General features: G+C 36.8%; 2 protein-coding genes and 1 long non-coding RNA gene across 7 annotated transcripts in view; all 3 read left to right on the forward strand.

Moving 5' to 3' along the window:
* LOC109066852 (disintegrin and metalloproteinase domain-containing protein 23) overlaps positions 1-24204 on the forward strand; it is a 32704-nt gene extending 8500 nt beyond the window's left edge. The window contains exons 4-26 of the mRNA XM_042730703.1: positions 245-308; positions 1380-1462; positions 1622-1685; positions 2973-3045; positions 4598-4644; positions 6058-6123; positions 7050-7118; positions 9171-9337; positions 9448-9532; positions 10627-10714; positions 10826-10877; positions 11397-11496; positions 12104-12175; positions 12292-12378; positions 13975-14055; positions 14206-14256; positions 15001-15064; positions 15625-15730; positions 17254-17373; positions 17466-17634; positions 17764-17875; positions 19129-19219; positions 22293-24204. Of these exons, the coding sequence (XP_042586637.1) occupies positions 245-308; positions 1380-1462; positions 1622-1685; positions 2973-3045; positions 4598-4644; positions 6058-6123; positions 7050-7118; positions 9171-9337; positions 9448-9532; positions 10627-10714; positions 10826-10877; positions 11397-11496; positions 12104-12175; positions 12292-12378; positions 13975-14055; positions 14206-14256; positions 15001-15064; positions 15625-15730; positions 17254-17373; positions 17466-17634; positions 17764-17875; positions 19129-19219; positions 22293-22419 (2038 nt within the window). The 3' untranslated portion in view covers positions 22420-24204. The remainder of the gene's footprint in view (positions 1-244; positions 309-1379; positions 1463-1621; positions 1686-2972; positions 3046-4597; positions 4645-6057; positions 6124-7049; positions 7119-9170; positions 9338-9447; positions 9533-10626; positions 10715-10825; positions 10878-11396; positions 11497-12103; positions 12176-12291; positions 12379-13974; positions 14056-14205; positions 14257-15000; positions 15065-15624; positions 15731-17253; positions 17374-17465; positions 17635-17763; positions 17876-19128; positions 19220-22292) is intronic.
* Positions 24205-30164: 5960 nt separating this feature from the next.
* Positions 30165-41908, forward strand: LOC109097220 (caspase-8-like). The gene is made up of 11 exons (XM_042730704.1): positions 30165-30318; positions 33356-33663; positions 34442-34547; positions 34656-34797; positions 34946-35010; positions 35489-35516; positions 35780-35845; positions 35929-35993; positions 38849-38960; positions 39176-39674; positions 41220-41908. Exons 2-11 carry the CDS (start codon positions 33356-33358, stop codon positions 41374-41376), a joined length of 1548 nt encoding a protein of 515 aa, XP_042586638.1. The 5' UTR covers positions 30165-30318; the 3' UTR covers positions 41377-41908.
* A 13979-nt stretch (positions 41909-55887) lies between these two features.
* LOC109102413 lies at positions 55888-59987 on the forward strand. 5 transcript variants are annotated; one of them, XR_006155552.1, is made up of 6 exons: positions 55888-56011; positions 56112-56174; positions 56827-56922; positions 57815-57918; positions 58915-59035; positions 59950-59987. It is a non-coding gene; the product is annotated as an uncharacterized LOC109102413 (long non-coding RNA). The 5 variants fall into 5 exon arrangements; XR_006155549.1 differs by having other exon boundaries at positions 56844-56922; XR_006155551.1 differs by lacking the exon at positions 56112-56174 and having other exon boundaries at positions 55894-56011; positions 56844-56922.
* Positions 59988-72089: the final 12102 nt, after the last annotated feature.

The raw sequence follows: 72089 nt of genomic DNA on the forward strand, positions 1-72089 counted from the left end.
ATGATCATGCCTTGGGTGGTGGGTTCTGGAAAAGGTGGAGGGTCTTCATTCGCTCGCCATTATTTTTTGGAATCTTCCACGGATTTTTGGAAGGTTTTCTGAAATTTTCCACCACTTTGCAACCCTAGTTTGTGCCAGTTCATATCTATGTGTGTGTGTGTGTGTGTGTGTGTGTGTGTGTGTGTGTGTGTGTGTGTGTGTGTGTGTGTGTGTGTGTGTGTGTGTGTGTGTGTGTGTTTTCCAGCGACCTGCTGTCCTCTGACTATGTGGAGATACACTATGAGAATGGGAAGCCAATCCTTTGGAAGGTATGAACCAAAAAAAAAATTCATTTTTTGTCATTTCACTCTGGATTGTGTGTACTTCTTAGAGAATAGGTAGTCATAGTTTCTATTTTAATCATTGCATTAATAATAACTATGGTATCATTTCATTTGAAAACTGCTGTACAGTACCTTACACACCAAGATTGTTATTATAACTGAGGAACCAAAACAGTACAGTTGCTTTCATACATATCATATGGTGTAAATTATGGTAGAGTCAGTTTTATTTTTTCAGTTTGCCTTGCAATAAATTCTTTTTTATCCTTCCTGGTAATGATATCAGTAATAAATCTCTGGGACACAAATGGAAAATGGTTTTCTGAGTATGTTCCAGAAGTAAAAACTCATAATTACACTAAAGTCAGGTAAGATGTAAGTCTAAATTAATGGGTAGGTTTCACTGTACAAAAAAAAATAAATAAAAAAATAAAAATAAATATAATATGTTGCAAATAATACAGGGGATAAAGGAGATAGTGAAATTAGTCAAATGTGTTTATGTTGCCAGTAATTATCTCTTCTAACTCAGTGTCGTGTTTTGGTTGAATATAATTTAATTAGAAGCTATCATAACTCAAAAAGATGTGACATGAGGATTATGAGAGAGAGGGAGAGACACAGAGAAAAGAGCATGAACAGAAGGAGAGAGAGAGAGAGAGAGAGAGAGAGAGAGAGAGAGAGAGAGAGAGATGCTGATAGACGTTAAATCAGGAAGCATCTGTGACTTCACTGCTGAATCAGCACGGCTCAGTTCACCTGCAGATCAGATCACATGACCAGCAGACGTTACTCTGCAGCAGCAATGCAGAGAGAGACTGACACTCCACGCCGAATCTGTTTTTTACATACAGTATAGAAACATTAGACTGTTTACGGAATGCATTAATATGCCAAAACGTCCACTTTACAGTCAGTTTAAAGCATCACTGGTTCTGCACAGTCCATCTATTGTGGCAACAAATGCATTATGGGGAACAGGACAAAACTGAACATGTGTGTGTGTGTGTGTGTGTGTGTGTGTGTGTGTGTGTGTGTGTGTGTGTGTGTTGTCAGGGTGGAGAGCACTGTTATTACCACGGCCAGATCAGATGGAATGACAACTCTCGTGCCGCTCTGTCCACTTGTAACGGTTTACAGTGAGTACACGAGTGAATCCATCCACTTAATGCCTCAGTGCTTTCTCTACTACATACTGACTTATTCAGCTGTGTCTGTATTTTTCTCCTTTGTATGGTGCTTTGGATAAAAGCAGCTAAATTAACAAATGTAACTGTTTGTCTCTCTCTGGTTTTAAGTGGCATGTTTGATGATGGAGTCCATGTGTACACGATTGAGCCACTTAAACAGAATCACTCTATGGTAAGTGTTAATTTCATACACCAGCTCTAAAAACATTTCTGTACCAATTATGAAACTTAAGCACACTGATGACTGAACATCGAATTATTTTACTATTACTTTTTAAGCGAATCTTACAGATTTAACAAAATCCTTTTAGATTTTACCTGAAATGTGTGAGATGTACATAAATAGTAATAAGTGATAGATAGTAAATTCGTAGTACAGTTAAACATCTTTCTGGCTTACGATATTTGGTTAAATTGATACTTTAATAACGACATGTTAAATTGATCAAAAATGAGAGTGAAGACATTTATTATGTTACAATACATTAAAAAAGATAATCTTAATCAAACTTTCCATTCATCAGAGAATAATCAAAAAGAATAATTCAATAATCTTTCACAATATTACTGTTTTTCTGTATTTTTGATAATAAAAAATGCAGTCTCATTGAACATAAATCTGGCAAATCTCATGAGAATGTTCAGTATGTGTTTATGTCCTATAAGCATACAAAAAAGCACAATTTTCCATTACTTTACTGACTTGCATAACATTAAAGGTATAGTTCAACCTAAAATGAAACCCGTAAAATCTTCATTCATCTTCAGAACACAAATTAAGATATTTTTGATGAAATCCGAGAGGTTTCTGACCCTCTTTAGACAGCAACACCACTACCACATTCAAGACCCAGATGGGTAGTAACAGCATTGTTAAAATAGTTATTTGAATGTTTCATTTGCATTGCTGTCTATAGGAGGGTCAGAGAGCTCTCGGATTTCATCAAAAAATCTTAATTTGTGTTCCGAAGATGAACAAAGGTTTTACGGGTTTGGAACGACAAGAGGGTGAGTAATTAATGACAGAATTTAATTTTTTTGGGTGAACTGTCCCTTTAATGTGGGCATATGAAGCCTGCAGTGAGAATATGAGATATATGACAGAACATATACAAATCTGCTGTTTTGTAAATGGCTCCGCTAATGTTACTAGCTGTAATGTAACCATTTCCTCTGTACATTAACTGCAACTGTAAACAATTTAATGAACTCCATTCACTCTCTCCCTACGCACACTGGCTTTACACACTCTCAGCTTTAATTTTAAACTAAAAAACCTTCTGAAAAAACGAAACCCAGTTAAAAACCAAACAGCACAATTCATTATAAACACTAATCAAAAGCACGAGGCCTTTTACAGCACCATAGCATGTGTGCATATAATTCAACATGCTCAGCTGAAGTCACTTTGGATGAACTTGGTAAGATCTGGCTGCTCATGCTCTGTGTTTTTCATTAGGAGGGAACAGCGAGACCACATGTGTTACGCAGGACGTCTATCCTGCAGCAAACCACACCTGCAGGAGAGGAAGGTACATACAGCACAGCTCTCACTCACCTCCATCCACATCAGATAAACAAATAAAAATTTTTGCATCCTTGTGCATGAAAATACTAGAAATGAAAATACTAGCATCCTTGTGCAAAAGAAGTACACTTAATTGTATATGCACTTGTACTTCAAATTTTAAAAATATATTATTAAAATCTGTACTTATAGCTAATATAATAAAAATGAAATAAAAGGCCACTTAAGTGCATTTAAACAGAGACATGACTGCTTTTAAACACACTTAAGTACACTTTTAAAAAGTGCACTTTGTAATAATAATTTACATTTAGTCATTCAGCAGACGCTTTTATCCAAAGCGACTTGAAAAAGTTATTTTTAAAGTACTTCTTAAATCGCAGTGTTTTGCCGTGTTTTAAAGAAGTACACTTTATTTTAATTAAAGCACATGTAAAGTAAATTTTAATTGCAGTGTGATATTCAATATTACATTTAAAGTTATATATTTTAAATGTATTAAACTGCAACTTCATCATTACATCATTAATGTGTAAACACGGCACAAATATATTTAAAAACATGACACACAAGTTCCAGTAGAAATATTGTCAGTACATTCAGAAATGCATTTTATTTCATATTATATTTGAATTGATTTTGTTGTTGTATTTTTTGTTTAGATTAGGTTTATTTATATTGGGTGGATTAAATAAATAATTAATTACATTCAATATAAATGTAAACTATAATGGATTTTAATTTAATTGCTATTAAAATGTAATTATGTGTCCAAAAACATTACATTATTTGAAAGTATATAAATACTCTTTTTAAAGTATGCCAATTCTTTTCACAAGGGGTTTACGGTATGACTTTATTCTTCTGAAGAACACAAATCAGATGTTTTAAAGAGCGTTCATGCTGCTCTTTTAAAAAACATATGCACCAATAACACTACTATTTCATGCTGCTCTTTTTTAAAAAAAAAAATGCATATATATTAATAATAATATATATAGCACCATATACACTAGCCTTTTTTTGAGAGAGAGAGAGAGAGAGAGAGAGAGGTTAAAAAAAAAAATGCACCAATAACACTACTATTAACAGACTAAAAATAATAGTGTTCTATATGATTCTGTCATTTTGGGGTGAGGTTTTTCTTAAAAAATTAATTCAAGTATATTTCTACAAATATCTGTCTGCTGGCTGCTTTGTAGTGGACAGAAAAAAGAAGAGCATTTAAAAGTCTAACTGCCACGACTACAAACTTAGGAGTTAGTACGAGTAACTTTACCAGTGTAAAAGATTTCACAGCACATAACTTTTAGCTAAGTTCATTATACTGCAGGAGCACTGGATGCTTTTTTTTTTTTTTTTGGCAGTAAAATGATCTGCATGTTGTTTGGAGAATAGAGAATATGCTCTCTTTTTTACTGAATACAATGTTACACTTTTGTTAAAAGAGTTTAAAATTCTCTTTGGGGAGGGACTTTAAGAACTTGAATCCCTGAAAAGCCCAACAAAAAGTGTAGGAAAAGCTGACAAACAAACACTTATTTGTGTGTGTGCAGGCATGGAGGAGGATTTGGCTTGGCTTCGACGGAGGAAAAAGCGAGCTGTAAGTGTTTGAGTGGGACTCAGCTGATGCTGGAGACAGGCCACAGAGATCCTCTGCAGAGCAGAGCAAGAACACTGTCAATGACACTCTGTGCAATCCAGCACACATCCCATAATATCAGACAGACTGACTCAGACTTCTGCAATAGCAGCAGCAATAGCACTGGCACTTTTACCACACAAAGGTTGCATCCCAATTCGCATACTATTTAAACTAGACTGAATTAATATATTCTAAATTGTGGTAAATTAAAAACAGCATGATGGATTTTGGAAATATGCATCCATTTATGCTTTATGAGTAAATGATTCACACAAACCGTGGCATTCCTGAGGAGGAGGAGTTCATGACTCAACCTTTCAGTGTTAGAAAAATGCAGACAGAAGGTCAAAGCTGCCAGAGTAGTTTTAAATGCATGAACGTAAAACATCAAGTTCTTATGAAGGAATAAGGTCATTTGTTATATTCATTAATTATTTGATTTAGTGTTATATTTACTAATAATGGCATGCAAAAGGTTTGGATTCACAGACATTTTAACGATTTTGAAAAACATTAAGCTTCTGTTTATCAATGCAGCTATTGTGGACCAATCAATCAGTTTATTTGTCATGGCAAAACCCCATTTTGAAATAAATAAATTAATATTTATAGTCAGAAAGGACGTATTAAGTTGATCAAAAGAAACAGTAAAGACGTTATAATTTTACAGTACAAAAAAAAAAACTATATTTCTTCCTATTCATCACAGAATCCTAAAATTGTGTCACAGTTTCCACAAAAAAAAAAAAAAAAAAATATATATATATATATATATATATATATATATATATATATATATATATATATATATATAAAACAGCACAACTGTTTGATAATAATAAGTATTTCAAAGCAACATATTAGAATGATTTCTGAACGATCATGTGACAATAAAGAGTAAAGTTACATTTAAAATATATTCAAAAACAAACAGTTATTTAAAATTGTAATAATATTTCATAGTATTACTGTTTTGCTATATTTTTTATTTAATAAATGTAGCCTTGGTGAACATAAGAAACTTTACAAAATATTAAAAAAATCAGTATGTTCTGTGCTTTTTCTGTCTCTATGAAAAACTGCATGCTTTGAGCGCGCAGGAAGCAGCCAGTCTTGAGGCCATTTATTAAATGAAAGCTCACAAATTAAATAAGTATGTTGTAGAAGTATGTCAACTGGGATCCAGCCAAGAACTTTGATCCAGAACAATGCCCATTCTTTCATCTCAGCAGAGAAACAGCAGGCCATTGTGAGGGTTTGTGAGGTCTGAAACTGCTTAGGACACTTTTATCTGTTTGTGAGGAGCATTCATGCAAGATGGGAAATAATCCCAGCCATATTTTTTGCTGTATTGTCCTGTTTCTCTTCCAGATGCCGAGGAATGTGTTCGAGGAGATGAAGTACATTGAACTGATGATCGTCATTGACCACAGCATGGTGTGTTTAAATGCTGTTTGACAGCAACAGCACGTTCACTTTAGCAACTTTAGCAACTTAACTTTTAAAAAGAGTACTTATAATGAAAATAATAGACTAAATTAGAGTTCACTTGCATGTGCAATGTAATGTTATTGCATGATAATTGCTATTTTTTGACACACTTCAGTATGATTTAAGTACATCTTTATATGTAATTCCATAATTGTATTGTTTTTGAAATATGGTTAAACGAAGCCAAATGTACTGAGAAGCATTTAAAGTAAACTAAAATATACTTCAATGCCATTTCTTTTATTGTATATTCGTATACATATTTGTAATGATGGAGTTGCAGTATAGTAAATGTGATACCTTTAAATATAATATTGAATAACACACTACAGATAAATTTACAATCCAGTACATTACATGAACTTTAGTATGTTAGTCAACTCGTCTACTTCTTTAACGCACAACAACAGATAATTACATGATGATTTTTTTTCTTTACATTTTTTACATTATTTTAAAAAGCATACTTTTTTAAAAGTATGTTAAGAAATATAGTCATAAAACTGTTCTCTCTCTTTAAGTACATGTGTTGCCTTTCATTTCATTAATATGTTATCTGCAAATTTTTACAAATATAGGCTACTTTTAAAATTTGAAGTACACTAGAAGTGTTCATTCAATAAGAAAGCACACTTCTTTTTCACAAGGGTTTAATGGTAGAGTAGTGTTTTTAGGATAGGAGTGGGAGTATCTTGTGTGATGTCCTTCTTCTGCTTCTCCTGATCGATTCTTTAGCAGTGAATCCAGTATTAGTGTTGCAAGTGATGAATGGCTTTAGGAAATGTGGATTTAAGTGCTCTACCTTTAAGTCTTTGTTTGATCTTTTGATTTAATGTTTATATAATTGTAACGATGTGAATATTCTCCCACAGTTTAAGAAAGTGAGGACCAAGCAACAAACACGCAACCATGCCAAATCTGTGGTCAACCTGGTGGATGCTGTGAGTTTCAGTGTTATTAAAACAACCTGACAGTGAACAGCTTGTGTTAATAATTCATTTAACAATATAGAGCTGGGTTTTAGAAACCTCTAGTGGTTAAAAGAAGAGAGGTTGTGATAGAAATGTCAATTTCAATTAAAATTAAACACAAAAGTAGGCTATGGATATAATAATGTATACAACTGTAACAATTAGTGTGTGTGTGTGTGTATGTGTGTGTGTGTGTGTGTGTGTGTGTGTGTGTGTGTGTGTGTGTGTGTGTATATATATAGACACACACACACACACACACACACGCACACATTCACACGCACACACATATGTACACACCCACCCACACACACATACACACATATATACACACACATGCACACACACACACACACGCACACACACACAAATACATACACACACATATGTACACACACACATACACACATATATACACACACATTCACACACACACACACACACACATATACACACACACACACACACACACACACACACACACACACACACACACACATACATACACACACTATACTACACACACCCCCACACACACACACACACACACACACACACACACACACACACACACACACACACACACACACACCACACACACACACACACACACACACACACACACACACACACACACACACACACACACACACACATCACACACACACACACACACACACACACACACACACACACACACACACACACACACACACACACACACACACACACACACACACACACACACACACACACACACACACACACACACACACCACACACACATACACACACACACACACACACACACACACACACACACATTCACACACACACACACACATTCACACACACACTCACACACACACGGAGGTGTCCAATCCGGGCCGCAGGATGAGTTAAACAATAATATTAAATAATAAATAAAACATAATTTTGAAAATTAAATAAAGTGTATTCGCTACAATATTTTATTTTGAATTTAAAGCGGAACAAATTGCTAATTTATTTACATTGATGTTACACCTCGGGAGTCAGGAGAGTTTTTCTGTGCCGGAGGAAGGCTATCAGAACACAATATAATTCAAGATATGGGGGCAAAAATGCCCTGTAAGAAATTATGTTTTTAATATTTATGTCATGATAGTTAAGTAGCCTAATATAAGAGCGTTGCTCAACAAACAAGATGCTAGTATTAATTGTGTTATATTAGTCACAATGCTGTCTGTTTATCTCTGTTTCAGCAAAAAAAAAAAAGTTTTTAACAAAGTAATTGTGCGTCCCCGAGCAGCACTCTGTATTTTGTTACTGAATACTGTAAATCTGTGTATTTGAACAAATCATTTGAGTGAATGATTCAGTGGCCCATTCATAAAGACAATCACTAGCTCCCTTTCTAAAGGAATCAGCGTTTTGATTGAATGAGTCAATGGATTACTCATTAAGAAGGAGACTTGCTGCCACCTACTGGCGGCTTTAGTGTCATATTTAATTAACCATGACAGGCTTAAACCAAGGTGCAATCTCAAAAACACACTCTGCAAAATATGGCAATTATCACAAACAAACAAAAAAAAAAAAAAAAAAAGATATTTTATTGCACACCCCTAAAATAACCTAGCATCATCTTTGAAAAAAGTTTTCCTTGGTTTCTTGTAAATTATATTGTAGTTTGTATGGTTAATATTAATGTAACTGTGAGCAAACTAGGGTTTAACAAAGGATAATTCGGCCCGCACAAGGGGACATTTTCTCCGATCCGGCCCTCAACCTAAAATGAGTTTGACACCCCTGCACCAGAGGCTTTTGCAAAAAGTCCTATGCATTAATTGACTTAAAATACATTTATTTCATACTAAGTATACTTCAAATCTATTACCATATTTACTGATTTATGTATCAGTGAATGGGAATTATGGGACAGTTCACCTTTAACTTTATTTATGGGTAGACAGGAAGTGAGTAAGAATGAGGGGATTGTAATAAACTAATTATCTCCACTCTTTCTCTCTGTCTGATGGGATCTTTAAAGAACACCTGAACACGCGTGTGGTGCTGGTCGCCGTGGAGATCTGGACAGACAAGGATCGTATTCCCGTTAGTGTGATTCCATTCGAAATGCTGAGAAACTTTTCCAAATACAGACAGCAGCACATCAGGCAGCGCGCAGATGCAGTGCATCTGTTCTCGTGAGTCCATATCTGTTCATATTAACTGCTCACTCACACACACACACACACACACACACACATGTGTGGAAGTGAAGTGTGCATAATGGACCCTCTGTGTGTGTCTGCAGTAACGTGACGTTTCACTATGCTCGGAGCAGCCTAGCGTATTTTGGAGGGGTGTGTTCTGTCAGTCGTGGGGTTGGTATCATTGAGGTGAGTGAATTACATGTAGACAGACTGACAGCAAACACATCAAAAAGGTATCAAAAGGAGTGAACACTACAGCTTATTTGTCACAGTCACCTTACTCTCAGTGTACCAAAATCACATAAAATGTCTAAAGAAATGACATTAATATTCAAACGTTTGGGGAAGGTATGATTTTTTTAAATGTTTTTGAGTCTCTCATGCTCACCAAGACTGAATGAACTTGTTCAAAAATACAGTAAGAACTGTAATGTTGTGAAATATTATCATTTAAAATAGTTTTCTATTGAAATGTATTTTAAAATGCAGTATACACCTGTGATGTGCAGCTGTATTTTCAGTATCATTACTCCAGTCTTCAGTCTCACACGATCCTTCAGAAATCATTCTAATATGCTGATTTGATATTCAAGAAACTTTATTATTATTATTATTATTATTATTAATATTGAAAACAGTTGTGCTGCTTCATTTTTTTGTGGAAATCATGATACTTTTTTCAGAATTCTATGCCGAATAGAAAACTCAAAAGTACAGTATTTATTTCAAATTTAAATCGGTTTGTAAAATTATAAATGTCTTACTGTCACTTTTGGTCAGTTTAAAATGTCATTGCTGAATAAAGCATTGATTTTATTCAACAAAAAGAAAGACAATCTTACTGACCCTAAACTATTTAATAGTAGTGCATTAAATTACTGAATGTAAGGCTATAATAACAATTTTCAACTTTTTACCATTGCATTTAATCATCCAAATGTACAATATGAAAATTATGACTTAAATCACATCATATACTGTAGATCCTTTAAAAAATCTAAATTGACCATTCTTATTTTTTTAAGGAATTTATAATTATTTATCCTTGCACATAATTATTTTGACAATTAATCTGCCCTTGTAATCTTTAATTAAAAAAACAAACATAAAATTCCCCTCCCCGTGCGACAACTATTAAATTAAAATGAAGTGTATGCTTTCATAGTTGCTTTATTCCCATTTGTGTGTGTGTGTGTGTGTGTGTGTGTGTGTGTGTGTGTGTGTGTGTGTGTGTGTGTGTGTGTGTGTGTGTGTGTGTGTGTGTGTGTGTGTGTGTGCAGTTTGGCTCTACGTGGACGATGGCACCACTGCTGGCCCAGAGTTTGGCTCAGAATCTTGGTATTCAATGGGATTCAGCATTAAAGAGAAGTACACACTCATTTTAAAGTCTTGCGTACTAACTCCTTTGATACTGACATACATAAAATATTAAGGAATGACTGATTAATTGATTGTATGTGTGTTTTCTGTTATTCTCAGAGGATTGTGGGTGCATAAACTCCTGGCTGGGCTGTATCATGGAGGAAACTGGGTAAGATGATCCGTACATTTTGTGATATATAGGGATTGGCAATGACAAGTCTATATAAAGTATACTATCATTATGACTCCTGTATGTGTGTGTGTGTGTGTGTGTGTGTGTGTGTGTGTGTGTGTGTGTGTGTGTGTGTGTGTGTGTGTGTGTGTGTGTGTGTGTGTGTTCAGTTTTGACATGACTATATGGCCACCTATAAACATCATCACTTACTACACACAAACAACAGCATCAAAACACACAACAGAATTTAAGAATTAATTAACATCAGCGCACCTGCTGATACACTGTTTTATAGATTGTGTGCATGTGTGTGATATCAAATTATCTTCGTATGTACAGTACACAGTGTAGTTATTTCTTGTTAATATAATGAGTATTTTAAATATTATGCATCTCAGTGGGTCTGTCAGTTGCATGACAGAACAGAAATAGAGACAAACATTGAAAGTGTGAACTTTGGCTTCTTTGCATCAGTTGTGAAAGCTTTCTCCCTGTATTTGTCTCTCTTCTCAGGGTCCAGCACCCGCGGACTTTCTCTAAGTGCAGTATCATCGATTTTAAAGAGTTCCTGTTGAAGGGAGGAGGATCCTGCCTCTTTAACAAACCCAGCAAGGTCAGACATCACCATTAACATCACCTTCATCAGTATTCAATCAAGATTCAGAATGAGAAAGTGCAAGTTTTTTTTCCCTTGTGCTTATAATCAAAGTTTGCCAGGTTTACGCGTCCATGATAGGAGTCAAGTCTCTTCCTCTCTCGAAGAAAGTGTTTCTGCCATAGATGAACTGTCTACAGTATATCTAATGTTTTGCCCTTGAGCAAATATATATTATCTACAAGAAATGCACATTCAATGCAGTTAAGTGCATTTCTTTCTCACGAGAGTGGACATGCATGTTACTCTTAAACTGTAATATTGGCTCAATCCGGTTATGGCAATCAGGTTAATGTGTCTACGTGCCTAATCCAAATATGACCTTATCCAAATATGAATTTTAATTAATCGTGGAATGTTCTTGTACCTTTTTTTTTTTACCATATCTATTTTTCGCGAAATCATATTTAATTAATAGATAATGCCTTTATGTGACTCCATCCTTCCAAATGCCTTTAGCTGTACCTGAGTACATCTGCTGAACCTCAGGAAAGTTCATATCACATCTGTTTGCAAATCTCTTCATCAAGATTGTGATGCCTGTTTTTGCATGAGTGTCCTGCAGCTGTTTGAAGACACCGAGTGTGGAAATGGATATGTGGAAGTGGGAGAAGAGTGTGACTGTGGACCGAGAGAAGTGAGTTCACGTGATACACTAGACAGCACTCAAAGAACATCTGTGTTTTACACATCAATATTATACACGCCTACAGTATTCAGCTGTGTGTGTGTGTGTGTGTGTGTTTGTTATAGGAGTGCATTAAAGAGTGCTGTAAAAAGTGTTCTCTGTCTAACGGTGCTCACTGCAGTGACGGACCCTGCTGCAATAACACATGTCTGGTGAGAGAATACATGTCTGATAATGTATTTTTTAAAGGGGTCATATGATGCGATTTCAATTTTTCCTTTCTCTTTGGAGTGTTACAAGCTCTTGGTACATAAAGAAGATCTGTAAAGTTGCAAAGACTAAAGTCTCAAATCCAAAGAGATATTCTTTATAAAAGTTAAGACTCGTCCACACCCCCCGAAATTCCTCGTTCTAACACGCCCCCACATGTCTACGTCACTATGTGGAAAGATTTGCATAACACCGCCCAAATGTTCACGCAAAGAAAGAAGGCGTAACTTTTTGCTGGTCGCTGAGGAAATACATCAACTTCACGCTGTGGATCACCAGATCGGCTTTCAGCGTGGATGCAGAGTCCAGCCCGGGGTCGTCACACATGGTTTCCGCAAGCTCCTTCGTCGAATCCGGCGGCCGTTCCTCACTCAAGCCGTGTGATGCATTTTATGGAGGACTGTTTCCTGAACCTGCAGAGTTGCCTACAATGCGTCTGTGGCTCAGAGGCTGTTTCTATAAAGTGGGGTAGTTTTCAAACTAGTTTTCAACTTTTCAAAGACAGTCTGGCGCTTCTGACTCACAGTCTGTAAGTACGTTTACATATTTAAAGAATTTGCCACTGATGATTCATATGTGAGTTTTAAACAGTGTAGAGTTGCGCTTGTCATTTCTCAGATCACAAATGCAGACGTGGTTTTATGTTTATGCGGCGCGATATGCAACGCAATGCGTAAAAACACAGTATGAGTCATTATAATCAGTAATTATGTCCCCAGGGGATGCTTCAAATGACTTGTTTGTAATGGGTTTTATTGGTTTTGTCTCGTCGCACCAGGACACACAGCATCACAGTATGTAAAGGGCCATAACATTTCCATCACACACAACGCACTGGATAGCTGACCAATCAGAGCACACCTCGTTTTTCAGACGGATGAGTTTTGTAAAAATCGATGCGTTTCAGAAAGGCGGGGCATAGAGGAGCAACAATAATGTAGATTATGTGGAAAAGAATGTGTTTTTTGAACCTTAAACTGCATAAACACATTGCATTACACCAAATACACAAAATAATGTTCTTTTTAGCAACGTCATATGACCCCTTTAAAATGTTTGTTGCAGTGCTGTCAAACGATTAATCACTATTTTTATCGCATCCAAAATAAAAGTTTTTGTTTACAATATGTGTGTATTGTGTATATTTATTATGCTTATATAAATACACACACATGCATGTATATATTTAAGAAAAAATTGTTATGTTTAAATATTATATATAAATATATTTATATATAATAAATATATATATACAGTATATATATATATATATATATATATATATATATATATATATATATAGATAGATAGATAGATAGATAGATAGATAGATAATATAAATTATATGAATATAAATATATGCATGTAAATAAAAACGTAAATATTTTTAAAATATGTACTGCATGTGTGTATTTATATGTGCATAGTACACACACATATATATTATGTAAACAAAAACTTTTATTTTGGATGCGTTTTATTTTTCAAAAATCAAAAGGTGAATGTGAGAGCTGTCTCTCTTTCTCTCTCTGTCTCAGTTCTATCCTCGAGGTTACTCGTGCCGCTATGCAGTAAATGACTGTGATATTTCAGAGATGTGCTCAGGAGACTCAGGGCTGGTCAGTGACATACAGAATCAGCAGTGCTTCAAACACATCTAATGGTCTGATTAGCCATGTTTTTTATTGAATCTTTCTTTATGTGTGTGTGTGTGTGTGTGTGTGTGTGTGTGTGTGTGTGTGTGTGTGTGTGTGTGTGTGTGTGTGCAGTGCCCTCCCAATCTACACAAGCAGGACGGTCACTTCTGCTCCCTCAACCAGGTACACACATAAAAACATAACAGCTACATTGCTGAAAAATGCCATATTTAATGCATATCTACAAGCTATCAATTCATTATTCATAAACTGATTATAATAGAAGCTATTAAAGCTGCTAGTCCACTGAAACATGATGATGGTGATGATATTATTTATTAGTGGTCGACCAATAAGGGTTTTTGTAAATGGCCAGTGACAGAACAGTAAAGCAGGGTGAGTGATGGCCAGTCCTCTCTTGATCTTAAAGCCCTTCTGATGAAAACGCTTATGCTTGAATGCTAGAAATTAGTTTTGTAGCCAAATATGAGTACATAAATCAAAATTTCTTTACAAAATTAACTTTTTTTAAAGATGTTACATGAAAAGAAACAGAGTTTTTTTGTTTGTTATTTGGTCAATACATAATTCACCTGCTTCCATCTGTGTAAATTAATCGCTTTCATGACTTATTCTACTATTTCTCTATCGGAAATAATAATGAAAAGGTAAATGAATAAAATGTAAATAAATTTATGAGTAGTAAAAAAAAATGTAGTAACAAGTTGTGTTCATTAACTGTATAAAATTGATAATTAGACTAAATTAAACAGGTTCTCAGAAAATTTTGGTCAAGCAGGGACTGTTAGTAGTATTGATGTAGTATTGATAATCTTAAAAAGGCCAGTAATTGCCTGATTAATTTGCCTGATTGATATCTCAATATATTTTTCACTATTAATTAGTAAGATTGCATTGTGTTTTCAGGGTCGCTGCTATGCTGGAGAGTGCAAGATGAGAGACAATCAGTGTAAATATGTGTGGGGACCAAGTGAGTGACTGTTTCCTGTCGTCATTAACAGCCAATCAGCAGTCTGCTCCGCTATCAACTGCATATACACCTTATTTCGTAACACAGACGTGAACTATTTTCTACAGAGCCCCTAAGGGGAAAAAATATATTTCAGTGCTTTCCATTTTCTTATATTCTCATAAAACTTTTGCGTTCATCCCCATGAAATGTAACGTTTCTCAGGGGAATGCAAATGTTTTGAGGAAAGAAAGCAAAGATTATTGGGCGAGCTTTTGCAAGAGAATTAAAAAGCATTTAAATAAACTTTGTTCTCCATCTCATTTTTGTTTCATTAGCATGAATGTAACAAATACCACTTTGCAGCATCAAATGGCATAAAGGACTAGTTTTGTACAGCTAACATAACTGGAAGCGAATGACACCTGAAGCCTCACACATTCAAGTTACAAATGGCCACACCCATTCTTATATTAGAAATAAAGTGAATACTGTAAACGACCAGTAGTTAAGCTAATGTATATATCCTTATATCTCACCTTTGATTCCCACTTTCAGTCTTTTTGTCTGTTTTCATTCAGAGGCTGCGAGTTCGGAGAAGTTCTGTTATGAGAAGCTGAACACAGAGGGCTCAGAGAAGGGCAACTGTGGTCAAGACGGAGATAAATGGATCCAGTGCAGCAAGCAGTGAGTTACAAAGCATGCACAACGCAACACAATGCTACGGCACTTTTTTCACCCTTTTTACCAGAAAAAAATCATCTGATTGCTTAGACAAGTAATGGCACATCTCTCCTCAAACTGCATTATATGACTTATAATGCACTTCTGCAGCACAAACAGCAGAGCAAACACTCTAAAGTTTATTACTTATGGTTACTGGCTACAAATGGTTACAAATAACAAATTAGAGCTTAAACCAATGTCTGAGACCTTTTTAAAACTTTGGCTTTGTAACACGTGCTACATTTCCATTTTGAATCTGTGTATGTCATGTGTGTGTGTAGGAATAAACTCACAAAGATGCAGATTTAATAACAAAAGAACTCACATGCAGGGAATAACACACACTTTTCCATAAATGAGAACCAACAAACACAGAGGGAAATCTGAGGACTTACAAGCAGGGACCAAACAAAAGAACCAATGAGATAATTAACAACACAAACTAATCAGAACTCAGGCAAATGAGGAGCACAATGGAAACACAAAACAGACAGACATGTTACAGTGTACAGGCAACATGTTAGTACTGTACAACTGGTAATAAAACAGCCAGTTTTCAGCCAAAAACGGGAAAAACTTTTTATGCGTTTTTTATGCAAAACACTTTTTATGCGTTTTGCCTGTTCGTTTACACGACAACTGCGTTCTGGGAACTGAAAACGCATATTTTTGAAAATGGGTTTGAAAATGCAAGTTTTCGAAAACGCCACTGTTCTCGTTTCTGTTAAACAATCAATACGGGAATCTTTGAAAATGGTGACATCATGTGCATGCATTGTATGTGTTAGGTATGTAGACATGCACAGTACGTGTTGATTTTAAAGGCAAGCATGAACAAACATACACAACAATGGCAGAGTACATGGTAGTGTTGTCGCTGCTCAAGAGTTTGCTAACACTTCTTCAGCAAAGTGTGGATTTACTTCACCAATATTACAACCAACAGTGGAAACACATCATATACAACATATAATCGTCTCTTCCCTACAGGTACTGTTTACTAACAAGGTGACAGCGCCAACTACTGGCCTGGCATACATAATATAGCAAATCATTTTAAAAACGTTGTCGTGTATACATGAAACTTAGCCTTAGACTTTGAAGTGGTGCTGTTAGATGCTAATGCTACAAAACTTTGATGAAATCCGAGAGCTTTCTGATCCTGCATGAACAAACTACCACGTTCAAGGTTTAGAAAGGTAGTAAGGACATCATTAAAATAGTCCATGTGACATCAGTAACTGTAATGTTATTAAGCTATGAGTGAGTTAATACTTTTGTGATAATAGAAAACAAAAATAATCACTTTATTCCACAATTCGTCTCCCCAGCATCACCCTTGTGCCATTTTCATTCAACAATTTGTCTTGGAGAGTATCCACTGAACGTAAACAGCGTATGCTGTTCTGTGTCAGCGGCGCCACACAGATACACTGTTTTCGTTCACATTAAAGCTTAAACAACGTGTGCTGTCTCTATTGCAGTGATGTATTTTGTGGATATCTGCTGTGCGCTAACACTGGCAGAATCCCACGGATTGGAACTATAAAAGGAGAAGTCACTCCCACAAATTTCAACCATCAGGGCAGACTCATCGACTGCAGGTGAGACACACAGAGGCACATTTATAATGCTGATTATCATGTATGATATGCTGGCAGATCTGAACACACACACACACACACTGTTTTCTCAGCGGTGGTCACGTCTTGCTGGATGATCAGACTGATCTCGGGTATGTCGAGGATGGAACTCCATGCGGTCCGTCTATGATGTGTCTGGACAGGAAGTGTCTCCCTCTTCAGTATCTGAACCTGAGCTCCTGTCCCACCGGACCCAGCGGACACGTCTGTTCCAGTCACGGGGTGAGACAAACCTAACTGCACACCCTGAATACATGCCATATCGAGCTTTACCCACTTATTCTGTATGAGCATCCATTTCTCATTATACTGTTATGATAAGTATTTTTTGGCCATTCTAAATTTAAACAGGTGTGCAATAATGAGGCGGCATGTACATGTGACACAACGTGGGCGGGGACAGATTGCAGTATGCCTGACCCTCCAAAAGAACCGCCCCCTGCTGAAGATGATGGACCCAAGGGTTTGTGGCTTTGCTCTGACACTAACACAGATACAAACACATAAACAGAGTGGAGCTTCTTCATAAAACACCAGAAGAGATTTAAATCTTGGTGAAATCTCTTGATATTTTTGTGAATGATTTACGCACACGTTTATTATATGCACGCTTCATGAATGAGGCTCAGACGTTCAGAAGTTTTGGGTGGTAGGAGTTTTGCCTTTGAATTAAGTCTCTTATATGCTCCCCAAGGCTGCATGTAATGGGTCAAAAATACAGTAAAAACCAATATAATTTAAAATGAATGTTTTCTATTTGAATAGATTTTTTAGAATGTAATTTATACATTTTCGTCATGAGACCAGGCATGCTGATTTGCTGCTCAAGAAACATTTTAGATTAATGTTGAAAGCAGTTTTTTTCTGTAAAGCATGATACATTTTTCATGATTTTCTGATGAACAGACAGCTCAACAGAAGAAGCATTTATTTAAAATAGAAATCTTTTGTAAAGGCCCATTCACACCAAGAACACTAACTATAATGATAAGAATAGTAGTGTCCGCAGTTGATGACAATGCTCTGATTATTATTATAAGAGTGCGCAGCAGTTTTTGTCACCAAGAACACTAACTATAATGATAAGAATAGTAGTGTCCGTGGTTTATGCAATATTGATTTATCATGGAAATGTGTGGACTTCAGTATTCTAATTGAATTAGGACAGTTATTACAGGTTTCGTTATAGTTATCATCCTTGGTGTGAACAGTGTATCAATTTAAAGCACCATTCCTGAATGAAATATTAATTTCTTTAAATAAAAAGAAACAACTTACTGATAGCAGACTTTTGAACACTAAGGTAATATAATTGTTAATTATAGCTGTTTTTTGTCCACTGCAGTGAAACTTTATTTCAAATATAATAGTTAATACACAGTTCCTAAAATCACAATAGGAGGATGAAAACAAATGATTATATCAATGTAGATTTGTTTTAATCTCTTTATTGAACTTTATTTATTGATAACCTCTTTAACAATGTGGTGCGATCCAGAACTCATTTTGGGTAAGTTTTTCCATCTCATATTGGCTGAGACTGGATGAGATTTTTTTGGCCTGCATGTGAAATGATGGATCACAGTTTGTTACTTTGTTTTCACATCCAGGCTGAATACCAGTATGGAAATCTCAAACTTTTAAAGGTGGCATAAAAATGCTAGAACTTGTAAAGACACTGTTGGTTTTGCCATTTTCCCACACTTGCCCAAACAGGTCCTAGTGCCACCAATCTCATCATAGGGTCGATCGCAGGGGCCATCCTGGTGACAGCTATAGTCCTGGGTGGGACGGGCTGGGGGTTTAAGTAAGCACCGGTCTGCATGTCTCTTGGCTCTAACTACAGGCGACACTATACCTGCAGCTTACACTCACCACGGTCTGGGTTTCTGCTGCAGACGCTGTACCAAGACAGAAACACTCTCTGCGAGAGTCACTGCAGCAGAACCTCAAACCAGCTTGAAGGGCCCAGCTGAAATCCTGCCCTGCATGTTAAAATGACACACAACCTCCGCAAGCCTCACAGACACAGGCTGTGTTGGGAATAGATAGTTTAGAATCCACTGAAGCTAACAGCTTTAAAACGTTCAGACAATAGACTGTGCAATTAAATGTACAGTTAATTTCAGCCACAGTATTCTACTGCAGTGATTTATGGACTCAAACATAACAACAACTCATCTTAAACAATCAATCATACAACTATATACCGCATTAGCAGCTGTTCTGCTATACATAAGCCATCTGCCATGCTGGTACAGTCAAAGCCAGCGTTTAAACATGTGAGATCCAGTCTGAGTCTGCATAACATAACAGCTGAATTAAATATAGGAATATATGGAAATGAATGACTCTACTATAAGATTTTACTTTACTGCAAACTGAATTCAGTGTTTACAGACACTTAATAGCATGTTAATTGCAATTAAATTACAATGTATTAGTTTACAATTCATATTAAATACAATTACTGTAGCTGAACCTTACAGTGCTTTTTTCACCCACTTAAGTACATTGTTACTTCTATTATCTTTTATATATATATTTAGGTGAACTAAAATATAAGCTTTAATGTGCACAAACACATGCACTTCTTCTTTTTTTTTATTTACAAGGGATCCTGTGCCATTTTCAAAAATTGCTTTTTAATGTGACTGATGAACAGCATCTGAAATGTTGACCGTTCCAAGACGGTGGACGCTTGGAGGTGTCTGCAGCAGTCTAATGCGGTATCTAGTATAGATATCTATGCATACGTTTTGACTGGTTTCTCAACCTTCTACCATGAACTGTTTTTAAGGGCTTTTTCACCCCAAAATGAAAATCCTGTCAGCATTTACTCACCCTCTTGTTGTTCCAAATGTATGATTTTCTCTTATCTGTGAAGCAGATGTCTAGCAGAATGCCAGACTTCACTTCCTGTCTCCTTGCGGAGGTGCTGGCTGGCAAACACACCTGGTACAGACAGCTCTCACTGGCACTGGTCTGCATGACCACATTTCACTCTCTCACACAGTGATCCCATCTGCATGGGGGTGTACAGGAAACACATCATTTTATGATCAGTGATGTCATCTGAAGGGCCGTTCACACTGACAGCAGTTCACTCTGTTCACTGGAAGTTGTCAATTTGCAGTAAAGCTAGTAGATGTTTCTGCGTCGACTGTATCAAAGGTGGATCATGTTCGATTTACTCCCTTTGATAGTTGGGTCTATGACATGGCACTCATTTGTTTGTCCAGATCTATAAATATATTCAAAAATACAATGAATGCAATTCATACTTACATTGACTTAAATACACATTTTTTATGATGAGCATGTTTTTAATTCAGTGGAGAAATAAATGTCAGCAACTGTTCTGATAAAAACTGAATCATCTACCCTATCATAACGGTAAAACCTACATGCAGGGGGGAAAACAGGAAATGATATCATAGAGAGGACCCTTGCAGACCCTCATGACTGTTCAGTGTCAGTAAGTCTGGTAAGATATCAGATAATTTAACCTTTTTTATGACAAGGCAAGGATAGCTCATGTTGTAAAATGTCATGCGGTGCGACCAAAAAGAAAGAAAAATAAATTTAAAGACATTTATGACTTTTTAAAAATGGCATAATGGTTATTGCAATGTGTGCACTCACATGTATTCAAAGTGTGAGGAAAATTTTTCATCAGTAAAAATTTCCAATAGTTAACATTAAAGCATTGATATAACTGATATTAACTATCAATGAGCAATACACTAACAGTTACTTATCATTTGTGAATATTTTTAATTTTTATTATTTGTTTGATAATGTATTTAACTTATGTTAACAAATGTTAACTAAATTCATTTTTACTTGATAATCACAGCACGTAATATTTTGGAGTCAATAAAATTTAAACTAAATTAAAGTCAAGTCAGGTGAGCTTTATTGTCATTCTGCCATATGTGGAGACATACAAAGGAAGGAACTGTCATGCCTCAAATTACCACGGTGCTACACATATGTGACCCTGGATCACAAAAGCAGTCATAAGGGTCAATTTTATAAATAAACTGTCCATTGATGTATGGTTTGTTATGATAGGACAATATTTGGCCGAGATACAACTATTTGAAAATCTGGATTCTGAGGGTGAAAAAATCTAAATACTTAGAAAATCACCTTTAAAGTTGTCCAAATTAAGTTCTTAGCAATGCATATTACTAATCAAAAATTATGTTTTGATATATTACGGTAGGGAACTTACAAAATATCTGCATGGAACATGATCTTTACTTAATATCCTAATGATTTTTGGGATAAAAGAAAAATCGATAATTTTGACCCATACAATCTTTTTCAAACATTGGCATATACACATAAGACATAGAAAGGTATCCAAACATATAACCCATATAGTTATAGTTGTACCTTCTTGGTAGTGTCTTTTCTTTATCTTGGACACTTGTTATAGCATTACTCATGTCTCTTAAAAATCTCCAAGTCTCATGAAAAGTGAGGATTTCAAGTTGCATAATTGCTGTCAGTGTGAACGCCCTTCAGACCTACAACCCATCAGTAGATCACATGTTCACTCAGTGTGGTCTGTTCTTCTCGAAGCAGTCCATTTCCACTGAAACAGCCCATTTCCAGTCAATCGCCCTTGTCCTTGTCCGCTGACGTAAGGCATGGCGACAGTGCTGTTCTCTGTAGTGAAGCTAGTTCTGCTTCAGTTCCACAGTATGTTAACAACTTCAGTAAGCAATGCATTTCAGCCATTGCAGAGCATGTGTAGAATTTCATTTCTCTTATTTGAATGTCGTGGAGCTGAAACAGAGTCTCAGTTATGATGATTAGTGTTTTGTCTCCCAATAAATGTTCTCTTTCCTCTTCTTCCAAACAACAAGAACGTCAAACGGCGAGGATACGATCCAAATGCATCTGCCATCTAGTGGACAGAAGGAACGCCCCGGCCTCCTCTATTCAGCTGGGCTGCGGTTTTTGCTGCTCTTTTCTGGCATTAGTTATACTTGAAAATGTTACACATAATAATAAAGAATTCAACCAACAATACATTAGTAATGTAGCTCCACCCCCTTTTATATGCTCCACCGTCTCTCACTGAGCCATCTTTATTGAGACATCTCCCTCTACCCTAGCAGCCAATCAGATCATTCTTACATTACAGAAGCATGACATCATAACAGCCTGTCCTTGAAGGTTTCGCATGGCCCATATTCAGCAGAATACAGCATAACAACCTATGAAGAGCATAAATATTTCCCACACAATCTCAGACCGCCTTCATTTCTTGATTGCTAATTTGATGGAAATAATTGATAGCTACATGGCTTAGACTTAGAGAGACATGTTGAGACGAATTTATGGGATAGATTTAATTCTACACATAAATGAGCAGAGACATCTATGGGAATAGATCATGCAAAAATGAAAGTTCTGTCAGTAGTTTATACTTTCATGTTTTGACTAATACTGTGTGACTTTCTTCCTTGTCAAGTAGTATATTTTGGCAACTCTACGCCGTACTCTGAAAGTGCATTACTTTTTTTCAGCAATAACTGCAGTTTTCCTAATAACCTGTCCTGTGTATATTGGCGAAATTACAGTGCACCACACTTGACATATTGTGGCTATGACTTAAGACAACTTATTAGTTTGTGGCCTTATTTTATTAATCGGTTCTCTTGTTTAGTTTTTAATTTAGTTCGGTCATGCTCAAGAGGGAATGAATTAATATGTTGTAGTAACAAATTCTTGATAAAAAAAAGGGCACCATACAAAATAACTTAGTTTTAGAAAAGCTCAAAAGGGTAAATGATGACAGAATTGTCATTTTTAGGTGAATTATCTCTTTAAGGTGAATTCTAATATAATTTTACTCATTCTAATTAAATATTTTTGTTGCCTTGTGCTTTGTTTTGTTTTTTACGGAGTGCATTTAGTGCCCATTTTTACAAATGTTTGATGCTGTACCTCAACACCCAGGTTGAATGAGACGGTGACTCTAAGCCAAAGATCTAAAGTAAAAATGTGAGTTTGGGATGTTATATACAGCACTTTACTGTGATATTGTTTCCCCTGATGGGGTGAGGTAGTGTTGTCGTAACTGATCTCCTGAAACACATGCAATAACCTGATCAGTCCTACCTTGTTTCATCTGTTTAACTTTGCCACTCAATTGTAATTGTACAGATGGTCAGATTTTCGAGACATATTATTCAGAGCCTATTATATGGCCTTCCTCATCATCCATCTCCCTCAGCTGTCAGGGCTGCTAACCCTACTGGAAACGATTGCTTTGCCGCATGCATTTACTATAGTGGGCTTATTACTCTGTAAGTATGAAGTATGAGTGCCCGACCCCATAGGAATATGTATAACACAGAGACTGTGCTGTGATGTTTGTGCATGTCAGCTACAAAACTTTAATTTACTATGCAAACAAATTTGTTGCACAAAGCGAAGGGTTGAAACAGTAAAATACCACACTGACGTATCACAGCTGACCCTGTTTTTTAGCCATGATATGATAGTTATGCTGAGCTTCAGGAACAATAACATTTTGTTGCTAATTATCCTTTAATAAAAAGGAATGAATGTATTATCTTTTGTTAAAAAAAATTCCCAGGTTATTTTCACATTTAAGGTTTCAGGTTCAATTTTGGACACTCGCCTTTTATATTTTCTCTGTTTTTCATCAGCACTGTTTATTAGCCTAAATGTTCCTCTATTTACCTGCTGCTGTTACTCTGAACTGTAAGAAAGTCATCGAAGTAAACAATAAAATCAACAGTATTTTACACCTCTGCCTGTAGTTTCTCATGTTTATTTAACCTGGGTATTGTACGTAAAGTATGAAAACAGAATATTACAGTATTGTACAGTATTGACTTGAACGTTTTAGCAGAAGCATAGAAGACATTATTTATAGTATATTTTTATAAGTCGTGTTCAGCTGTTTATGTGTAAAACATTTTAAGACACCATGGTCAAGACACCATGCTCACACTTTGTGTGGTTTTGGAAACATAACTTAAAATGTTTTTAGAAGTTTTGTTTATCTGAAGAAAGAAAGTGGTCTGGGATGGCATGTTTGGGTGGAGTATCCTGTAGTTAATAGATAATCTAATAATTTGTTTTCTTCCACTATTTCCACTGCCGGCAAAAGCCATAGCAATGTAAGTATTTCCATTTGGCAAAGTGAGAAGTAAGGGACCGTGGAGAAATTGTAAATTATTTTTTGCTCGAGCCAGCATAAGTGTTTATTTTTTTTATTTTCTTTATTCTTCATTTACTTTCAATCTGTAGTCATTTCTGTTCCATATTTGAATAATGACATGAGAAGCAACATAAATTGGGCAATTTTAAACGTGGCAGGTGTGTTAACTGTGAATTCACAAAAAATGTAAAGTTTTTTAGTCATCCTGAAAAGTCCTATTTTTATTAGGAGTTTATAACAGAGAAGACAAATAACCTGATTTATATAATTCAATGTCTATGTAACAAAATATATGTTGGTGAAATATCTTATTCATTAAAAGAAAGGATCACAGAAACACAATTAATAGACAAGATTTAACAAGGCATGTTGCAAGACATTTTTGTGAATGTAACGTCATCTTTTTTCTTTCTTATAATAAAAAAGGTTAAAAAGAATTTAAGAGGTGGTAATACTGACTGTATAAGAAAGAAACGGTAAGAGTTTTGTATCTTTTACAAACCTGATTCCAAAAAAGTTGGGACACTGTACAAATTGTGTGTAAAAAAAAAAGGAATGGAATAATTTACAAATCTCATAAACTTATATTTTATTCACAATAGAATATAGATAACATATCAAATGTTGAAAGTGAGACATTTTGAAATGTTATGCCAAATAATGGCTCATTTTGGATTTCATGAGAGCTACACATTCCAAAAAAGTTGGGACAGGTAGCAATAAGAGGCCAGAAAAATTAAAATGTACATATAAGGAACAGCTGGAGGACCAATTTGCAACTTATTAGGTCAACTGAAAACATGATTGGGTATAAAAAAAAAGAGCCTCTCAGAGTGGCAGGGTCTCTCAGAAGTCAAGATGGGCAGAGGATCACCAATTCCCCCAATGCTGCGGCGAAAAATAGAGGTGCAATATTAGAAAGGAGTTTCTCAGAGAAAAATTGCAAAGAGTTTAAAGTTATCATCATCTACAGTGCATAATATCATCCAAAGATTCAGAGAATCTGAAACAATCTCTGTGCTTAAGGGTCAAGGCCGGAAAACCATACTGGATGTCCGTGATCTTCGGGCCCTTAGACGGCACTGCATCACATACAGGAATGCTACTGTAATGGAAATCACAACATGGGCTCAGGAATACTTCCAGAAAACATTGTCGGTGAACACAATCCACTGCCATTCACCGTTGCCGGCTAAAACTCTACAGGTCAAAAAAGAAGCCATATCTAAACATGATCCAGAAGCGCGGGTGTTTTCTCTGGGCCAAGGCTCATTTAAAATGGACTGTGGCAGGGTGGAAAACTGTTCTGTGGTCAGACGAATCAAAATTTGAAGTTCTTTTTGGAAAACTGAAAAGAGGACAAGGACAACCCAAGTTGTTATCAGCGCTCAGTTCAGAAGCCTGCATCTCTGATGGTATGGGGTTGCATGAGTGCGTGTGGCATGGGCAGCTTACACATCTGGTAAGGCACCATCAATGCTGAAAGGTATATCCAAGTTCTAGAACAACATATGCTCCCATCCAGACGTCGTCTCTTTCAGGGAAGACCTTGCATTTTCCAACATGACAATGCCAGACCACATACTGCATCAATTACAACATCATGGCTGCGTAGAAGAAGGATCCGGGTACTGAAATGGCCAGCCTGCAGTCCAGATCTTTCACCCATAGAAAACATTTGGTGCATCAAAGAGGAAAATGCGACAAAGACCCAAGATAGTGGTGTCAGGCACTGGAAGAAAAGACCCAATCGCAGAATGACAAAGTACAAGGGTCTATTGACACAGACAGGGAACAGAAGGGCACATGCAGTGAAAGTCCAATAGGTGGGGATACTGAGGTAATGATGGGATAGCAGGGGTTGACCACTGGAACCAGCATGGGGTGACAGCAGCTTGGACTACTGCTGAGGAGATGGCAGGACCAGGTAGAATGTAGATGACCAGGCATGGCACAAAGGAGCAGAGGACTGCAGCTTGATCACCCGCCCAGAAACAATACAGCTACCAGGGAGAGGGAACCAGCGGGCAGGGAACCACAGACTGCCGGGCAGGGCTGGTGGGGGAGAAACACAACAGACAAAGACACCACAAGACAGGACAAAACAACTAGCACTCTAGACAACACAAACAAGACAGGGAACAAGAAAAACCTTCCCCAAAAAACAAGAAAGAAAATCTAGAAAAATAAAAATCTAAGCAAATAAGAGAAGAGGTAAAAAAAAAAAAAAAAAAAAAAAAAAAACAGAACCAGTTCTAGAAAAACAAATCAAACAAACAAAAACAAGCTCCCAGAACTGGAGAAAAAAAAAAAGGAAAAAAAAAAAAAAAAAAAAAAAAGCAGAACCAGTCCTAGAAAAACAAATCAAACAAATAAAAACAAACTCCCAGAACTGGAGAAAAAAAAAAAACTAAGGGAAAAAAAAAAGAAATGAAGAGCTAGACCCATACGGGTAAATGCTAAAGGGAAAAAAACTAAACTTGACTAGCGGCTTGAACCTAGCAAAAGACTAGAGAAAACAAAAAAAAAAAACCTTTTGGATAATAGGAGTAAAATTTAACTAAAACGAAACTAAAAGGGAAGACCTAGAAAAAAATAACAATCAAAGAAACAAGTAGCTTGACTCAACAGCAAAATCCAAAAGGAAAAAGCAAAAACTAGACTCGACTAGAAAAGCTCAAAACTGCAAAACACACGTTTAGGCAAACACACAACCAAAACAAACCGACACTACAAGAGGAAAGAGAGCGCAATAAAAAAAGGTCCAGCGACATGAGGAACAGGGGGGTATTCCAGAAAGCAGGTTATGTGACATACCTGGGTATGTTTAAGAGTAAGTAAGTGGATAACCTCAACTTTCGGTTCCAAAAACGGAGGTAAGTTTCAGGGTATGTTAGTAGTCATAGCAACTCACTCTCTGAACTTAACCTGCTCCGGAGCAGCTTCTGTTCCAGGGTTAGTTCACTTCAGCGAGCCTTCAGTGGGCGTGACAGATAGCGCACAGCATTATATAATATTACAATATGTAATATAGCTTATTATATATATATTTATATATATATATATATATATATATATATATATATATATATATATATATATATATATATATATATATATTATTATTATTTTTTTTTTTTTTGATATGTTAATGAGGAAGCACTAATATAAGTAATAAATAAGGTAACATTATTCTAATATGATTATTTCTTTTATTGCCATATATAAGAGTTATCTGTATAAATTATAAAACACTATGACAAGGTAATGTTTAACTTATAAATATTTATTTATTTTATTTATTACATGTTACATTATCTCACACATGGATTTTCTATAATGTCTAAATTCTAAATCAAAATACATATCTGATATGACTTAATATATAATTAGCATAAAACAAAAAATATAATTCACATTCTCAAGGATTAAAGATTACATGGAAAAAAAATCACAGCCATCCATTAGGTGGAGATATGCACTAAGCATGTAAACAACTAATGAACAAAAGTCGCTCTGTTGAGAATGTCTTGAGTCTTAACCAGGAACATACTCTGAGTTGAATGAACTTACTCCCGGACGCATTTTTGGAACCACATACCTCGAGTAAGAAAGGTTTGGGGTTAATCAACCGAGAGTTCAGGGTTTAGTTCACGGTAAGTTAACCCTGCTTTCTGGAATACACCCCAGGTGAAACACTCTGACTAATGAGGACTAAACAAGGGGGTGTGACCCGGGGAAACAAGGAGGTGGAACAAGAGGAACACAACCATGTGCTCAGGCACAAAACAAACAAAGGCACATTGAACAAAGACAGTACAAACAAGACTGTCAGGGCAGGATCCTGACAAGTTGAGCAACTAGAAGCCTGTATTAGACAAGAATGTGACAACATTCCTATTCCTAAACTTGAGCAACTTGTCTCCTCAGTCCCCAGACGTTTGCAGACTGTTATAAAAAGAAGAGGGGATGCCACACAGTGGTAAACATGGCCTTGTCCCAACTTTTTTGAGATGTGTTGATGTCATGAAATTTAAAATCATCTTATTTTTCCCTTAAAATTATACATTTTCTCAGTTTAAACATTTGATATGTCATCTGTGTTGTATTCTGAATAAACTTCCACATCATTGCATTCTGTTTTTATTCACAATTTGTACAGTGTCCCAACTTTTTTGGAATCGGGTTTGTATTTGAAAAGTCTGTTTCCAAAAGGTGTGAATAAGGCTTTTTCTCTTCGAGACTTTTTGTGATGGTGGCTTTAAGTGTGTTGTAAGACTCCCTTATTCAAGTGTAAGATATCTGATGTGGCTGTACTCGATTGTTACTGTTGGATAGTTAACTCTAATTAATTAGTGTGATGTCTTGAGTTTAGATTGTCAGATGTTGCTAATTTGTGCACTGGTAATCCAATATGAAGTAGTGTTTTTAAATGTCTGTGTATGATGTGTGTTCAATACCCTTAATCCAAATCATGCTGATATTTGTTGAGAACAGATGATTTACTATCAGCTCTTTTTATGGCACTTCTGGGTTAATTAATGCAGAATCTATGTTTTTCTCCTACATACTGAAGGCAAGAGGATATGACATTTGTGCAACATCAAAAAAGGAAATGTCTGATTTCAAATTCCTGTTTTTGAAGGACTCACAATCTTACTGACAAACACTATCTGCATGGGGAAAACCCAGCTGTTTTTGATTGTTTCTCAGATGTGGCAATTTCAGCATGTACCTGAAAATCCTGAAAAAGTATCACAGGTCTCAAAAAATATTAAGCAGCACAACTGTTTCCAACAGTGATTATGAATCAGCCTATTAGAATGATTTCTGAAGGATCACGTGACTGTGAAGACTGGAGTAATGATGCTGAAAATTCAGCTTTGCTTCACAGGAATAAATTCGGCTTATATCTGAAAGTGTATTAAAGCAGAAAACTTATTCTTAATTGCAATATTTCACAAAATTACATTTTCTTTTTTTTGTACTGTATTTTTGATCAAATAAATGCAGCCTTGCTGAGCATAATAAAAGTATATAGTAAGACTATATATGAAAATGCATATTTTTCAATTAAAGAGAACTTATAGAATTAATATGGGCTGCTTTTGGTTCTTGACACTTCATTTGGTCATTTTGTGTTTTATGAATGATATACAAGATTAAGACGTACAGTGGCCAAAAGTGATCAGCACAGTTTTTCAGCCACGAGGTAGAACTAATTAGTGAAATCAGCATAAACATAGGCTCTGCCAGGACTTTTACTTTCTGACTCCTTAACTTTCCACCTCTGCTTAAATGTAAATGGTTTTATCTTTTTAACAACAATACCTACTGTAGAGAAGGATACCTTTGATCACGTGTTTTAAAATACGTGTTTTCTTGCGTGGCTGGATATTGAAAAATAATCACCTTGTTTGCATTCGCCAGAACTGATTTGTTGAATCAAAACGCGAGTTATCGCAATCGCTGTGAAGCGGGCAGAGGACTCCGCTTGGTCTTAAAGACTTCCTCGAACCCCAGTGGCCTTCGAAAACGAAACTAACTTCACCCGTTATTAAGGAAGTAGTAGCTAGAAAAGGCGTGTCCGACTACTTTCGATATGTAGAAAACAGGCTAAATATTCGAGACAAGCCCAGACATCTTCACACTGAGAAGAACTGGACAGATGTGTGACGGCTTCACGCACAGAGGTAAGACAATGATTGAATGGACCTTGACTTGTTGATCACTTCCCTGCCATGAATCCTCAACTGTGTGCATAGCCTACAGAAAAATAGTGTTTTCTAGACCACGTCTAACCTCAAAGGATAAGCTTTTTATTGTTTTAGTTTTCAATGATCAAAGCAGATCAAAAAGTAAAGAATGAATTTACAATTCATTGTTATTACTGTCTTTTTAATTTATTATTTAAATCTAAGTAAATTAAGAGTGACGTTTCATTGAAGCTTCTTTGAATAGTAGCCTGTTTGTGGGTGCTGCAGATTCATAAATTGGCAGCAGGTGCCACGAACTAGATTAAATGCGTTCACACAGATGTGGAATACGGTTGTGAATCCGTTTGTGCACATCACGGTTCTGTTCCACTAGAAGCGGATTTGGATCATGCAGCCTAAGAAATCGGTTGGACTTTTCTTTTTTTTTTTTTTTCTCTTTTTTTCATCGCAGTGATGCCTTGACCAAAAAGATTGATTAAATTGATTTCCTCAGTGGTTCTTCTTATGGTACAGTCGTTGTGCCAGTAGGCACGGTTGGTCTGTTTCTGTGTTATGAGTCATTAAATTCTCTCAACTTTATCTCCTTTCATTCCCATCTCAACCTAAAAATGTTAAAACGTGTCTGATTACTTAAGTGTCCTGGCTGATCAATTTTGAGCTAGATTTAATGTGAAATACAATGCTTGACATATGTTTAAAACTTTATTTACTGTATCTTTAGCTTAAAACTTAGATGGCAATGCATGCAAAAAGTTCAGGCTATACTATATGTCTGACACAATATGAGTCACTAAGAGAGTGATTAATACCAAAACATTGTTGAACAGTAACAAAACTGCGACACTAACCTAGATTCTAGCATGACGGTCAGTAGTTCAGTCGTATTCGAACAATGCAGCTTTTCCAGTAACAAGATTCAGCTTTCAAGTAAAGCTGAAGCATGACCAAACTTGTATGAGATGGGAATAACACACTTACCTCACAATTTCTCTCAGTTTAAGCTTTAAGGCTTTAAGGCTTTATTAGCACACACACACACACACACACACACACACACACACACACACACACACACACACACACACGTGCCCCTGTATAGTTCTGTAAAGGTTCTCTTTTAGTCTTGTAGTCTTGTTGGGGAAAGTTTTAAAAAACAAGTTTCAAAAACAGTGTATTTCCTGAAGATAAAGTGGTTCTCAACTTTTTTGCCCACACAAGGAAATATTCCAAGGCCCCCACACAAGACTTTTTGAGCTCAGAAAATCATAAAAATGATTCAAAACAGCTTTTGCCATTGTTAAGTCCCATTCATAGCAAACAGAAGAGAGATATATTTATATATATATATATATATACCAATACATAAGGAAGAAGTTTATGTATTGAAGTTACTACAATTAAAAAAATAGAGTGAGACAAAGTAAAATGTGGCGGAAATAGACACTGACTGTTGCAGTTCTTGTGTTTACATAATCAGGAAGCCACATTTTCTTATGTCTGCCGGTTTTTGTGGCAAGGTTGTATCTGCTGAGTTTGTGTTTTGTTTTCAGGTGTATTGTGTAGACTGCAATGGTGTTGGATTGTCTTTCTGGGGTCAGACAACACTGCATTTGATTTTGTTTTGCTGTTATGTTTCCCAGTCAGTTATAATATTATTGCATTTATGCTGTAATTTGATTAGTTTGGCAGTATTGTACTGTATAAAAGCAAACAAAAACAAACAAAAAAATTACAATGAAACATACAATGAAAGTCATTAATATTATTATGCTTTGTGCATGTCAGAAATCTAGAAATTTGAATGGAGATTAGGCATAATAAAGGAAAAAGTATTTAAAACAATTAAACTGCTCAAATCAGTCTCTACTTGCCATATTGAAACCCCAGCCCTAATAAAACTTTTGTGCATGACGTCAATGTGGGTGAGGCCCAGTCTCATTAGTCACCCATGATTTGTTTTTTCTTAAGTAGAACAATAAAGATTTTTAACTGAAACCGTGGTCCTTGGTGATTCATAAAATGTAAGTTAACAGCTTCCAGTTTTGAAAAAGCATATCAAGGATTACAAAATTAATACCCATGCATTGCTCCTGACAACACATTGATGTCTTAGGAAGTGGAACATTTGATCTGAGAAAGAAATTGACCATTTATAACATTGTATGTAATCCAGAGCCTCAGGCAACAGGGAAGTCTGATTCTTTTCTGCAAACTCCTTCTTTTGGACATTTAATTTTATTCATCAGTCTGTTTATGTAATCACGCTATGATGTACCTTGCAGGTAGGAGAAATCTCAAACCTGAAATGTTCTGAGTGTACACTATACTTACCTCGGTGACCTCTGACCTTAAAAGTGGAACCCTGAGCAATATTGGTCATTAGCTAAATTTAGACTTATGTTCCAAGTCTAAGCAAAAAGAATGTGCAAAATGTTTATATACAGTGTGTACATAGAAACTGTGGGGCATAACAAAAAAAATAACCAAGTAAAATAAAAAGGACTAGTGGCTTTGCAATGCTAGGTAATAATATAAAATACAATAATAAAAAAAAAAAAAAATTGGTTGGACCATTTGAGATTGAATAACCTAGATCAGAGTTGCCCAAACTTTTTAATATAAAGGGTCAGTAATCTGTAATCAACCAAAACTAAATGCAGCATTATATAGTGTATTAAAATATACATTTTAAAAAAAAAATCTCTCTCTCTCTCTCTCTCTCTCTCTCTCTCTCTCTCTCTCTCTCTCTCTATATATATATATATATATATATATATATATATATATAATTCACTTATATTCTCTACATTTCAGTGCAAAAATAAAACTAAAAAAAGTTTGTTTTCAGTGCATCTCTTGTGATATGTCATTGTGGGTCAAACACTGGATTGCACATCACAGATCATCTTTATCTGTATTCACTACTTGGTTGCCTGTGGTAAATTTAAATTGAGTAAATAGCATGTAAAATAGATCTGAATTTGATTGCAGCAGTGTTATGCATGTGTTATAGATGCAGACAGATTTGGGGTTTCAGCGGGTGCTGTTAAAAGTGCAGCAGTCTCTCACTGTCGATGAGGTGCAGGACCTGGTGTTCCTCTGCTCTGATCTGCTGAGTCTGAAAGACCTCAGCGCCGTGACCTCAGCCGGACAGCTGTTCAGTCTTCTGGAGAACAGGGACCTGCTGTCATGGGAGGATCCGTCTCTGCTTTTAGAGCTGCTCAGGATCCTGAAGCGGAACAGCTTGATCCGCAGTCTGACCTCAGACGATGTTATGCCAACCAACGGCACGACATATAGTCAACTAATCTCCCCATACAGGTGAGGATGCAGCTGCTAGTAATAGAGACGTGTTTAATCAGGTCAGAGACCAGAAAGCTGACTAAGAAAATATCTACGACCAAGAAATGTTTTTTTGGCAGTGGCCATTTGCACTGAGTGTAAACAGCATATTTTTTTAGCGATAGATTATATTTACATTAAGTGCAAGTAGCAATGGATTCTATTTACACTGTTAAAATAGCAGGATTATTCTGCTATTTATACTACTTATTACAAATAGTGGGGATTATCTGTACCTCAGTATTGTAGTACATTATAAAACAGTACGCAGTAATAACATACTGAGTGTAAATTATAAATTTAATTCAAATTATTAAAAAGATGGCACCTTATTAGGACAATAAAACCCTACATCTACCCTAACCCTACCTGATACTTTATTTTCAACTTTTACAATTATTTCCTTTTTTATTGAAAATAAATGCCTTTTCAATGTTATATGAGATTTGAAAAGGGAGGGAAAAAAGTTCGGCAAAAGGCGGGTTCAAACTCGGGTCTTGTTAAAAGACTACAGTACATGATTTACCGTCTACTCCAATGGAGCTGATGTTTGACAATTGTCTTTTGCAGTGTTGTCTACCCCCACATGTTGGTGGGCGGAGTTAGTGTAAATAGCCTCTGCCAACACAGGACGGGCTATTTGCTCTTAGTGTAAATAGACACTTCTTTTTTGTTGTTTGTAGCATTTGTGTCTTTTAGCTCAAAAAGTCTTTAGTTGCTTTGTAATAATCATCAGTATTGTTTTTATGTATTTCAGACAGTTGTTGTATGAACTGTCAGAGTCCATCTGTGAGCAGGACCTGAAAAACATCAAATTCCTCCTGTTAAAAACACTGCCGCGCAAAAAACTGGAGAAGGACACGGTGAGAGACGCGGACACACGGCTTCAGTGCTCCGACACCACATCTCTGCATGTGACCAGTGTGAGGATTGACTAAACTAACTTACCTAGAAACAATCATGTCTTTCAGACGCTGTTGCAGTTGTTTTTGGAGATGGAGAAGGAGGGCTTTTTGGATGAAAATAATTTGGACGTTCTGCAGAAAATGATAGCAGATATCAATCCCTGTTTAGAAAAAAGAATCATTCAATACAAAACGGAGAGCTGTGAGAGTGAGTGGCTGTTTTATTATTTCATGATGTGATGTTAATTTGCCTCTGGTATATATTCATAAGCTACTAAGTGTTAAACCATAGAAATAAACATTAATTTGTATTTCTACAGATATTTGCATTTTTTTTTTTTTCTGTCTGATTGCAGCAGGTGGTATGGTTATTGCTCAGGAGATTGGGGATATTACTCCTGCGTTGTACTCACCAGCTCAGGTATAACTTCTTTTGCCTAATTTGCATTAATGTACATATTTTTGTGGGTGTTTTACTCTTCACCACGTCATATTTCTACTGTGGAACACAAGAAGAAAAAATATTTTATATGCTCATTTCCATGTTAATGCATGAATGAGTTTTAAGAGCTGGAGAGGGAGATTTTTAGATTTTTTTTTTACCTATTTATCTACATATTTATTTGATCAAAAGTACAGTAAAACAATAATATTGTGAAATATTATTACAATTTTAAAAACTGTAATTCTTTAGGAATTTCTTGTAAAATGTAATTTATTTCTGTGATCAAAGCTGTATTTTCAGCATCATTACTCCTGTCTTCAGTGTCACATGATCCTTCAGAAATCATTCTGATATGCTGATTTGCTTCTTAAGAAACATTTATTATAATTATCAATGTTGTGCTGACTAATATTTTTGTGGAAACCCTGTGATAATCTTTCTCTCTTTTATACAGCCCTCATTGCTGACGTCACGTACATCGGGTGAGTTTATTTTGCATGCTTTGCAGGAAGTCATTTTATAAGAATCTCCATGTAAAACGATGACCAGTTCATAAGATCAGAAGTCAGTTCTGTACTGTAGCTTGTCATGTTGTACAGCTGGAATAGACAGGTACAGGTGTCAGTATAAAGACTCGAACCACTGGCATATTGGCTAGTGAAACAATCTGGAAATTACTCCTTTAACATCATGCAGATAACATCTGAAAAAAAATGTGTTTGTTTGCCGTTGCTCTTTTTGACAGTTGACTTCATGGAGGAGCAGGTGAACAGACTAAATCTGACTGAAGGTGCTGCTGCGGTTAGTGGAGGTACTGCAGGAAATCTCCAATACAACATCATGCTTGCTGTCTGTTTACAACTTAAACTAAAAAAGCTCTCATCTCTGTCGTAGATCAGAGCCAGCACTCAGTGATTGAAAATGAGAGCTTAAACATGTCTGGGACTGAAAGCGCAGGGGTAAGCCTTTTATACATTAGATCTTTATGCTGTGTTCAATATGTGTTTAGCTTAATCAACAGCATTTGTGGCATAATGTTCTTTTGGGTTTTTTTTTTTTTTTGACTCATCTCTTGCAGAAATATGCAGAAATATTGGTTACTTGGGCAATGGATATGAATTACTTCTATTGAACCAATGCACCTTTAAAATTTCTGCCTGCTGTTTCAGAATAAGTTCAAATGTTGTACAATTTCTGTGTTCACTTGAGGATTGTTTTCATGATAGATGTACACACTTCCTACCTCAACATTGAGTAGACTTTAAAAATTGTGGTAAGTTCGCCATTTCCTGTGAGGGAGAAAAGTGACATTGTGTTTTAGATTCTGCGCTCATTAGCTTGCCTATAGTGCTTGTTTTAAATAAGGTGCAAACATATTTTGGCCTTACGGTGCCACTGTCTTTATTATATTAAGCCACATTAAGTTCTCTCTTTATAATGGTTTTCTTTTCAGAATATTTAGAAGAAGTCTGCTGCATTAAAAATGTGGCCAACCTTTCAAGTTTCAAATATGCAGTAATAGTTAATTTGATATTCCTGCAGTATGTGCTATATTATATGAGTTTTTAAATGTACAGTATATAATTGTAAACGTATAAATGTATTCAGTAACCAACCACAAGTGTTAGCACAAGTATTAACAGCTTCTAGTTGCTTATTCCAAAAACATTATTTAAAAACAGTGTATTTCGTCTGTGCTCTTACAGATTATGTATAAATCGAATATGGTTTCTCTGAGCAGTGGTTTTTAGCATTTTGCATATTAAGCACGAATTGACTCTGTTTGAATAGGCATGGTGGCGGATTGTAGACACAGAAGTAAACGCCCACTGCTGTAATTGGCTAATAGTTGTGTATGTTTGACAGCATACAGGCTTCAAAGATGGATGCATGAATAGTACACATCACACAATCTGTAATAACAGACAAAGCAATAGTGATCACGTCATAAAAATTCACACTTACTCACACTTGTGTGTTGTGACATTACTGTCGGAAATAATAAATCTGGCACATCACCAAATTTTAGTTTCAATCTTTCTGAAAATTCTCAGTTTAATTGTGCCTTGTTTGTAAATGAATCCGCGGTAAAGTGAAATGAACAATGGACCAAGTTCTTACTGACACGTTCTGGAACTTCACTGAAAATAAAGTTATTGTTAACGCTCTTGTCATTAACCTACTATGTGTGAGAATAAATGGGCGGGGCTAAACAGACAGCGCTGTAGAAGCAGGTGTTGATCTTCTTCTGCGGAGGCGGGACTTATCCACACTATTACATCATAGAGTCGAACAATCCACAAGCTGTCGTTTTGACAGACTGGTTTCAATATAAGCTGTTTTTACACTAACGACAAAGCTTTGAGGATATTTTGAAGTACAATGAACTCATATATATAAAAAAATCAAGGGAATTTTGTTTTTTCAATTCATGACCCCTTTAACCGACCCCATAAAAATATTATACATGCTCAACGTGATCAACTTTGATTTGGTTGGAAAAACATACACTTTTTTTTTTTTTTTTTTACATTCATCTCTACAAGAACAAATAATGACTTCAACATAACATTTTTTTTAAAAATTAGCAAAAATAGAATGAATAACTGTATTGTTTCACATCTTCAGTTACAAAAGTGGACAAAAATCATACAAAACTGAATTTTTTTTTTTTTTTTTTAATTCAGGTCTACATAAATAATAACTTAAAACATTTTTATATTCCTGTTCAACAATTAGAGTGCCTATGGAAAAACGCCAGAATTATTTGTTGGATTTTAACTAATGGTCAAAAGAATTAATTCTTGTTTTTGTTTACCTTAATAATAACTGTGTTTGTGACACAATTCCTTTGATAGATTTTTTGTATAAATATATGCTCCATGTGTGCCGCAATGAGGTAGTATTCGTTAGTTAATGCATTAGTTAATATAACAGTGAACAGAGCTGCAATTATTAATCTTGATTATGTTAATATGAATATTTTAAACATTTTGTATATTAACATTACTTGTATTATGAACAAATGGGATTAAGAATGCACAATGTTATATTTATAAATTAACGTGTTGTTGTTAACTCTTCAGGTTACCCAGTCCGTAGGCTGATGTTAATGAACTTAACTATACTGTAAAGTGTTTCCAAAAGTCTATAACTGTGAAAAATATATAGACAGTTTCCATGTTAAGTTAGGGTTAGATAGTAGACAATATATTAAGATGTCATAACCATATATGAAACAGGAAGCAAAATGTATTAAATAGGGAGCTTATCATATATATGTACAAAGATAATGCATGATGTAATACACTGATGAGGCAACACATTATGATTACTCAAAGGTGAATAGAATATTGTTAATCATCTAACAAGCTCAAATGTCAGTCAGTCAGTGGTAAATGAGCAACCAGTTGGAGCAGGAGAAATGGCCAGGAATTGAGATCTAAATGACTTTGCAAAATACCACAGGACACCTTCAGTCCATAACTCAGCGGTCAGTGCTGTTTTGGCAGCGCAAAGAGGACCAACAGCATATTAGACACAGAAGACATGGGCTACTGCTGCTGCAGAGGAAGGAGTTGCTGCTACAGGAGACCATCATCAGACAGGAAATAAAGATGTGTGGGTTGAAACCACAACTGGTGCTGAATGGATTGACAAAGACCAGTGTATATGTGCTCACAGATACTGGAAACCCTATTGAGGGTCTATTTGGTCATGATCTGTGTAGCTAACTGTATTCTTGTATGTTTACTATATGTACTGGATTCTTGCTGGCACCACTGCTTAGACACTTGTGTCTTTTGTGTGGTAGATCCAGCAGTATGAGATGAAGGGGGAGAAGAGAGGAGTCTGTCTGATCATCAACAACTGTGACTTCAAAGACTGTGGACTACGGAACAGAGACGGAACAGACATTGACAAAAGTTAGTGTATAAAACAAAGACTTTTTGTAAACCCCTAATTGGGAAATTTAATGGAAAAAAACACATCCAAAACCACCTCAGTGAGGAAAAAAATGCACTAATGCACACTTTTGCACGGCAGAGAAATCTGCCCAACCAGTTAGAGTCATGCTTATGGTCACGTGCACAAAGCCGTTGCTGTTACATAATACTTGTGTCCATTTTTGTCCACACAGAAAGTCTGGAGGTTGTGTTCCAGTGGTTGGGCTTTGAGGTCCTGACCGAACGGAACTGTGATCGCCATCAGATTATGCAGGTGCTGAGGGACCTGGCTGCTCGTGACCACACGTCAGCGGATTGCGTGGTGTGCTGTGTGCTGAGCCACGGAAAAATAAAAGGCATTGTCGGGGTTGATGGACAGATTGTCACCTATAGGGAGCTGATAGAGACCCTGAGTCCAAGTCAATGTCCCACTCTCTTCGAAAAACCCAAACTGTTCTTCATTCAGGCCTGTAGGGGTACCGACGATCAGCCAGCAGCATTTCCTCAAATTTTCCCAGATGATGAAGTCATGCCAGTCAGCGATTCAGCTGTACCCAGAGACTCCATACCTAAGATGGCAGACTACCTATTAGCCATGTCCACTGTACCACACTACGTCTCATACAGGGAAAAAGACCGTGGAACCTGGTTTATACAGTCCCTCTGCCACAACTTGAAACTGCTGGTGCCAAGGTGAGCAAGTCTTTCTATCAGGTTTTCCTCACTGGGGGGTGAAAATGAGACTTTGAGGGGCTGTTGCATTTTTACTGCCCTTTATAGTCGACTAACCATTAGAAGATGAGAAGAGGCTTAGTCGATCAAAATTTTTTAGACACTTAGTTGCAGGAAAAAAATTCACAGGAAGTGGCGAAGTTGCATAGTCTGTGATGGACAGATTATTAATAGCTGGTCTGTGTGGTACTGTAATTACAGTACATCAGTCAGGACATGCAAATGTTTGTTTCATTCAACGACCTCGAATGTGGCTTATCATCTGAAACATGTAAGTAGTAGCATCCTTACATGGCCGCTCGTTCTAACATTAACCTAGAAAAATTTACGTTATTTGAGTGTTTTTGTGGCGCGTGGAAGCTGAACAGTCCTTTTTGGTCCTAAAGATAAGAGTAATACATCTTTTGAATCTACTTTAATCTGTGTGCACTCATAATAACAACAAAACGTTGTGCTTTTGTAAAATAATGAAAGCAAACAGGCTGCACTTTCTGCTGTCTCGGTCTCTGTGAGCTTGAGCGCATTAAAAATTTTTTTTAAAAACCAATCTGAAACTTCATGCTTGCCTCACAGACATGAAAAAAAAAATAGAAAGTGAAATGTCTACAGATTACTGATAACTGACATTGATGAGTGGCGCTGTTTGTAAAAGTTGAAATTCTTTTAACTTGACGCGGCATCTTAAAAACATGGCGCTTATGTGTAAGATGCTGCAAAAGATGCGAGATGCACATGTAACAGGCATATATATATATATATATATATATATATATATATATATATATATATATATATATATATATATAAATATATATATATATTGTATATATTGTTTGCGCATGTTTACATAGATACAATGTGAAAGTAGCACAATGAAATGGACAAACGCATTCTGTTTGAACAGCTCCTTACGACCTAAAATGGATCTAAAGGTGCCCAGGGCACCGCTGTGTCATAATCCAGCCCTGTAAAAGTTTTTTCAGAAAGGCGTTTTTTCAGCTGAACAATTTGGTACACTGTACTGTGTTTGGGGAAAGGGCGCTGTCTTACTCAACAGAGAACTGTTTCTGAACTATTTTCTTATATTTACACAAATGAATCTCTTTGTACTGTATTTGCATGTTTCTCTATGCATGGATGATGAAATGCTCTACTAAATTTGCCAAAAAGTGCAGAGGACACTGTGTGGATTACTGCAGTCCACTCAACTAGAACTTCCAGTTGGACAGATTAACTAAAAGTATTATCAGCCACATTTATGAACACATTTTTATGTCTTTCTTTAATCATTGGCTGAATTTGGCTCACTAGCATTCTGCTCTTATAATTTCTGTCATATATTTTAGAATGAATGACTCTTATGAGCTGGTTCTTTTAATGAATCACACAAAGGAGGGACTGGGTGAATGGGGTTTCCCCACTGTCTGCATCTGTAATTGTGTCCTGAATTGACCCTAGAGGTTGGTTGCATCTCTGATCGTGTGTCTCTGTCTTATGTGCATGTAGGGGTATCGATCTACTCTCCATTCTGACGCAGGTGAATAGCGATGTGAGCAAAAAGACGGACAAAAGCGGTTTGAGGAAGCAGATGCCACAGCCAGAGTTCACCATCACCAAGAAAGTGGTTTTCCCTAAACCTAAAACTCGCCCGCCCCTTCTATAATGTCCTGCTACAGTTAATGATACCTCTCAAACACATCAGCATGGACAGACACACAGATGTTCATCAGCAATGTTTACATGACCTGTGATGTGATGATTGTGTGATGATTGTAAATATGGTAATTTCCAGTTCCCAATGTAAACAAACAGAATATTTGAGATGTTTTATGTAATAAACAGTGTAAGAAACTATAGTCTGCTCCGACCCAGCTTCCACTCCACAATATGTTTGATTATGCCAACAGTTATGTTGGCATGATTTGTAGACCATTTGTAGACCATTTGGGATGATCACATCCTGAGCAAATGGTGACCAATTAATAAACACTGAGAAACAAAGGGGTGTCAGAACTTAATTAACATACAGACTACAGCTGTAAGGACAGGATCAACTCCATTTACATGAAGGGTAGTAAACTCTAAGTGTATAAATTGTTTGAGCTTTGGATGTTGGTGGTTCCTTCTGACTCTGCTGAACCCAAGGTACTACATGTACTTTGTCACTGCTATGCTGCAATAAACATCTTCCTCGAGATCTTCAACATCCTCATCATTTTTTCTTAAGTTCAACATTTCCTGTGAGGGAGAAAAGTGACATTGCGTTTTAGATTCTGCGCTCATTAGCTTGCCTATATAGTGCTTGTTCTGAATAAGGTGCAACCATATTTTGGCCTTACCATGCCACTGTCTTTATTATATTAAGCCACATTAAGTTCTCTCTTTATAATGGTTTTCTTTTCAGAATATTCAGAAGAAGTCTGCTGCATTAAAAATGTGGCCAACCTTTCAAGTTTCAAATATGCAGTAATAGTTAATTTGATATTTCTGCAGTATGTGCTATATTATATGAGTTTTTAAATGTACAGTATATAATTGTAAATGTATAAATGTAGTCAGTAACCAACCACAAGTGTTAGCACAAGTATTAACAGCTTCTAGTTGCTTATTCCAAAAACTTTATTTAAAAACAATGTATTTCTGTGGTCTGTGCTCTTACAGATTATGTATAAATCGAATATGGTTTCTCTGAGCAGTGGTTTTTAGCATTTTGCATATTAAGGACGAATTGACTCTGTTTGAATAGGCATGGTGGCGGATTGTAGACACAGAAGTAAACGCCCACTGCTGTAATTGGCTAATAGTTGTGTATGTTTGACAGCATACAGGCTTCACAGATGGATGCATGAATAGTACACATCACACAATCTGTAATAACAGACAAAGCATAGTGATCACGTCATAAAAATTCACACTTACTCACACTTGTGTGTTGTGACATTACTGTTGGATTCAATAAAGCCGGCACATCACCGAATTTTAGTTTCAATCTTTCTGAAAATTCTCAGTTTAATTGTGCCTTGTTTGTAAATGAATCCGTGGTAAAATGAAATGAACAATGGGCCAAGTTCTTACTGACACGTTCTGGAACTTCATTGAAAATAAAGTTATTGTTAACGCTCTTGTCATTAACCTACTATGTGTGAGAATAAATGGGCGGGGCTAAACAGACAGCGCTGTAGAAGCAGGTGTTGATCTTCTTCTGCGGAGGCAGGACTTATCCACACTATTACATCATAGAGTCGAACAATCCACAAGCTTTCGTTTTGACAGACTGGCTTCAATATAAGCTGTTTTTAGACTAACAACAAAGCTTTGAGGATATTTTTTAAAGTACAATGAACTCATATATATAAAAAAATCAAGGGAATTTTGTTTTTTCAATTCATGACCCCTTTAACTGACCCCATAAAAATATTATGCATGCTCAGCGTGTTCAACTTTGATTTTGTTAGAAACACATACACTTTTTTTTTTACATTCATCTCTACATGAACAAATAATGACTTCAACATAACATTTTCATTTAATAATTAGCAAAAATAGAATGAATAATTGTATTGCTTCACATCTTGACTGGCAACATGGGCACTATCTTCTCTAATACATTAGAAGCTGTTGCCCCCATCAAATTGAAAAAGGTTAGAGAAAAACATACTGTGCCATGGTATAACAGTAATACCCACTCTCTTCAAGAAAAAACTCGTAGTCTTGAGCGCAAATGGAGAAAAAAAAGTTTTTAGAATTGCGTGGAAAAACAGTATGTCCAGCTATAGAGAGGCTCTAAAAACTGCCAGGGCCGAGGATATCCACAAACTCATAGAAAACAACCAAAACAATCCAAGGTTTTTTATTTAGCACAGTGGCTAGATTAACAAATAACCAGAAGCCACCCGATCTAAATATTCCCTCACAGTTAAATAAACTTATCACTGCATCTAAACCAACAACATGTTTATTAGATCCTGTACCCACTAAATTACTGAAAGAGTTGTTACCTGTAGCAGAAAAAAACGCTTCTCAATATTATTAACTCGTCGTTATCTTTAGGTCACGTCCCAAAACCATTCAAGCTGGCGGTTATTAAGCCTCTTATTAAGAAACCACAACTAGATCCTAGTGAACTGGCAAATTACAGACCCATTTCAAAATCTTCCATTTAAGTCTAAAATTTTAGAAAAATTTGTGTCTGCTCAATTGTGCTCCTACCTGCAAAAAAATGATCTCTATGAAGAATTTCAGTTGGGTTTCAGGCCCCATCATAGCACAGAAACTGCACTTGTTAAAATTACAAATGACTTGCTTCTTGCATCAGACCAAGGCTGCATCTCATTGCTAGTTTTACTTGATCTTAGTGCTGCGTTCGACACCATAGATCACAACATACTTATAGATAGATTACAAAACTATACAGGTATCCAAGGGCAGGCTTTACGATGGTTTAGATCCTACCTGTCTGATCGCTACCACTTTGTTTATCTAAATGGGGAGTCATCTCATTTATCACCAGTAAAATATGCTGCTATTTTCAGTATACATGTTGCCCCTTGGTAATATCATTAGAAAATACGGGATTAGTTTCCACTGTTATGCTGATGATACTCAACTATATATCTCAACAAGACCAGGTGAAACTTCAAAATTATCTAAGCTTACAGAGTGTGTTAAAAATGTAAAAGATTGGATGACCAATAATTTTCCTCCTATTAAATTCAGATAAGACAGAGATATTACTTATTGGACCAGAAAACATTACACAGAATCTCGTAGATTACAATTTGCAATTAGACGGATGTACTGTTACTTCCTCCACAGTCAAAAATCTGGGCGTTATATTAGACAGCAACTTGTCTTTTGAAAATCATATTTCCCATGTTACAAAAACGGCATTCTTCCATCTTAGAAACATTGCCAAGCTACGAAACATGTTACCTGTTTCTGATGCAGAAAAGCTAGTTCATGCGTTCATGACCTCTAGACTGAACTATTTTAATGCACTGCTAGGTGGTTGTCCTGCATCCTCAATAAACAAGCTACAGGTAGTCCAAAATGCAGCGAGTCCTTACCAGGTAAAGAAAATATGATCATATTACCCCAATTTTACAGTCTCTGCACTGGCTACCTATTAAGTTCCGTATCAGTTACAAAATATTATTACTTACTTATAAGGCCCTTAATGGCTTAGCTCCTGCGTACCTAACTAGTCTTCTACCACGCTACAACCCATCACGCTCCCTAAGGTCACAAAACGCTGGACTTTTGATAGTACCTAGGATAGCAAAGTCCACTAAAGGAGGTAGAGCTTTTTCGCATTTGGCTCCCAAACTCTGGAATAGCCTTCCTGATTATGTTCGGGGTTCAAACACACTTCCTGTTTAAATCTAGATTAAAAACACACCTCTTTGGCCAAGCATTCAAATAATGCATCTCATAATTTTGGACTGCAGTTATAGCTGATCAAATGCGCATTATTATTCTTTAGCTTGGGTTAAACTAATTAATTTTACTTGGCTGGAACAGCAGCTACGCTAATTATGTCTCTATTTGTTTCTCTGTTTTGCCATGGGATTTACACAAGCTCCAGTCTGGATCCAGAACACCTGAGAAGAGATGATGCCAACCCTTTAGATGACCTCAGATGATGCTAACCCAGAGACAACATACAGAACTACCACATTTTGCTATAAGTTTGATTGCATAATTGCTGTTAATAGTGTTAATCGTCTGTTTGTTTACTTTTTTTGTTGATTTTTATGAACATTTCTGCCATATGCACATGAACTGACAGTCATCACTGATAAGCTACTACTAAATATTGTAGAAACTTAATTTTCTGTAAAGTTGCTTTGCAATGATTTGTATCGTAAAAAGCGCTATACAAATAAACTTGAATTGAATTGAATTGAATCTTCAGTTACAAAAGTGGACAAAAATCATACAAAACTGAATTTTTTTTTTTTTTTTTTTTTTTTTTTTTAATTCAGGTCTACATAAATAATAACTTAAAAAATGTTGACATTCCAGTTCAACAATTAGAGTGCCTATGGAAAAACGCCAGAATTATTTGTTGGATTTTAACTAATGGTCAACAGAATTAATTCCTGTTTTTGTTTACCTTAATAATAACTGTGTTTGTGACACAATTCCTTTGATTGATTTTTTGTATAAAATATATGCTCCATGTGTGTCGCAATGAGGTAGTATTCCTTAGTTAATGCATTAGTTAATATAACAGTGAACAGAGCTGCAATTATTAATCTTGATTATGTTAATATGAATATTTTAAAAAACATTTTGTATATTAACATTACTTGTATTATGAACAAATGGGATTAAGAATTCACAATATTATATTTATAATTAACGTGTTGTTGTTAACTCTTCAGGTTACCCAGTCCGTAGGCTGTTAATGAACTTAACTATACTGTAAAGTGTTTCCAAAAGTCTATAGCTGTGACAAATATATAGACAGTTTCCATGTTAAGTTAGGGTTAGATAGTAGATAATATATTAAGATGTCATAACCATATATGAAACAGGAAGCAAAATGTATTAAATAGGAGGCTTGTTATTTGTATGTACAAAGAGAATGCATGATGTAATAAACTGATGAGGCAACACATTATGATTACTCAAAGGTGAATAGAATATTGTTAATCATCTAACAAGGTCAAATGTGAAGGTCTGTGTAATTTACAGTCAATTGTAACCCGTGTCTCAGGTTAATGTAACTGATAACTAATTTAAGTAGTAAAGAATTAAAGCTGGGCTAATATCAGAGACTCTAGGTACGACTACGGAGCCTGAAATAGTGAAAGGTCAGCAGAGAACAGACAACACAAAACAGGTAAATTTGAGAAATGTATTAAACAAAATGAATGGTAGTTATTTACATTCCCTGCCTACCTAAGCCGGCTTCCTGAGTGCACAGTGCACAATAAACCCAAAATAAACAACCTCAAATAAAAAAAAAGAGTCCATAAAAGTTCTTGGTGTGTGTGTGTGTGTTTCTTGGAGTATGTATGTTCTTTTCACTACCCGGGGAGGTTTACGTGTGTTCTTATCTGTATTTTAAATGAAGGCACAGGATGATGATGGTTCCAAAGATGCCACGGCTGGCCACGCCAGGCTCTTGGTCCGATCACTTCTGCGGTTGGCTCGCCACTGACCACCAGGGTCAGATTCAGATGGTCTATCCCTTTCTTAAACCAATCGGAGGTATCTTGAGAAGCTCGCTGTCATGCGGCTTAACTCTCTCTCACACAGCTTTCAACCAGTCCTTGTTGCTTTCTAGCAGCGTCTTCACCGGAAGAAAGGCGTGTTTTTTATTTAATAGTAAATCTGCTGGGGTTTACGCGCCACCCACAGGCAGAATAAAGAGTTGCACTCCAGTAACCTTGTGCGGGTTACACTCTCCCCTCCTAACTTATGCACGTCCCTGTGCATGGCAATATTCAAACTGTTATCACCGGAGGGGACAGAACAGGGGGATGAGCTGACGCATCACTCTCACTTATGATGTCGTTCCACACAGTGGTCAGCCCTTGAAAGAATGACTTCACCACTGTGACTAAGGGGGTTCCCAGTTCAGTGTAGTCCAGCCGCCTAGGTGGCTGACGATTCCTCACGGATCTCCTGACTAGGTCATCAGTATCTGCTTGTTCTTCCGTCTCAATCTCCTCTTCTCCTTCATTTTCAAGAACATTTGTCTCATCACATTCTGGCATGTTGGAGGGGACTGGAAGTTGTTCAGGACAGTCCTCATCCGACCCTTTCACAAGGTTGCCACTGTCAGATAAGTTTATCTCTCTTTTCACAGATTCACTTCCAGGTAGGTCTTCTATTTCCACAGGTTCATTTCCAGGTAAGTTCAGGTTCGGTGTTACTTTGTTGACTGGAGCAACATCAGGTAGGCTACTCTCATTAGCTGGAACATCATCGGTCTCCTTGTTGAGGTTTGTCGTCAGATTTTCTTTAGAATGGCTTGGACCATGGTGTCTTGGAACATCTCGCGAGACAATATATCTGGTTACTTCTGGGATTTGTTCTTTTTGTGACCAGGTAACAGGAACGATATCATCCTCATCCGAGGACTGATCAACTTCTCTTGGGTCACTGCGAATGTTCTGGCGTGTCTGTCTTGCGGCGCTCGAGTGGTTTGGGTTGTTCTTCTGGTGTTACATGGAGGAACCCACATGGGAGTAATAGGTCTCTATGCAGCGTGCGCCAGGGCCCTTCTCCGGGTCTCTGGTTTTACTGTATAGACGGGGAGGTCTCCAGCTTTCCTCACTACCACATGGACGGTGGACTCCCATTTATCAGCAAGCTTGTGCTTTCCACGAATGCGTACGTTCCTGACAAGTACTCTGTCTCCAATGTCAAGAGCAGAAGGAGTCACACGCTTGTCAAAACTTGTTTTGTTCTTTTCAGCTACCTTGGCAGCACTCCTTGTAGCTATTTTGTAGCTCTCCTCGAGGTGGGATTTGAGGTGCTTTACATACTGGGAGTGTGACTTCTGTTGCTCTTTTTTGACAGGTAAGCCAAATGCAAGGTCGACTGGCAGGCGTGGCTGGCGTCCGAAAATTAACTCATAAGGGGTGAACCCAGTCACTTCACTTCTGGTACCATTGTACGCATGGACCAAAGGCTTCACATAGTCCTTCCAGTGTGACTTATCCTGGTTTTCCAGAGTGCCAAGCATGTCTAACAGAGTGCGGTTAAAACGTTCCACCGGGTTGCCCCTTGGGTGGTACGGAGTTGTTCGAATTTTCTGTATGCCTGCAACTTCACAGTTGTTTTATTAGCCGCGACTCAAAATCAGGAACTTGTTTGCTGTGCAGTTTCTCTGGAATACCATAATGGATGATGAAATTGTCCCATAAGCACTTTGTAACCGTTAGAGCCTTTTGGTTTGGTGTTGGGATAGCCACTGCGTATTTTGTGAAGTGATCTGTGATCACAAGAATGTCCTTTGTGTTACTTCTGTCCGGTTCTATAGACAAGAAGTCCATGCAGACCAGTTCAAGCGGTCTTGTTGTCATGATGTTCACTAACGGTGCTGCCCTCTCAGGTAAGGTTTTCCTGAGCACACACCTGTTACACGTCTTGACTTTCCTCTCAATGTCAGAGGCCATCCTCGGCCAGTAGAATCTGGCTCTGACCAAGTCCAGCGTGCGGTCTTTTCCCATATGACCCATGTTGTCATGCAGGCTCATTAAGACCGTCTCACGGAGTTCTTCAGGTAAGACTAGCTGGTACTGTGTTTGGCCTTCTTCTTGGCGTGTTCTATAGAGGATGCCGTTCCGCAGTTCAAGCCTGGTCAACTCTCTCAACAACAGAGGTAGGTCTGGAAGCAAGGCTCTCACAGCGGGCGGTGGTTTCTCGTCACGCTCAATCTGGGAGATGACATGTTTAATGCACTGGTCAGCTCTCTGTTTGTTTCTGAGATCTGCCTCTGAAAGGTGTGGGACGATGGGAAGCCCTCCAAACTCATCTTCCTGCTCAAAACTGTCAGGTACAGCATCCCCAGAGATGGCAAGGCTCTCGACAAGGGAGATGCTTCCATCTCTTCCCATTCCATCATTGGCACAATAAATAAGTTGTCTCTCATAGATGGCTCGGACCACCCCCTGATCCACAGCCTCAATGTTATCTGAATCTGATAGATGGTGTTGTGTGAACTGGCAGATCCTGTCTCACTCTTTTTGAGATGAGGGGTCGTCATGCAGGTGGCCATGGGGACGTCGCGATAGTGCGTCAGCATCTCCATTCTGCTTTCCTGGCCGGTACTGGAGTTTAAAGGAGAAGGTAGAGAGAGCAGCTAACCACCTGTAGCTGGTTGCATCGAGTTTGGCTGAGGTAAGTATGTAGGTAAGGGGATTGCTGTCAGTGACTACTGTGAACTGATTGCCATAGAGGTAGTCACTGAAACTTCTCCGTTACAGACCATTTCAGCGCTAAAAACTCAAGCTTGTGAGCTGGATAACGGGACTCACTACGTGATAACCCTCTGCTTGCATAGGCGATGACACGCAGCTGTCCCTCCTGCTCCTGATATAAGGCCGCTCCGAGGCCGGTGGAACTAGCATCCGTGTGAAGGATGTAAGGGAGTGCAGGATTTGCGAAGGCCAGAACTGGGGACGTTGTCAACTTGTCGATGATCATCTCGAATGCCTGTTGGCAGGCGGGAGTCCAACGGTTCAGAAATGGTTCCTTGGGGGTGGTAGTATTGGCCACTCCTTTCCTTGGACTTTGGGTGCTTCCTTGGAGGTGGGTAGCCAGATGTTAAGTTGTTCAGCGGTTTCATTATACTTGAATAACCTTTAATGAACTTTCTATAATACCCACAGAATCCAAGGAAGGCTTTCAGCTCTTTTAGATGCTGAGGGACTGGCCAGGTCTTTAATGCTAATCAATCTTTTCCGGGTCGGTCTCTACTCCCTGCTCTGAGACCACATGCCCCAAGTACCGGACTGAGGACTGGAAGAATCTACATTTTTCCGGGGACAACTTGAGCCCATACTCCTTCAGGTGGTTGAGAACCTTGGTGAGTCTGGCTTCATGATCTTCTAAAGTTTTCGAGAAGACTATCAAGTCATCCAGGAAAACGACAACTTCCTTCAAGTTCATGTCTCCCATGCACTTTTCCATCAGTCTCTGGAAGGTACTTGGGGCATTTGTCACTCCCTGAGGCATGCGATTAAACTCCCAGAAACCAAGTGGGCATACGAAGGCAGTCTTTGGCTTGTCAACCTCGTCGACTTCGATCTGATAGTAGCCAGACTTTAGATCGAGGACGCTGAACCACTTGGAACCGGAGAGTGCTGTGAAGGTGTCATCCATCCTCGGAAGTGCATAGGCATCTTTCACCGTCTGCAAGTTCAGTTTCCTGTAGTCAATACAAAGGCGTACCTGGCCATTCTTCTTCCTGACTACAACGATTGGAGAGGAGAATGGAGACTCACTTTCACGAATCACCCCAGCATCGAGAAGCTCTTGAAGATGTTGACGAACAGCTTCTACGTCGTGTGGGTGTATCGGCCGAGCTCTGAGTTTGAATGGTGTTTCATCGGACAGTTTGATGTGATGCTTGACTTTGTCTGTCCTTCCAAAGTCAGTGTCGTTCTGAGCGAAGACCTCAGGCATGCTATTCAATTTTTGAGTAATTCTGTCTTTCCATTCTGGAGGGACCGGCGACTCACCAAAGTCAAAAGGTTAGGTTAGTTGCCTTGGAGGGTTCTGGTTCAGATGGATTGGTCACGCTCTGTTTGTGAGACAGAATGACCTGCATTGCACTGAGCTCAGCAATCACGCTCTTAGCTGGGATAATAATGTCGTGTTCCGACTCATTTGAGACCACAACTGGTAGTCTGCCTGGTAGATAAATGAGACAGGGCTTTACTAGCAGCCCTCCAGGCAGAGAAGAGGATGAAGGGTACTCCATGATAGCAGACCTCTCAGTATGGAAGTCTTTAACTGATGCCATTCCCTCCAGAACAACTGTTCCTCCAGCTGGAATGAGTTTTCTGTCTCTGCCTTGCATCCTCACCAGTCCGATGTTACTGTCATGGCTTTTGTTCCTGTCTCAGCTGAAGTACTTTCAGCACCATTCTGTAGCCGTTTGGGACAGGATGGTAGCTTGCTGGACTTTTCTCTCTGCACATACCATATGCTACATCGAGTGTGTTTGTACCAACAAGTATCTGGTACCCTGAAGTGCCGCTGTCTGGAACAACCAAGGCCAATGTTGGGACTTCATATTCAGCTCCAAGGAACTGTTTTGGGAAGGTGATTGTGACTTCAACATATCCAAGGTAGGGCACAGATTGACCATTGGCCCCTTCAATTTCCAGAAGGTTATAGAGTGGTTTGATCTGTTGCTCATGTAGGTATTCGTCATAGAAAGACTTGGTGACTGTGGTTACTTGTGAACCTGTGTCAAGGAGACAGCTGAACTGTTTGCCTTGGATGGTAACTTGGCCTGTGCTTTTCGTGCCTATAAGTTGGTGCTGAACTATGAAGGGGTGTTTTTCTAAGATTAGATTGGTTCAAGGCAGCACTTAACTTGGGTTTAGTATCACTTTTATCCTTAGCAGGGCGTTGGTGAACTGCTCCAGCTTCAGTTTGCCCTGCAACTGAGACTCCATCTAAAAATCCCTATTGTCTGGTGAGGGTTCTCTAGCCTCCCAGAGGCGCCGCTTTTCTTTCAATTGATCTCTTTTTTCATTGACGAGAGTGGGGTTTGGATTGTTACTGCAAGCTGAGGAAATGTGACCGTCCTCACCGCAGTTGAAACAATACCGAGGTCTCGGCTGGGTGCTTGTCTTTGAGTTGGTAGGTTTCCAGCTTGGTGCTCTGGGGTCAAGTTTAGATGTTGGCCCACCTGATTGATGCTCAGGGTTCCCCTTGGTCTTTGGGACCTTCTTGGCTTTCTTAGACATCAGTGTGGTGAGCTGGCTCTGCAGAGACGCCACCTGCTGTTTAAGCTCTGTCAATGGGTCGGACTCAGGCTGGAATGCTGCTTGTTGACTGCAGATGCATGCACTCTGAGAACTTGCCATAGCCCGCTGCCGGTGTGAGCCAAGGTGCTTCTTCATACGTGTGGCTTTAGCTGCCTGCCTATCCTCCTCAGTGCGGATTTATAACAGGAGCTCTGAAAATGCTAGTGGGTGACTTTTCTTTTCTTCGAGGTTGAGGTCAGAGAGCAAAGGGTTGTCCCAACACCCGCGACAAAACTGTTTGAGAATGTGTCTATCTGCTTCTCCAGCAGCAGCTCCTCCTCTCTTAACAGCAAGGTTCAGGGCAGCTTGAAGGCGGCAGAGGTAAGTAGAGGCCTTTTCACCAGGGTCCTGAAGAGTATTCATAAACTGGGCGAAAAGCTCCTCACCGTCCTCAACGGTTCCAAAGGCTGCGTCCAGCAGTTGAAGGTAGGTTTCAGGAGTAGCTTCAGGGCTTAGTCTTTTGACAATATCTGCTGCAGGGGAGAGCAAACTTTCAAAGATTTTCCGTGATTTCTGAAGATTAGACAGGGTGGGGTCTTTCCTGAGAAGCTCAACATGTGAACGCCATGTGTCATAGTCTGTCTCACTATTGGGTCTGGGGAGCTTGCCTGAGAATGAACGAAGCTTGATGGGAAAGTGTGAATGTGTGCTAAATTCATCTCTCCTCACAATGTGCTCAACAATGACCTTTTGAATTTCAGGTGGATTCAAGTCGCTCTCCACAACAGACAGAGTTCGCTTCACATGAGCTGGTGGGGATGGCTCAGCACCACTATGAATTAACCTTTCCCGAGAAGAATCTGGGAGCAGCTGGGGGTGTAGGGGTTCAAATGTGTCAAGAGACGTGTTGAGCTGTCTGGCTCCAAACTCATTATCACCACTGCCATCAGTCTCGATTGTCTCACTGATCTCTGACATCATGTCTTTCAGCACCTCTTCGAAGCCTCGTCCACTTAGTTTCGCTAACTTCTTTATCTCATCAAGGTAGGCTTTGGTAACACTGCAGCTAATTTTAGTTGTGTACACACTTGCCAGAGCTTGAACGTAGTATTTTACATCTGGATTGTCCTTAAGTTCATGTGTGTAGGGCAGAAGAGGGGCTAAGGCTTCAATAGCAATGCCATCTTGATACTCAATAATCAGGTTTTTATAAAACTCTGAGTTAATGTCAGTAACTGGGACAAGTCTCATGGAGCCATACTTCTTAAGGAAGTCTATGATCTCCTCATCTTCTAGTGATTCAAGCAAACCACTCACCATTACTGCATTGGGGACTTTAATACCTGAGCTCGTTATGAACTCCATGTTTGGTAAAGAGTGATCTATAAACGTGACAAATAGCTTACACACTTGAAAATAGTTTCACACACGTGTAATGTGGTTCACTGCTAACACATAACCAGACTCCTGGCTGGCTCGCCACTTGTAACCCGTTCTCAGGTTAATGTAACTGATAACTAATTTAAGTAGTAAAGAATTAAAGCTGGGCTGATATCAGAAAACTCTAGGTACGACTACGGAGCCTGAAATAGTAAAAGGTCAGCAGAGAACAGACAACACAAAACAGGTAAATTTGAGAAATGTATTAAACAAAATTAATGGCAGTTATTTACATTCCCTGCCTACCTAAGCCGGCTTCCTGAGTGCACAGCGCACAATAAACCCAAAATAAATAACCTCAAATAAAAAAAGAGAGTCCATAAAAGTTCTTGGTGTGTGTGTGTTTCTTGGAGTATGTATGTTCTTTTCACTACCCGGGTAGGTTTACGTGTGTTCTTATCTGTATTTTAAATGAAGGCACAGGATGATGATGGTTCCAAAGATGCCACGGCTGGCCCACACCAGGCTCTTGGTCCGATCACTTCTGCGGTTGGCTCGCCACTGACCACCAGGGTCAGATTCAGATGGTCTATCCCTTTCTTAAACCAATCTATACATACAGTACATAATGCATTAATTACAATTGCCTCATTTCTGTGTTCAAATCTAAATCAACATTTCTTCATTCAAATGTCAAATCAATTATAACCAATTGTAAAGGATATAAATACTATAATCATTATGCAAATGAATAGGTACACATCACACCATATAACATAAGTCAGTTCCAATGAACTACAATCATTCAATCAATCATTGTACTTCCATCTCACAGTATAGAAATAAAATCATGAGATTTCTGAAACCAGATATTTATGTTTTTAACCTTTTAAATCTATTTATGCATCTTAATAACATTTTAAACATCACATTTTAATATATTTATCCTTTTTAAACAGTTAAGATGAACTTCTGCTCCTCATATACATATCAAACATGTATATTAGCAATTAAACGAACTAAATCACCCTTATTTTACATATTATATGAAAACAAGAGGATAAATACACCCTCAATCAAATGACTTAAGCCAACAAAACAGTATAAAGGCACCTTTAGCGGTGTGAATACGATCAAAGATCTGCTACAGTGGTGACTAGCTTATCTGAGCTAACATAAACAAATCAAAACATTTGTATTTAAATGTTAACGATTAGCACGCAGCTAGCGCGATTAGCGATCTTTTATGAGCATCTCAAACAACATAAAACAATCTGAATCAGTTCTATATGGTATCAAACAGCAAGAATCAGGTTCACAACTCCGACTGGTTTTAAAAGAATGGTATTTCGCGCCATAATGGAGCTAGCACAATCAGCATAACACTCGCATTAGAATTAACATCCTTACCGGAGGTATCTTGAGAAGCTCGCTGTCATGCGGCTTAACTCTCTCTCACACAGCTTTCAACCTAATGGACACACCATATTTCAATATTTGGTACGAGATTTTTCTTTGAATTTCTATCCTTCAGAGGGTAGTGGTATTTTAATATTTCAGTTTGTTTTACCAACTATTAAAACGCTCTTAATGGTTCTAATGGGAATTCTAATGGTTTTTAATGGACACTGTAATGGTCTCTGTTGGTCTCTATTGGTAATTTGCTTTCTTCTATTGGTGGCATGTATTGTCTATTGGATACCATTAAGGACCAACAGAACACCTTTGGAAACTTCTGGTGGTATCTACTGGAAACCAGTAGAAACCATTATGACTCCAATAAATTAAGTGGTTTCTTTGGAAAACTGTAATGGTCTTAGTGGGTAGGCTAGACTGCTGAAAAAATAAATAAATAAATGAACACACAAACAATAGAAACCATTACAGAATTTGTAATGGTTTTAATGGTTCTAATGGGAATTCTGTTGGTTTTAATGGACATTGTAATGGTCCCTATGGGTCTCTATTTGTAATTTGCTTTCTTTTATTTGTGGCATGCATTGTCTATTGGATACCGTTAAGGACCAATAGAACACCTTTGGAAACTTATGCTGGTACCCACCCAGCACCAGACGTCATTCGGACATCGTTTTTTTTTTTTGCTAAATCTCGGCCCGTCATTGCCTTCTTTTAGATCAAAAATTGACGTTGAAAGTTGGTCTTTGCTTGGTTCGTCGGATTTGGTCCAAATTTTGCCCTAAACTCAGCAATGGTCTTTGTTTTGTCTGTCTGATTTGGGTTCAAATATAGCCCCAAAATCTATGTTTAATATTAGGTTTTGTTTGGTCCATCTGATTTGGTCCAAATTTAGGCCAAAAATAAATGTTGAAATAACAGTGAAATTCTGCGTGACCTACGTGCTGTAATGGGCGCGCGCGCTGAACTGGAGCGGAGGACGTCACCATGGAAACGAGGCGGCAGCCCAACCGTCAAGCAGCTGAACGCTGACTCTCAATGTGGTTTTCACTATTTTTTTAGGTAAGTTTCGTCTATATAATTACACAAATAGTACATTAAAGTGTTTCTGACACTTTATTTCATGTAAATGATACGCTTCCGTTTAATATTTACTTTATAGAAATGGTTTAGTGTCGTCAGAAAAAGTCCGTTAGCATCTCCACTGTAAGGCTAACTACAAGAGGTAACGATAGACTTGAGCTCTTATTTATTAAGTTTGGGCTTTATATGTCATCTTATTTGTGGATGAGCGCTCTCTCTCGCTCTCTCTCTCTCTCTCTCTCTCTCTCTCTATATATATATATATATATATCTCAACGGATGAATGGAAGTAAGCTAATTAATTTAACCTAAAAGTATGCACTGTACAGTTAACGTTACGTTACATCACTTACAATGGGCTGAAACCTTCAGGTTTTGATCTTTCATAGTAAAATACATAAATACCACTTGTTCTGTTATTTCAGAAGTGCCAGAAAAAAAAAAAAAAAACCTCTATGACACAGGAGATGTTCCTGATTTTAAAATTTCTTAAGGGAGATAATGAAAACACACACACACACACACACACACACACGGATATATATACATATATATACATATATGTATATATGTGTGTGTGTGTGTGTGTGTGTGTGTGTTTGTTTGCTTGTTAGTTATTTGATGTCCACGCTGTAGGAGCATTACTAAATTAGTAAAACTAAAATGTTTAAGTCTTTTTTTTTTTTGTATATATTCTGTCAATTATTATTTTTCTTTTCTGCATTTCACCTCTGCTATAGTTTATTTATAATAAACCTGTCATTGTATAATGAATATTGTTGTCTCTGTGACAGTATGCTTATGTTCCTAGGTTCTTCCATGCTGATGGCTGTGCTCTAGAGTCATATCTCCTGTCGAAGAACATTTTTAGACATTATGAACCATGAAAAGTAAGTAATTCCTCAAACATACACTACCATTCAAAAATGTAAGGGTCAGATTTGTAAAAATAAATATTTTATGCTCACCACTGCTGCATTTATTTGATTAAAATACAGTAAAATAGTAATATTGTGAAATTACCATTTTATAACTATTTTCTATTTCAGTATGTTTTAAAAAGTGATCAAAGCTGAATTTTCAGCATCATTACTCCAGTCTCCAGTGTCACATAATCCTTCAAATATTAGTCCATTCTAATAAAGTGCAAGAAGCTCTTAAAAATATTAATGTAAATAGTAATTTTTTCCTTTGGTGATTTGTATTGTATACCCAGAATGCAATGCACCAATGAAGTAGATTCTCATTCTCTAACTCCAAGCTACACACTCTCACACCGTGTCTATACTGGACGCACCAAAGTGACTGTTAAAAATCATTTGAACTTTGTCAGTACATCATAAATAGAAAGAGGCATCAGTTTACCATCTGTGATTTGTTGTGTCGTGCCGTGCCACATCCAGTGTAGAGAGCATTACTGATTATAATAGGCTCTGTTGTATTTTGTTGTGCCGTCCAGTGTAGACACAGTGTTAGACCTCTTATTAAATATCATTACATATGATTCATGTATGATGCCATTCATCACTGATAGATCTTTTCTATTTCATCGTTAAACCACAAGGTAACTGTAACATATTTAAACAATATTAATACGAATAAATAAAAATGCATCTGTGACTTACTGTAATATTGCTTCTTATTTTTCAGTGGGTTGAAAGTTCTCATTAAACACATAGCTTTATTCTCATCTCTGTGCATTTTCAGACGTTGTGCATATTTCTGAATCTTTTTTTTTTTTATTTTTAACATCATAATATTGGTTGTCTTCTCTTTTTTCAGAGTTTAGCTCCAACCCCAGTTAAGCAGATCTGGGCAGCTGATCAAGGATCACCAGAAACTCTGCAGAACATTGGTCCTCCAGCCCAGGACTGGACACCAGTGTTGTAAGTCATTAATCTAGAAGTCATCCTGCCTCTTTGAAGTGTCATGTTCAGAATATATTACAGGAGATCTCTCATTGTCTCTTAAGGTCCACTTACATGCAGAGTTTTGCTCCAACCTGCATTGCACCTGAACACATTAATCAAGGTCTTCAGTTTTACCAACTATTAGTGTTGTCACGGTACCAAAATTTCAGTATTCGGTACCAGTACCAGTGAAAATCCATTGTACTCGGTACCAATTTCAGTACCAAAGCAAAACACAAAAACATGCTAATTAATTTATCTTTATTATTATTATTATTATTATTATTATTATTAGCTGCACTTATACTAACAATTAACACTTATACTAACAATTAACTAACAGAACAGCGTTCATTTCAATCCGACATTCAAATGTTTATCAGGATATATATACACAATTATATATATCCTGATAAACATACACAGAATGACAGTCAATCACTGATCTTTATTGAACTGCTTTTATAGTTTTAATAATTACTTTATTTGTAATGAACACAATAAAGGGATTTTACAATTGATTATTTTTTTTTTTTACTTGAATGCTTTTTGTTCAGATGTAAAATAAAAAGTGAATTATTATTAAGAAAAGAACTGCAGGAAAAGATGCAATGTTGCTCTGTGATTTTGCTTTGGAACCTTTAGAAAACTTTAACCTGATTTTTCTCAAAATTGACTTTGCCAACTCTTTCAACTTCAAACTGGTGTAGCTCAGTAATTTTTTGTCAGATTTCAACAAATTATACATCATTTTGAAGGACTATTATAATGAGAATAATAATGATAAAAAAAAATCTCATTTTTGCTCATTGTGACTTATTTTGCCAGCACAGGTCACACATGCTACTTAATTTCCACTTGAGAGTGGTCAGATTTAAAGTCTGAGATTAGTCCATCAGTTCTTGAATTTCAATTTGTTTATGTGTGTGTGTGTGTGTGTGTGTGTGTGTGTGTGTGTGTGTTTGAAAAAAGAGTGTCTGTCTCAGAAGCTGAAGAAAAGAGGCCACACCTCAGAGGAAATAAGTGCCTCCTAAGTGTACGGAAATACCTGGCTGAGAAGATCAGTGACATAAACCAGATAAAACTGTCAGTGGTAAGTATTTACATATCCATATCTGAATGTAATTGTTACAACCTCTTATATGATTTGAAGTGAATAGAGACTATGTACCATAAAAAGTAGACAACGTAATTATTCAAGACTATTTGTGACCCTGGACAACAAAACCAGTTATATGGGTAATTTTTTTTTTATTTAGATTTTTATATCAATAATATTAAGAATTAATTTTCCATTGATGTATGGTTTGTTAGGAGGACAATATTTGTCTGAGATACAAAACTATTTGAAAATCTGGAATCTGAGGGTGCAAAAAAATCTAAATATTGCTAAATAGTCCAAAGCAAAGCATTTTATTAATCAAAAATTAAGTTTTGATACATTTATGGTAGGAAATTTACAAAATATATTCATGGAACATGATCTTTACTTAAAATCCTAATGATTTTTGGCATGAAAGAAAAATCGATAATTTTGTCCCATACAATGTTTTGTTGTCTATTGCTATAAATAAACCCCAGTGACTTAAAACTGCTTTTGTGCTCCAGGGACACATTTATTCACTCACTCATAACAACAAACAACACTGAACTACACCTAAACCATTGAGATATTCAACACAGCGGACAATAATTAATGACAATATGCATCTATTAAAGCAGCGCATAAGATAAATAAAAAATTATCTGCTTTAAAAAATGTCCATTACACATTTTATAAACATAAAATGTGTAATGGACAAAAGTTCATATCTGTCAAGAATTTGAATCTGCTCAAAGTGCCCCAAAGTGTTGGACGAATTTAAACATGATGATGTTTTGTCAACAACTAAGTTTTTGCAATTTTTTTTGAGATTGCCATATAAATATATGTATGGATAATCTCACATACTGGTAATGTGGTTTAAGTGGTACATTGTCCTAATGAATTTTCCTTCTCTTTTGCAGGTCTAAGACAGCTACAATGAAGCCACAAATGCAGTTCATAGTTCCTGTATTTCTATAATGCATTAATGAATAACAATAAAAAAAAATGTAATGTCAAGGTTTTGTGTTAATTCCAGCTATGTTGAGTATTCTGTGAATAATTTTGATTTTAGGTGCATATTCTTAATTCTTTGCAAAACAACCTGAACTGTTTGCTATTGAAAGGTTGGTATGTAGTTTAAATAAATAAAAATGATATTCTTGACAAAACCTGTGTATAGTTGTATTAATAATTTAAATTATTTAATTAATCAATGGCCTAATTACCAGCTATCAGGTAAACATTCAAATCAGAACCAATACAAAACTGCAACGGAAACCATTAAATATTTGCAAATAAAAACCAATTAGAAATGTAATGGAACCATCAGAACCATTAAAACCAATGGAAACATTAAATTGTGCAAATGGACCAATACAAACTTGTAATGGAAAACACCCAGAACCATTACAAAACTGTGATGGAAACCATTAAATATGTGCAAATAGAGACCAATACAAACTTGTAATGGAACCATCAGAACCATTACAAAACTGTGATGGAAACCATTATGTGCAAATCGTGACTAATACAAATTTGTAATGGAAACCTATACAAACCAATAAATCCTAATGGAATATGCCCAAAACACACTACGTAATGGAAACCATTTGGTAATGGTTTTAATGGTTAATTGCTGATGGTTTGTAATGGTTTTGTAATGGAAACCATTAGAATTTCTGTAATGGTTTCTATTGTTTTTTTCAGCAGGGGAAACATTTGGATTTTTTTTATTGTTTCTATAGTAAATCTGCTGGGGCTTACGCGCCCACCCACAGGCAGAGTAAAAGAGTTTTGCACTCCAGTAACCTTGTGCCGGTTACACAACGTCTGTAGCTGACGGTAAATTTTAATTGAATTTCAATGTTTACTAGTCTATAAACTGTCATTTATCATGATCATCATTAATCTTGTTATAAGCAGCAAGTTAATGAATTACAACTAAAAATCCTAACATTTGTGCACCTTTAGACGAGAAATGGTTTGATTCACAACATTGCACATGGCTTTAACATTTTTTTTTATCTCTCCGTTTAGCATTTTTCTATAAGCAGAGTTATTAAACCTTGCTGTAATTTCTTGCTATTCATTAAAAGAAGGTACAGCGCCATCTTGCTCCGACGAAACTGACTTGAACGCACCTCACGTCGTCAGCACGACTTCCCTCCTCGTACGTACCAAATTCCCGGAGGACTTGAACGCACCAAGAATACATCAGAAAGTGTTAAAATTATGCTTCAGAATGTAGAGATGTTCAATCTAAACTATTCAGTGTAGTTTATTTCAGTTATTTCTCATAGCAAATGACTGTAGGCAAATTTCAAAAACTCAAGATACTAGCAGTTATGTAATTTAGATCAATTTTTAAATGCATTTATATAAACATACAGAAACCTTTTATTTTACATACACAAATGTTTAAGGCACTTTTCATAGCTAATGTGAAGTTAAAGAAAGCAAAGAAAAAAAAGCCTATAAAAATAATGCAAATAATGCAAAAATAGGACATTCATCTAAAAAAAGGCAAATCATCATCAAAAAATTTTTTAAAAAAAATTAGGCAGATAATAAGAGTAAAATAATCTAAAATTTTTTTAAAATATCATTTATATATCTAATATTATTCTACAAACACACCAACAAAACATAATAATTACATGATAGAAATAATACTGTACAAACAGCCCAGCTGAACAAGCTTCATAGTTCAAACTGAAAGAGACACAGATGAAGAAAACAGAATAACAGTTTACAAAACAATGTGAAATATGAATCTTTACCTTGAACGCCTTACAGAAAAAAAGGCAGAACGGTATACTTTACAACGAAAAAACTATTTACATTTATATAAAAAAAACAAACAAATATTGTTTTATCAGTAAACACATTTGTGAAAAACAAATAAAAAGTTTTTTTTTCAAAAACAAACAAATAGTTTTTTTCAGTAAACATTTGTGAAATGTACTTAAAACACTCTTAAGATGCTTAATTTTAGTTAAAAAAAAAAAACTTATTCAGCAGTCAGTAACAGTTTTGAAACACAAAACATAAAAATGCTGCTTCTATCTTCAGAGGAGATAGTAACCCTATAAAGCCTGTATCATGTTCAATGTATATATTACTAAGGCATCTAAATTATCAACATGATCAAAACTGCTAAAAATATGTTGCAGACAAGCTTGTGCTTGACGTGTCTGTTTGCTGTCAAATTGCTACAGATTTTTTTATAAACTAAACATAACAATAACTTTTTATATTGTTAGTAATATAATATAAACACTTAATTAACTTATATTCACTTAACTATCCACACATTTTTTTTTTCACAAATTTTTGTTTCAAATGTATCAAATATAATCAAGCTTTTAAGGAAGAATTATTGGTTCATCTTTCTGTTTTGAAACTGTAAAAAATGAAGCATCTAAAATATCATCTTACAAAGACATTATTGGATATATAGACTGAAAACTGATATTTTCATTATTTTTATGTAAGTATCTGCTATACTGGTTTTAAGGTGCCATGCATTTTACAGTACAAACTACACAAATTTCTTACTTTTTAGTCGTATAAATATCAGCATTTGCTATCTGCACCAAATTACAGTCTCAGTTTGGGTCTCAGAATAATCTGGGGCCGGGGATTTTTTTTTTTTTTTTAAATAAGCTCAATATTTTCACTATATCATACTAAATGAGCCATAAATGCCTGATGTATCAAACATAATACTCAACAAGCAAACTTTTTGTACAATAGTTCGTCTTAAGTTTCAATAAACTGTTCAATTTATATATATATATATATATATAGTTTGTTCATTATTGTACATGGCAGGCTTTACAGGGGTTAAAGTTTCAGTTCCTGAGTCTCGATCAAGGACATAATTGTGAGATTTCATGGATCCATCCTTGGAGGAACTTTAACCACAAAGCTTTGCTAGCTAAATCACAAAAACACAAAGTTTCAGTGAAACGTTTCATTTCTCAGTGATCCCTCTGAAAACATCAGTTTGAAGTAATGCTGAAGTGTTAAGTAAAGTGTAAATAGTGTTGTCAAGATGCTAAAGTGAAATCACTATTAATGATATTACACTGAAACCTTGATATTGTGACTGTTTCTGCTGATGCTCTTCTCTAATTTCCCATCTTCTCTTAATTTTCCCTTTCAGTAAAATAATAAATAATGTTACAGTTATGTCTCATCAGCAGCCTCAGTCTTATTATGAGATGTCCCTTTAGAAGTCATCTGCATTAGAGTTTCAGTCTGTTCACGGGATGTGTCTTGAGCATCATCTGTCTGTAAGAAACAGATTCACAGAAGTTAAAATAAATGAACAGGATTGATATCCGAGTTACACAAACACACAATACTACAACAGAAGGTAAAATAAATGCTTTTTGCTTTTATGTTGTTTGTTATTTAGTTCATTGGGGAGTTTTTTTTATTGTGTTTTTTAAGAGAGAATTTACTGTGAATTTGCAAGATTTCCGATTCATTAGTTACTACTAAAAGAACAATTGTGTTTATGATTATGATAGTAAATTAAAATAAGAAATACAAGTTCGCAATATCAAGCAACATAAGAATCTGTTTTGTCCAACTTAATAACTTAACGTGAACAGAAACCAGAAGCACCAGAACATAATAAATGAACAGTTGCAGACATCATCTTACCGGATCACTGCGCTGCCCCCGATGCCTGTTTGATCAATAATAAACTTGGTTAAACACTGCTGACTTTGCTTACTAAGGACAAAATATATGTATATTTTTATATATCTTTTTACATATTTCCATCTTGTTAAATCAACTGAATATAATACTCACATTTCATTATTGCTTGGCGCTTATAGTAAACCACAGCAGTAACGAGCAGAAGAAGAACAACAACTACAACAACAGCAACAACAACAGCGGCAGCTGAAGACAATCCTGAATCTGAAACATCTTTGACAGACAGAAAGACAGACAGAATTGACTGATTGATTTGATCAAAATCTTTAAGTGATATTTACACCTTTTGTACCTGGATCATTAGTGTTGCTTGATTTTAACTGATAAATAAACCTGGCATTGTTTTTAAAGATCAATCCACTTTCTCATTTAGTGGACCAAAAAATATTGAACTGTATTCTAAAATAAAAAGGAAACATGCACTGAATGACAAGATGATACTCACAAGTGAGAGTAACAGTGAAGCTCCTCATGATGCTGAATCTGCTGCTGCTGATCTTCAGTTGATATTCTCCAGAGTCTGTGTTTGTGATGTTCATGATGGTCAGAGATCCAGTCTGATGATCCAGCTTCAGTCTGTCTCTCAATCTCTCTTTACACTGAACATCTGTACAGATCTCACTCTGATCTCCAGTGATTTGAGATCCAGTCTGATGATCCAGCTTCAGTGTGTTTATGTATTTTTGTTTTTTTTTTACTGCAGTATCTAAAGTAACAGATTGTCCCTCCTTCACTGACTTTCTCTTCATGTTATCTCGTTCAGCAGCAGAAACATCTGAAACACAAACCAACAGATGAGTGGAGGTTGGGGATCGACAACAAACAAAAGAGACTGGAGGATCGACAACAAACAAAAGAACAAAGAATGAAAGTAAAAAACAACAAAAAATCCATGAATTTCAGTCTGAAAATCCTTTATCTATTTTTGCTCATCACAGACTTATTTTACATCAAATCCTCAATTAAGCAGATCGTAACAGAAGATACGGGTCTCATGAGAAACTGTCGTCTCCACCAGAACACAACTGCAGCTCATAAACTAAAAAAAAAAGCTCACTATAATTTTGTTTTGATGATAGATGCACTTGCATTGCTTTAACATTTCAATTTACAACAACCTTTTAGCGATGAAGATCAGTCAGCAATCACAGAAATGACTGCTAAGAGCATAAATGCTGGTTAATAGGTGTTATTATGATGAGCTGTTGTAATTTCTATTCTAAAGATGCATCACAAATGCCCTTATGACAGTGATAGCTGAAGAAAATTCTACCTTCATTGGAATAAAAGAGAAATAAAGTTGAGCAGAAAGAGTTCTCAGCTTTGCGTTTGTGGCAGTTGTTTATTTATTTTTTGGTTATGTTTTTTACACTGAATGCAACAGTCAAACTTGGCAAAGGCTTTAATTTATATCTGTTAGACAGCATCTATCACCATTTACACTAAAATATTTTAGTATTGCAGTTTAAACTTGATACAGAAACACACTAAACTGATGTGATTTAAACAGATAACTTGGCATTAATGTTTTTAACAACTCACCTTGTACAGTAACACTAAAGATATTGTCAGTGTTGCGGCTGGTGTTCTTCAGTTTATATTCTCCAGAGTCTGTGGTTGTGATGTCTCTGATGGTCAGAGATCCAGTCTGATGATCCAGCTTCAGTCTGTCTCTGAATCTCTCAGTGCCATTATTACACTGAACATCTGTACAGATAAAACTGAGATCTCCAGTGATTTCAGCGATGCGACTGTTTCCAAAATACCATACCATTCTGTCTCTTTGGTTCATTTCAACATCAGTGTGTAAAGTCACTGTATCTCCCTCCATCACTGACACTCTGTCTGCATCAACAGCAGAAGCACCTGAAGAAGAAACAAACAGTTCATTACAAATCATTTCTGGAACAGTGGGGACAAAAATATGCAACATGAAAATAATGTGAATCTCTGTAATCAAACTGTGATGCATGCATAATAATTAAATGGTTTTAAATAAATTTCTGGATTTTGAAGGTTTTAAATAACTTGCTTTATTTTTCACCAGTTAAAATTCTTGCTTAACTGTCCCCAGGTTTAAGATATGTCTTTGTATGCCATGTATATTAGTTTCTGCTTAAATTCATGTTGGATGTCAAAAATATTTCAATTTATAGAATTAATTTCATGGTTCTGACGTCAATAAGGAGATCATAAAAGGACATTTCTATTATGCCTGACATTATTTGGGCCTGTAACAAGACGAGTGTTGCTACTGTTCATCATTTAAAATAGCGGAACTGATTAATAATAATAATAATAATAATAATAATAATAATAATAATAATAATTAACGTAGACGGTGATCTGTGATAACGACGCCATGAACTATGATAGTTACAAGAACTACAAAATAATGGGTTTAACCCACTGATCTATAATATGTTGGATCGGTTACCTGTGTCATCAGTGCGCAGAATGCACACCCACCTAAACGGTTTAAATATATCGCTTATCCTGCCCCAAAAGACCGTAAACACTGCAGATAACATCTGAAGTAAACATTAATTTACATACACATAACATAAAAAATAATCCCGTTTGACTGATCTGCTTCAAATCGGGTGATTTTAGGTCAGCGGTTTGAATGTGACTCAATGGTGCTCTCTGCCGGTAGGGATTAGTAAGATGGCGGATCGAACACTTCCGGTGGCTTCACTGCCTGCTGGCAGTTTAGAACGCAATGATCTCTGTTTCAGTGACTGTACACGACAGATGGATCGCTTTTATTTCGTTTTTTCCTTTTTTTTTTTTTTAAAATATTCACAAAACTTGCATACCATGTCATGAACAATCGTTTTAAAAACCTTTCTAAATGATCTTGATCGTGATCTTTAATGCGGGATGGGCGCAGCCATGTTTGTTCGCGCTGCGTAGTAGACGTATAAATACATGAATGTAACTTAACGTTGTTTCCACTTATTTTCTCGTAGCATTAATTTGGAAACGTGACTTGATTTGAATGAAGTGTAAACGTAAAAGATTCTGCTTGTGAATATATTCGCAAGCAGACAATACCGTTTATATTTCATAATTTTTTTAAGTAATGCTAGTGAACGCAAGTCTCAAGGTACAAAGTATTACATTTATATACAATTTTTTTTATTACAGAATAAAGTTAATATTTCAAATACTTGTATAATCAAATAAAAATACCAGCTAGTGCAAATACCAGTGGTTTAACTGGCGAATTTAAAAGAGACAAATAAATAAAATAATAAAAATAAAATCTTACCACACACGAAAAAACAGGCATACACCTCCTAACGTTAGGAAAAAAAAGTAAATATATTCATCACTTTTCCGTTGAAAAAAGAAGGGCAGATTTTACAAAAATCAAAAGGTCGGAGCGAAAAGTGAAAGTAACAGCTAGGGCCATAGATCTGTTGGGCGTAAAAAACAACACTTTCCCAATTCAAGCGCTGCGTCGAAGCCTTCGTTCGTGTTTTGCCAATTTGGTCTTCGATATTATGAGACTGTTTTGGAGGACTATATGTGACTTACGAACCGAGGCGTCGACTCGGAGCTACCGCAGACAAGCGAGACACCGAGTCGAGGCGCGGCTGTGTCAGATTGAGCAGTCGAGCACAGTTGCTCTCCACTGACTGCGCTCTTCTAAAGCATGATGGGAAACGACTGACTGACGACACAGCTTCATGCTCATATGCTGAGAATGTCAACTGATACATTTTCTCATTATTCTAAGAATTAGATTACACATTTATTTATTTATATTTACATGTAAATTAACAAAAACAAAACACGCCTAGTGAAGTTAAGAATTAGGACATGCGTTTATTTTAATTTCCTCTTAATTAGAATTCTTCCTTGTAGTTTTCACTTTATTCTATTGTATGTTTGATTAATAAATCAATCCCATTAAAAATATACATGCACACATACATATCTAAATGGACTGTTTAGCCATTATGCCTCATCTTAGTGTGGTTTCATCTGAGAAGTGTCAGGACAAGGGAAGAAATTCTGAAGAATGTTTGCTACAAAACAGCTTTGAATTGCATATGGAAAAATACTATGAACGTGAAATGGTGGCAGGAACCTACTTGTTTGCAAACATTCTTCTTAATTTCCTCCTTTGTGTTCAGCAGAACGAAGGAATTGATGCACATGATGACAAAACAGTGGTATTTCGATTACATCCACTGCGTCTGCGATAGATGGTGCCTCGTGTTTTAGAGTAGTCAATGCAATTAAGAAATAAATCAATTAAATGTGTGTATGTGTGTGTGTGTGTGTGTGTGTGTGTGTGTGAAAAAAATCAAATGTAACCCCCTTTGTAATCGTTAACATTTTCACAAGTTACTGTAACAGACTGCACTTACATTTATTTTGTAATTAAATTACGTAATTTGGTCAAATGTAACTAGTTACTCCCTAACACTGGTGTTAGGGAACAGAATATATGGGGAGTACAAACACTGATCTATATTTGCCACCCCTCATTCTGGTCTTGCCCCTTCTTTGCCACCCCAAATATAAAATCATGGACACGCCCCTGCATTATCTACAAGTAAATTGATCCATCTAGTACAGCAGGGGTCGGCAAGTAAGTTGGCCTCGGGCCAAAATAATTTTTCGCCACTAGATGGCGGGCCAAAACATATTTAAAGGTTTTCCACTGGGTGTCTACGGAGAGCCTTCCCACTCCCTATTAAGTCCTATTGTACCGAATTTTGGTTGCAGTTCCACCAGAGTTCCACTGGGGGCGATCGCCATGAGTGCAAAATGAATGGGAGTCTATGGGGCTAGACGGCTAAATTTGTCTCTTTCACCAGATTGCCGTTGAGAAATCTCAGATCTGATTGTAGGTTTTGCAAGTTCAACATGGGTTATAGGTCGAAAGTTGAATGAACGAGTACTTATGTCCTTTCGATTTCTTACAGGTTGAGTTGTTGTTGCCTATAACACGCTAGCATTCTGCTAATGAAAGCTGATTGTTTGAAGTCATTGACATTTTAAAAGACTTTTTAAAGCAAATAAGTGACTCTAAAAAAATCTAACACCCAGCAATGTGTAATTTCTTTGGATCTCCTTTCGAATACAACATTCAAACTACTAGACAAAAAATTATATCCTGAGAAAAGTGGATTTTGAGGGGCATACCGCCATTGACCTCCATTCATTCTGCACTCGTCCTGTGAGCGCCCTCATATGGAATCAGAGTGGAACTGCAACCAGTTCAGAAGCCGGAAGTGTAGTGAGAGTGAAACTTCTCTCGCAAATTAGACCATTCTCTGGGGTAACTAAACCCCTGGTCAGAGCCTGAGCGGGTGGGGGCGTGAACCTGAGACCCACAGTAATGGATTGATTGACAGCTGCTGTCAGAGTTGCTAAAATGGAGAGTGACTGTAGTGACGCAATAGCTTTGCAACAGAGCGTTCATCATAGACTGTATGACGTTCAATTTGAAGTAGAGGACTTTTCTCCCCCACCTTCACCTGAAGTGGAGGATGTCGAGGTGTCTGTGGACACAGGGCCTGAGCCATATCAATTCGAGCCGCTGGCTCAAACTGCGGTCTTAGCTCCCGCATAGCGTTGCCACCCATCCCGGTTTCCAGGGATTGTTCTCTTTTTTGAGCGACAGTCACCGGAAAATTTATATTCTTTCCCGGGACACGAATTGTCCCGTTTTTTTGTGAAAATGTACCTTCTAAAGTAGAATTTCCTGGTTTCAAATTAAACTGTTTCCTTCTACTGTTACTGTGTTTTCTTCATGGTTGTGTACATCTAATCCTGTGTCCGTAAACGGGTAAAAACGTGTAAAACAGTGGATTGGCCAATGCCAGGCATTTACTTTTTGATTGGAAGCTCAATTTATCGCCTAGCAACTGCCTGTGCTGTCTGTCCGTCGCACGCATCCAGACACACATCCAGCATGAAACAGTGTGAGTTCAGTTGCTAGCTAGCTTTTTTAAACTTTCTATTTACTCAGTTTTGTGAAATGGGGGAAGAGACGGACAAGGAGGATAACACAACAAAATCGGATAAGCCACCAGTGTCAAAGAAAAAACAACCTACAACTCAGACTGGGCGAAAAGAGAAAACTTTTCTGAATGGGTAAGGCCCACCCAAGGAGACCCATTCTCTGCTACCTGTGTTTTGTGTCCTGCCAAAAATTCAGTTAAATATGAAGGAAAAACAGCACTGGAAAATCATGCAAAAACAAAGAAGCACAAGAGTTTTGCATTAAGCAAACGCAAAAATCTAGCCATTTCAACGTTTATGACCAAGAAAGGTTTACCAGCAGACGACAGGATAGCAGTAGCGGAGCTTAGCAGTGTATACCCACGGAGTGCTTCATGGCTAAATTTTTATGTATGCCATGTGTGGTAATAAATTAAGTGCGAAAATCTTTCATGACTCAAGTATTGCCACAAAAATGTCATGTGGAAGAACAAAAAGCGAAGCTTTAGTTCAAAACGTCCTAGCACCTTACAGCCAGGAGCGTTTAGCTACAGAACTGAAACATACCCCATATTTTTCTGTCTGCTCTGATGCATCAAACTCGGTGAGCGCCAAATTGTATCCATACACAGTCCAATATTACCATGAAGATTCTAGCACCTTACAATGGGCTATTGGAATTTTACGAAGACCCCCATAAAACCAGCAGAGCTATCTACGAACAAATTTTGGATATCACAGAAACAAATGGCTTGTGTGCCAGCCAGATCAGTGCATATGGTGCTGACAATGCATCTGTAAATTTTGGCAAGCATAATTCTGTTTATCAAAAACTGAAAGAAGTCACTCCACACATCGTAAAGGGCAACTGCAAATGTCACTTGATCCACAACACCCTGAGAAACACGAACAGAATTCTCAGTGCTGCAGGTCATGATGTTGAATCCATTGTCCTAAAAATCTACAGTGAATTCTCATGCTGAGCCAAAAAAGTAGAATCTCTGAAAGAGTTTTGCAAGTTTACTTCAGTAAAGTACAAAGAGATACTGAGGCATGTTCCAACCCGTTGGTTATCTCTATTGCCTGCAATTCAGCGGATCCTGGAGTGTTGGCCTGCCCTCAAGTCTTATTTTTTGTGACTGGGAAAGAAGGATTGTCCTGACATTATCTGGAAGGTTGTATGCAGAAGTGGTAATGATGCTGCCAACAGCAGTGATGAGGATGATGTGACAGTGTCTGGATGTTTCCTGTTGCTCATGCACAATGTAATGCAGGAATTTGACAGCACAATTCGGAAGTTGGAAAATGAGAGTGCTACTCTACTGGATGTTCACGGAGTAATAAGCTGATTGCGCAGCCAACTAATCTCGCATCGTGCAGACAGATTTTATGGTAGTAAAACAAAGCAAGCATTCCAAAAACTAAGTGCAAGAGACCAAACAGAGTTTGCAACACTGGTTGACAGCTTCTTTGAAAAGGCTGTTCAATACCTGGAGGCTAACTTTGATTTTGATTATCCAGTTATGTCTAATGCTAGCTGTCTGCGACTGAGTGGTCCAATGGAATGCTCTCGAGCGACTGGTCGACAAATTAGCTTTAAGCATTGACGAAGACAAACTGTATCAGGACTACACTGTACTGAACGATGTATTTGAAAGCATCCCAGAACAGCTGGCACCAGACAAGAAATGGGCTTTTTTTTTCAAGAAGGAGAAAGCAGCCACTGAATTGCTCAAAGTGGTATCATTTGTTTTTTCTGTCCCTGTCAGCAACGCCTGTGCTGAGCGTGTATTTAGCCACATGGAGGATGTCTGGTCAGACAAAAGGAACAGGATGTCAGTGGGGTTGGTCAAAGCCGAACTTCAAGTTAGATTAAACTTTAAATTATCATGCTTGGAGTTTAAAGCATTCATTGAGGGACAGCCGGGACTTCTGCAGGCAGCAAAAAGGGATGAGAAATACACATGGAAAAAGAGGTGAGAAATGTCAGTCTTAGGTTGCCCAAATTTACTAAGTTAACAAAAACAAAACAAAGTTGTTTATAATCTATTATAATACATGTAATCATGTTTTAATTGCTAAAGAGTATAGCCTATCTTTCTACAAATGATTAGATTTTATAATAGATTATAATTATACAGTATATGTTTACACAATGTTTATTGTTTAATATTTAATGTAGAAAGGAGTCCAGAGTGAGTGCATCTACTTCAGGGAGAGCATCTACGTCAGGGGAGTGCATCTATGTCAGGAAGATATTTTTTTTATTTTGTGTGTTTTATTTAGTGAGTAGTCCTGAGTGAGTAGTGTATAGGGAGTCCTACAACTGTTAACATAGTATATTTGCAAAATATTTGTTGTT

This window comes from Cyprinus carpio, chromosome B9, assembly GCF_018340385.1.
Source record: "Cyprinus carpio isolate SPL01 chromosome B9, ASM1834038v1, whole genome shotgun sequence".
Classification (NCBI taxonomy): Eukaryota; Metazoa; Chordata; class Actinopteri; order Cypriniformes; family Cyprinidae; genus Cyprinus; species Cyprinus carpio.

Excerpts from the sequence above, each read along its gene's own strand:
- LOC109097220 (XM_042730704.1), top strand. The coding sequence starts at position 33,356 with ATGCAGACAGATTTGGGGTTTCAGCGGGTGCTGTTAAAAGTGCAGCAG. Across the intron at positions 33,664-34,441 it reads CAACTAATCTCCCCATACAG|ACAGTTGTTGTATGAACTGT; the intron begins GTGAGGATGCAG and ends TATGTATTTCAG. Across the intron at positions 38,961-39,175 it reads CGGAACAGACATTGACAAAA|AAAGTCTGGAGGTTGTGTTC; the intron begins GTTAGTGTATAA and ends TTGTCCACACAG.